This window comes from Pinus tabuliformis, chromosome 3_2 (assembly GCF_031772625.1).
Source record: "Pinus tabuliformis cultivar Carrire ecotype Pingquan chromosome 3_2, CPIR1, whole genome shotgun sequence".
Classification (NCBI taxonomy): domain Eukaryota; kingdom Viridiplantae; phylum Streptophyta; class Pinopsida; order Pinales; family Pinaceae; genus Pinus; species Pinus tabuliformis.
In genome coordinates this window covers 641,764,685-641,836,773 of record NC_142302.1, presented here as the reverse complement: position 1 = coordinate 641,836,773, position 72,089 = coordinate 641,764,685, and positions in this window count along the sequence as shown.

The following is a 72,089-nucleotide window of genomic DNA, read 5'->3' as shown; positions in this document are numbered from 1 at the left end:
TGGACCTAATCAAAAGAAATTATAGTGAGAGAAATAAATGATCAAGAGAGGAAAAGATTGAAAAACACCTTAATTGTTTCCTTTAGGAAGAATATTGGATGGACAATATCATAGTGTTTTGACAATGGATAGGGAATGGCGGTGAATCATATCATGACACAAATTTTTTTAATTAAATGGGGAAGTGCATAAACCTACAAGACATTTCAAGTTTAATGCCTCCTAGTTAAGAGATGATAACTTTCACAATTTAGTCTAGCAGAATTGGATTCCCCTCAATCCAAATTTGAGAGTCCCTTTTGTATCCAATTTACCAGAAAACCTAAACAAGGTAGAAAGAGCCGGCCTTCAATGTTCCATCCTCAATAATCATAAGGAAGATGAAGGACAAAAATTAGTGGAGGACGAACTAAGGAGTTTGGAGGATCTTGAAAGGGGGGGTTATGGGACTAATGAATCAAACAAATAATATTTCATCTAGAAGCATATAAGAGAATAATTCTAGAAGAGGAGGCTTGATGAAGCCTTAAAATCAGTGCAATCTGGTTGAAGAGTGGGGATGATAATACAATTTGTTTTCAAAATTTTGCGAAAGGGAGAAAATCCAACAAAAATGTTTGGGCATTGAATGACTAGGAAGGGAGTAATGCCACTACATTCAAGGAGCTAATCAGGTTGGGGAATATACACTTCAACGAACTATTCAATATTCCACCTGAAGCTTCTATAACAGAAGTGATTTCTATAGCCTAAGCATTTTCCCGCTATGTTAATGAAGAAGATAACCAACAACTAATGGAACTAATTTCTAAAGGTGAGCTACAAGGGGTTCCTCACAGTATCTAGAAAGACAAGAGCCCTAATTTAGATGGTTGGCTTGTAGAATTCTTTTTTGGTCTTGATGACAATTCGACCGAAGACCTACTTAGAGTGGTTGACGTTCACATCTTTTAACTTAACCTTTATAGCCCTCATTCCAAAATCATATGGCCCTTAATATTTTGATGATTTCAAGCCAATATCTCTATGCAATTGTATGTATAAGGTGATCACTAAAATCATTGTAAAAAAATTAAATTTGACACTTTCAAAAATGTTTCCTGGGAATATTTCAATCTTTTAGAAGGATGTTACATCCATGAAGCTATGGGGCTAGTTCAAGAAGGACTTTATAGAATAAAAACACGGAAGTTGAAAGGTATTATGATCAAAGTTGACCTATCTAAACAATATGATAGGGTTATTTGGCTATATTTACACATGATTATTAATCATTTGGAATTTCAAGTCCCTTTCATAAATTGGTTTATGAGTTGTATAAATTCTGTCTCTTTTGTGATTCTCAGCAATGGATCAACCTCCCCTTTTTCATGTCTAGCAATGGATTCACTAAGGATGCCTCTTTTCCCCATTTTTGTTCATTCTGGTTGTTGAAAGTGTTAGTAGGGTCTTAGTAGAAGCCAAAAGAAGGTAGTATATAAAGGGTATTGTTGTGATTAAAGATTGGGAAATCACACACATGTTGTTTGTTGTTGATATCTTACTGTTTAGTGATGGTTCCAAGTGTGACATGGCATACATTAAGGCTTCTCTTCTCCTTTTCCAAAAAGCTACTGAAATTTAAGTAAATATTGCAAATTTTACCCTCTCCCCACTTGCTCTATCTATTGGTGAATCTAGTACAATGGCCCTTAACCTATCACATATATGTCTCAATGAAAGGGAGGATTCTATGTGTTGGGTTTTCTCTCCCTTCACGGAATACACTCACAAAATGGACTACAAAAACTTAACTAGTGCTAATAGGTTAGAGTATCAGATGTGTTGGTTTAAGAAAAATTTGAAATCAAGATGCCCAACAAAGGCCCAATTCTTTATGTGGTTTCTAGAAAAAAATACCCACTTGGGACAACATCTGCAAGCGACATAAGGAAGGGCCCAACTCGTGCCCTATCTATAAAAATGTGGAAGAATACCTTGGCCATATTCCCTATTGTTAGCACTCCGTAAATCCATTTAGGTTGAAGAAAGGGTCACAAAAGTAACCACAAATCACTTTCGGAATTGGAAACTAGACCTTCCAACCCTAGAGAGGGCTCTCTCTTTCAACTCACTCACAAAAGATTGCCTTCAGTGAAGAACCATGGCTAGATCTTGGGAAAAGGATGAGGTTTTTATTAAATCTTTATGTTGGTAGGGTTTTGTAAGGAGTACCGTTGGGAAATGGATTCAAACTTTGAATGCTTATGATCAAACTAATGACTAGTAAATCTTCTTTCGAAGCAGAGGTGAAATGAATAGTGCATATCAGTGAAAAATATGATTATTTAAGGTGTATGGGAAGAATAAGACAAACATATTATATAGATCGAATCTAAAAGCAGATAGGTCTTTTATATAACTTTAGAAAAAAACAGGAAATGAGGATTATGATGAATAGAGCATTTATCTTGGAAAGAATTATGAACATATAATCATAACGAAATTAAATAATACTTAAACTGTATGTGATCGAGCACCTCACAATGGATGAATTCCAAACAATACAATTCAAACATTCAGAAGATTTCAGAGATAATATGATAAACAAAGAAGTAATACATATTCACTTAAGAAGATGGACATAAATAAAAGCACAGTGTATTCGAATCTCTGGTAAAAAGATATATGTACTTTTGCAACTAGATTTGTATTATTATTCTAAAAAATCTACAGAAAATGCCAATAGTCGTGTAGGTTTTAACTCTGTACAAAAAATACCTGCATACCAATTCTAAAACATAGAAAACAAACAATGCGAGAGCATACCAAAACCAGGACTACCAACTTGATTTTTCATTATGTTCCTTTCAATGTTACAATACATATTTATAATAGGGTGTCCAAAATATGCAATACAAATTCTGGATTTGTCCGCTTAAAAAGAGAAAACAACTTTGGAGGACTATGCAGTTCTTAAAGAATATGAGGTTGTTTTTCCTGAAGATATTTTGGGACTTCCTTCGAAGAGAAACATATATTTTACCATAGATTAATGCCTCAATCAATTTCATGTTATAATGCACCTTACAAAATGAGCATATTTGATTTAAAAATGCAACTTCAAGAAATGTTGGAAAATAAGTATATTCAACCTAGTGTGTCATCGTGGGGAGCACCTTTTCCTTTTTTTTAGCAGAAAAAGAATGATACATACAAACTTTGTATTTAATATAAGCAACTTAATAAAATTAAAATTAAAAAATGAGTACCATTTTCCCAAAACAAATGATTAATTTGATCAAGTAAGAGGTGTAAAGGTCATTCTTAAAATAGACCTCTAATCAGGATACCATAGATCAGAGTTAAGGATGAAGATATTCATAAGATGAATTTTAGAAAATTGTACAAACAATACGATTTTGTAGTGTTACCATTTCGACTTACTAATGCACCTCTCACTTTCATTTTCTTAATGAACAACATATTTACTAAGCACCTTGGCAAATTTGTTCCAATCTTCATAGATGATGTTTTGGTATATTTTAAATATGAGATAAAACATGAGCAACATTTAAGGCAAGTATTACAGAAACTTAGGGTGCATCAATTATATGATAAATTTAGCTGTGACCTTTTATCAGAGGAAAATTCAATACGTGGGGCATGTAATATTGGAAGCTCGAATTAAAGTGGATCCATAAATCTCAAGGAAATCCTCGATTCATGAGTTCCCAAAAATGTTTCTAATGTGAGGTCATTTATGGCTACCACTAGATACTATAGTTTGTGGTAAGGAATCAAAATTGGGATTCTATAGTGAAAATATGTCCCTGACCCATAACCGAACTCGGAACGTCAGAATGAAAATGTGGTGGACAACACCAAACAAAGTCATATATAGTTAGTCATCATATCATTATTCTTCATTAGTTAATCTAAATACCATATTATTATAATGATTTGTTCATTTTTTATTTTTGCTACCGAAACTACAACCAAGAGTAGCTCCTTTCATTTTTCCATGCCAACTCTGCCTCCTTGTTGTGTTTAGTAATATCTTTTTGTTTCATTTCAAACCTAAAAGAATGATCCTTATTTTTCAAAGAGTATTACAAATACCCTTTAATAGTATGAGTCAATTCTTGTAAATTGAATAAGCACTTTATGTAAATTGAGCATAAATTACAACTAATCATACATAAATTGAATCATGCTCAATTTTATCTTATTCATACCCAATTTACATAATTTAGAGATTATTAGAACTAGTTATTTGTAAATTCAAATATTATCATAAGGGATATAACCCTAGTTATTCATAAATTCAGATATTCAATTTTTCACATACTAATCTAAAGTTTGTGGTGTATGAAAGAGAGCTCCATTGTGTTGTGTTATGGTAGCGAGTTTTTCTAGGTGATTTACTCTCAGTATTAGTCTTTGGGAAATGGCAAGGGCTAGATGCATCATTTTGATGGAAGACTAGGTGGAATATTCTTATGGACCTAATGATAATGTTGAGATTTGGGTTGACCCTTTAGCTTAGAAGTGCCCTATGGAGGATTGGTGTACAAATGTCACATTATTTTTGTAGAGGAAGGAGGACAAGTAGAAGGAATGGATGAGGCTTCATTTCAACCCCCAGTTCAAGTCCAGGGAGTGGTAGAGGTAGGTTTGCCACCTCTATGTCTTATTGAGTAAGTTCAAGAGCTCCCTCAATGCCAGGCTTGTTGAAAACTGTGCAACAAGAAATGTTAAATTTAGAATGTGCTAAAAATAGACCTGCTAAAAATAGCATGTCTAAAAATAGCATTTTGGCCTGTGAGGTCATTGACCACATTGGGTGAGAGGTGAAACTGCTAAAAATAGAAAGTTCTGAAAATAGCATTTATGGGTCCCTTCCTATTTATAGCAGTCCCTAGTCTATCTATAGGAAGTAAAATTAATTTTGGTCTTAACAGTAGTTGGAAATATTAATTAATTAATTGAGTTGAGTTAATTAGTTAAGGAAATTTGAATTTGAAGTCTTTGTGAGCATGCACATGAGTTGTCACACTGATTGAGGGAATAAGTATGAGTTCTATAACGAGAGAATTAGTTGACTTAGTTCTAACTAGTCAAGTCCAGTTAGATTATTTTAACAAGTTGTTAAAATAATAAAATATAGTTTGTTAATGCTTGCATGCATGTGACAACTATTATTTTAGATAACTGAGGATTCACTCATGGATAACTGTTGCAGGTCAGTTATGTCAAAGACCCAGTTGAGATCAGATGTGGGAAAATGTACTATTAGATGCTTGACTATTTCTAGTAAGTAGTTTTTGCATGATTGAGGAACTAGTGTCCTCAAGGATTGCGTAGTTGGACCATTGGTTAATTTTGGTATGTTGGAATTAATAGCATATGCTTTTGCTATTATTTCCTAAAAAAACTATGCAAGGACCATAGGTAAAGCCTATATAAATAGGGCTTGGTTGGTTCATGAGACAGATCTTCATATCTTCATAGTTCATTGAGAATTGAATAGCTTGAGAGCTAATTCTTTTGTATTGTGAAGAGGATTTCCACTTGATTGATAATACGTGGTTGGGGTTTTATGTTGGTGCTTTCCCCTGGATATATCTTGTGTTATGTGTGATTAATTCTCTTGATCAGTTATGCATGTTGCTTCTTGATGTTGCTCATGAATTCGATTATGCTTCCGCTTAATGTTTTGTAGAAGTAGAACAAGTATTATGCTTTAGGACATTGCATATATCGGTTTGTTCTACAGGTGAAATTTCTACATGGTATCAGAGCACAGGTGATCAAGCAAGAACCGTATACTAGCAGGAGGAATTCGAAGTTTCTTATTCTTGATATAGATCTCAAGTTCTTATCACATATATTTCATCGATGGCGTTCTGTGGTTTGAGGCTTGAGTATGCCCTTGATGGTAGCTCAAACTATACAGCTTGGAAGGATTGCATGGAGGTAGTTTTGGAAGATAATGGCCTTAAGGCTTTCATTGATCAAGAAATTCCTAAGCCTACTGACAAGACTGAGCATGTGGAATAGAGGAAGTGTGTGGCTAGAGCTAGGAGAATTCTCTTGGAGGGAGTGCGAGATCACATTGTTTTGAGCCTCCATCAGAAGGAGACTCCGCATGCAATGTGGAAAACATTGAAAGATTTATATTAGAATAGCAGTGATCAAAGGAAGCTGGCACTAAAGGACAAACTTTGAAAGATCAAGTGTGAAAGGGATGAGACGATCTCTATGTATCTGACCAAGCTCATCACATGCAGGGATGAGCTTGCAAGTGTAGGGGTCATGACATCGGATGAGCATATGGTGAGTCTACCACTCCGTGGCCTTCCTAAGGGCTGGGATAGCTACCAGGACTCAATGAATGGAAGGGAGAAACTGCCAGATTTGGAACGACTATGGTCAGATTTGATGCAAGAGGAGATTAGATGAAGCACCAGAGATAGTTCTTCATCCATGCATGATGAGGAGAACTGTGCCTTAGCGAGTAAGGAGAAGAAGGGGAAGGAGAAGGTTTCTCTTTCTGAATGCAGTTCTTCCAATGATGGGAAGAAGGTTGACAAATCGAAAGTGCAATGCTTTTGTTGTCATGAGGTGGGCCATTATGCTGCAAATTGTCCACAGAGGAAATCCAAGAAGGGATCTGGGGAAGGATTTGAAGGTGAGGCACTTGCTTCACGGTTTGAGTTGATTTCACACTCTTCACATGCATGGTTTCATCCATGGTGGGAAGTGGTTGGTTTCTTGATTGTGGAGCTTCTTTCCACATGACCAGCAACAATTGTTTGTTCAGTATTTTGGAGGAGAAAGATCTCCAAATACTCATAGCGATGGGTAATGATGAGAAGTATAGTGTCTCAGGTGTAGGCATGGTTACTTTTCAGAGGGAGCATGGAGTTCACCTTAGCTTGACCGATGTCAAGTATGTACTAGGGTTGAAGAGAAACTTGGTGTTGATCGCGATGCTGGAAGACAGAGGCTATGATGTAGTCTTCAGTAAAGGAAAGGTTTTCCTTAGACACATCATCTCTAGATAGGTGAAGCAGATTGGTTCACGGGTTAAGAACTTTTATGCTCTTGAGGTTCAAGATGCATGCAAAGCCTTGAGCAGCAAGGCAACTGATGGAGACTTGGTGGTTGAGAGGGAGGGTATATTACCTCTCAACATGTAGAGCCAGAAGAAGTCTCAGATGATTGTGGAGGAGCCATGATTGGTGCAGTAGCTTTAGGAAGTTGTGGAGCAGCCACAACAGGGGAAGCTGAGAGGAGATCGAGTAGAGACATCTACTCATGCAGAGACCTCCAGTAGGGGGAAACTTCTCCATGTGGGCTGAGGGATCACATGTAGCCATACCTCCAGGTAGGAGGTGGGGTGATATAAAGTGATCGTCCCAAGGAGGAGGGGTAGGATCCTTGAGGTACCCAACCTCTTGGATGAGACCTTGCTACAGGAGCCCTGATGTGGAGTAGCAGGAATTGAATGATTGGGTAGAGATAGATGCAGATGGAGTGGCAAAGAAAGGGACAGTGTAGGGAATCCCAGGATAGTGCATACCTAGCAGGCTGCAGTAATGCGAGAGGCACAAGTGTTTTGCACAGTGCTAGGTGACACAGAGAGGTGTGCAATGGAGTGAGATGCATGGAGATGTTAAAGTAGCGTAGATGTCAGAGAGGGAGCACTTGTCAGCAATAGGTAGAGCTTCAGCATCAGAGTATGTTCCTAGCCCAACAGAGTCGTCAGTTGGGAGTGTTTTTGTTCCAAGTGTTGTTAGAGCAAGTGGACCGGGTAGATGTGTTGCATGCAGAACATTACAGAGTTATAGGATTGGGTTTGAGAGAAAGCCTTTCTTGTTGAGGAGTGTTGAAAAATGTGTGACAAGAAATGTTAAATTTATAATGTGCTAAAAATAGACATGCTAAAAATAGCATGTCTAAAAATAGCAGTTTTGTCAGTGAGGTCATTGGCCACATTGGGTGAGAGGTGAAACTGCTAAAAATAGAAAGTTCTAAAAATAGCATTTTGGGTCCCTTCCTCTTTATAGTAGTCCCTAGTCTATCTATAGGAAGTAAAATTAATTTTGGTCTTAACAGCAGTTGGAAATATTAATTAATTTATTTATTTGAGTTAATTAGTTAAGGAAATTTGAATTTGAAGTCTTTGTCAGCATGCACATGAGTTGTCCCACTGATTGAGGGAATAAGTATGAGTTCTATAATGAGAGAATCAATTGACTTAGTTCTAACTAGTCAAGTCTAGTTAGATTATTTTAACAAGGTGTTAAAATAATAAAATATAGTTTGTTAATGCTTGCATGCATGTGACAACTATTATTTTAGATAACTGAGGATTCACTCATGGATAAATGTTGCATGTCAGTTATGTCAGAGACCCAGTTGAGATCAGATGTGGGACAGTGTACTATCTGATGCTTGACTACTTCTAGTAAGTAGTTTTTGCATGGTTGAGGAACTAGTCTCCTCAAGGATTGTATAGTTGGACCATTGGTTAATTTTGGTATGTTGGAATTAATAAAATATGCTTTTGCTATTATTTCCTAAACAAAATATGCATGGACCATAGGTAAAGCCTATATAAATAGGGCTTGGTTGGTTCATGAGACAGATCTTCATATCTTCATAGTTCATTGAGAACTAAATAGCTTGAGAGCTAATTCTTTTGTATTTTGAAGAGGATTTCCACTTGATTGATAATACATGGTTGGGGTTTTATGCTAGTGCTTTCCCCTGGATATATCTTCTGTTATGTGTGATTAATTCTCTTTATCAGTTATGCATGTTTCTACTTGATGTTGCTCATGAATTCGATTATGCTTCCGCTTAATTTTTTTTAGAAGTACAACAAGTATTATGCTTTAGGACATTGCATATATCGGTTTGTTCTACAGGTGAAATTTCTACAAGGCCTCCCTAACTAGCCATAGGATGTGATAGTATATAGTTTCTATCATAATGAGAAAGGTTTTTCCTCACAAGCAGCAGGAGAACTATATCCATGCCATGTTTTAAAAGAACAATTAGGGTTTGATTAGGATTAGTTAGGGGACGTTATCCCTCTAGGGCTCAAATATTTCTAGAATTAATTTATGTGGGATACAATAAAGGGTTTATGGCCCATCTCAAGTTTAGATCCAGGGTTGAAAGATGTATATTTATGGAACACCTCATTGGTTTCCTTGGAGGGAAATAGTATTGGGGAGAAATAGTAGTGTTGTATTCTTCCAACAGGGAAGGAGGGCTCCAAGATAAAAATCAATGCTCAAGTGAAATTGGAAAAATTAGTAGGAGCTTTAGTAAACTCAATTGAGTGAAACTTTTAGGGGGGTGAATAAGAAAAATGGATTGTGTGCAAAGATCAAAATGAAAGACCCGAAATTGGTTCTAGGAGAGGACATCCAAATGTTGGAGCTATTGAGAATGGAAAAATTGGTGGTGATAGGGAGAGTAAGAGGATAGCATTTTTCTATAATTTTTTCACGAGAATAGATCAACAAAGAATGGACTAAGTCATTGTCTGTGCTTCCCTCTCTAACTATCCTGGATTTTGGTTGGTTTATGTTCTACTTTGAATCAACAAAGGCTTCTTCATGGCAATTGGGGAAAAACTAGAGTATAGATACAATGCTAGTTTTGTTGAAATTGTGGACTCTAATTTTTTATACTAGCCATGAAAGACTCATCATTACTCCTGTATGGATAAGGATTCATGGGTTACCCTAAAATTTCTGGTCAGTGGAAGCATTTCGGCCATAAGGGATAAATTAGGGGAATTCTTAGAAGTTGACACGTGCTTACTCTCTTCGAGAAACATGTCTTTAGCTCGAATTTTGGTAAATTTTAACCCCTGCGGAGGTATGTATACAAAATTGTAAATATGCTTCCTTGAAATTTCTCATCAAAAAACACTGGACTATAAAGGTATACATTTCAGGCGTAAAAGATGTCACCAACATAGGCACATTGTGAAATATTGTCCCACTCCTTTTTTTGGTAAGAAGGATCAACAAATTAACAAATGGGTAAGAAAAGGGTGCAAAAGTCAAAGGATTAGGTGACGAATATGCAAGGTTTTCCTTCAACTCAGTGAAAAAAGTTGGATCTTCTAATTCCTAAGTAAAAAATCCCCAAGCCCCAATGGTTCTAGTGGTCATGGTGACTTGGTGATGGATATGGGACTCTCGATCAAGGATTAAGCGAGTGCTCCTTCATCATTAGAAATCACCCCCTTGGGTTCTGCTCTCTCTGTAATCCCTACTCATCCCAGTGATTTTTGTTTCCCCCACTCTCCATTTATGAAAGTGATTTGTTTGTACCCCACTACAAATCCTTCTTGTCCCTCCCCAAAGGTGGCCTTGCGCATTTTGTATTTAGCTTGAATTTAGCTTGAATTTTGGTAAAATTTTTACCCCCACGAAGGTATGTATGCAGAAATTGAATTTTGCTTCATCGAAATTTATCATCACAAAAAACTTTGCCAAAATAATTTTATAGGTTAAAATCATAGGCCACCATGGTTCTAGTGGTCATGGCAACTTGGTGGTGGATATCAGACTCTTAGTCAAGGATTAGGCTAGTGCTCCTTCATCATTAGTAATCACCCCTTTAAACAATTCCTCTCCCCCTCATTTTGTAATATATTTAATAAACTCATTCACAAGTTTAGACATGGGATCTGCTCCCTCTTATATCCCTACTCATCTTGGCGATATCTCTTCTTCCCAATCTCCATCTATCTAAGTGATTTGTCCATACCCCATTACAAATCCTTCTTGCCCCTCCCCAAAGGTGGCCTTGGCCATTGTGTAGGAAGACTTTTCATAGTTCCTCTCCCACTACAATCTTCAACCTCAACATCCTAAGGGAGGTCCCATTCTTTGTATTGGCAGAGTTGGCCCCTTGGCTCTACCCAAGGTTGGTGGCCACTTGTGTGGGTGAAAATACCACATATCAAAAAACAAATATATATGTAGACAGGACATAGTAGAAGGAAATCAATGGTCAATTAATGGGGCTATTGGGGCATCACAAGCCCTAAGAGGGTTATCATCAGGATTTTTTTGTCTTTTAATTACTAGGTTTTGGCTAGCCCATCTGGAAAACTAGTCTTGAGGACACTGCTGTTTTTAGAAAATTCTGATATAATTTTTCTACAAGAAACATTCGGGGAGGGTGGCAAGATTACCCAAGTATTGGAGATCATTTTCCTGGGTTGCCTTCTCATATGTAAAAATAACATGGTTAAATTTGGGGGTTTGAATGTAGGGTTCAATCAAAGAGCCATCAGGTATCTGACTCCTGGGGTTTAGAATTATACCTAGAGTAGATTTTATTCCTCGAAGCTAGGTTTGGACCTTCAGATTATAAGCATTAATGGCCCCTGTCAAGACTGGGCTCCGTACTAGGACAAGTTTATGAGGAAATCCTTCATGTCAGTAGATAATTTGGTACTATGGGGTGATCTTAGTTTCTCAATAGGTGTCGCTGAAGTTTGAGGTCCTCACACCAGGAGTAACCCCCTCTCTGATTTCTTCTCTCATCTTCTTGTGGGTCACAAAATTGTTGATGTGGGTCTAATTAAAAGCAAGTCTGCTCAGAGAAATAAATTATCAAGAGAGGAAATGATTGCAAAACACCTTTAATGTTTCCTTTAGGAAGAATATTTTATTGACAATATCACAGTGTTTTGACAATGGATAGGGAATGGTGGTGAAGCATATCATCACACATTTTTTTTGGAATTAAAGGGGGAAGTGCATAAACCTACAAGCCATTTCAAGTTTAATCCCTCCTAGTTAAAAGATGATAACTTTCACAGTATATTCTAGGAGAACTGGATTCCCCTCAATCCAAATTTGGGAGTTCCTTTTGTATCCCATTTACTAGAAAACCTAAACAAGGTAGAAAGAGACACCCTTCAGTGTTCCATCCTCAATAATCATAGGGAAGACGAAGAACTAAAATTAGTGGAGGAAGAACTAAGGAGTTTGGAGGATCTTAAAAGGGGGGGTTATGGGAATAACGAATCAACACAAAGAATATTTCATTTAGAAGCATATAAGAGAATAATTCTCGAAGAGGAGGCTTGATGGAGCCCTAAAAGAAGTGCAATTTGGTTAAAGAGTGGGGATGATAATACAATTTCTTTTAAAAATTTTGTGAAAGGGAGAATATATGACAAAATTGTTTGGGCATTGAATGACTAGGAAGGGGGTAATGCCATGACATTCAAGGAGCTAGTTAGGTTGCGAAATATACACTTCAAAAAACTATTTAATATTCCTTTTGAAACTTCTATAACAAAAGTGATTTCTATAGCCTAAGCATTTTCCCGCTATGTTAATGAAGAATATAACCAACAATTAATGGAACTAATTTCAAAAGGTGAGCTACAAGTGGTTCTTCACACTATCTGGAAAGACAAGAGGCCTAGGATAGATGGTTGTCTTATAGAATTTTTTTTTGGTCTTGATGACAATTCGACAGGAGACCTACTTACAGTGGTTGAGGTTCCTAACATAATGGAAGCATGTTCACATATTTTAACTTAACCTTTATAGCCCTCATTCCAAAATCAGATGGCCCTTAATATTATGATGATTTCAAGCCAATATCTCTATGCAATTGTATGTATAAGGTGATCACTAAAATAATTGCAAAAAAAATCAATCTGACACTTTCAAAAATGTTCTAGGGAATATTTCAAATTTTTAGAAGGATGTTTCATCCATGAAGCTATGGGGATAGTTCAAGAAGGAATTTATAGAGTCAAAACAAGGAAGTTGAAAGGTATTATGATCAAAATTCACCTATATAAATGATATGATAGGGTTAGTTGGCTATATTTACACATGATTATTACTTATTTGGACTTTCAAGTCCCATTCATAAATTGGGTTATGAGTTGTATAACTTCTGTCTCTTTCGTGATTCTCATCAATGGATCAACCTCCCCCTTTTTCATGTGTAGGAATGGATTCACTAAGTATGCCTCTTTTCCCCATTTTTGTTGATTCTGGTTGTTGAAAGTCTTAGTAGGTTCTTAGTAGAAGCCAATAGAATGGGGGATATAAAGGGTAGTGTTGTGATTAAAGATTGGGAAATCACACACATGTTGTTTGTTGTTGATATCTTACTGTTTAGTGAAGGTTCCAAGTGTAGCATGGCATACATCAAGGCTTCTCTTCTCCTTTTCCAAAATGTTACTGAAATGTAAGTAAATATTGCAGACTTTACCCTCTCCCAACTTTCTCTATCTATTGATGAATCTATTACAATGGCCCTTAACCTAACACATATAGGTCTCAAGGATATGGAGGATTCTATGTGTTGGGTTTTCTCTCCCTTCATGGAATACACTAAAAAAATGGACTACAAAAAAATAACTAGTGCTAGTGGGTTAGAGGATCAGATGTGTTGGTTTAAGAAAATTTGGAAATTAAGATGTCCAACAAAGGCCCAATTCTTTATGTGGTTTCTAGAAAAAAAATACCCACTTGGGACAACATCTGCAAGCGACATAAGGAAGGGCCCAATTCATGTCCTATCTATAAAAATGTGGAAGAATACCTTGACCATATTTCCCTGTTGTTAGCACTCTATAAATCCATTTAGGCTGAAGAAAGGGCTAGAAAGGTAACCACAAATCACTTACGGAATTGGAAACTAGCCCTTCCAACCCCAGAGAGGGTTCTCTCTTTCAACTCACTCACAAAAGACTAGACTCAATGAAGAACAATGGTTAGATCTTGGGAAAAGCATGAGGTTTTTATTAAATCTTTGTGTTGGTAGGGTTTTGTAAGGAGTACCATTGGAAAATGGATTCAAACTTTGAGTGCTTACGATCAAACTAATGACTAGTAAATCATCTTTGGAAGTAGAGGTGAAATGAATAGTGCATATCAGTGAAAAGGATGATTATTTAAGGTGTATGGGAAGAATAAGACCAACATTCCATTATAAAAATGGAATCTAATGGAGGATAGGTCTTTGAACAATGTTAGAAAAAAAGGAAATGAGGATTATGATGAATAGAGCATTTATATTGGAAAGAATTATGAACATATAATCTGGCGAAAACATATATGTACTTCTGCAACTGGATTTGTATTACTATTCTAAAAAAACTACAGAAAATCCTAATAGTCTTCTCTCCAAAATATAATTACTAAGCAACCCCTGCTTCCTTGTCCATTACAATCGTAAATACATTTCACATCATAAAGATATCATGACTAGGTTCAATGTATGATCTATCCATTCAAAATGGATTGAAACATACATAATTTAGCAACCCATTAGTTTTTATTAAAAATTACATAAAGAAATCGTATACAACATCTTTATCTTTCTATTAGAAAAAACATAAATCTACTTTATATATATCCCTTTAACTTATATAGATAACAAACTTATCTCACAAGATACTATCCTAACCTTAAAAGCTCAGGTTGACGATGAAAATAGAAAAGGTAGCTTAGACTGCATGACACAGCAGTTGTGCAACAGTTCCATGTTGGCACGCTTTTTGTGTGTTGGGGGACATCCTGGCTGGTGGTTTGGTGCTGAGTAGGTCTCTAAGTACGCAATGAATTTTTCCACAACCTTTTGACACTTGGAACCTTCGAAATATTCCATTTTCCCTGTGTTCAGCACATGCACAGCAGTTGTGCAACTGTCATGTAGCAGGAATTTCAAACTATTGTTGTACTATACCTTCTCACAAAAATTAAATAAAAATGGTTACGACCAATCATTTGATGTTTTTGCATATACCAACAAATTTTAAAATGCAAAAAATATCCATACTGCCTCAACATTTTCAAACTGAAATCCAAAAATTTCATCATTTCGTCAACAAGAACTGTGAAAATCGGCCAGCAAGTGACACATGTAACTCCCAAAAGGTAGCACCTGTGTAAAATATGAGATAGGTTTTCATATTCGATCTTGTTATGAAGAAAAACCTCTCTCAGTTTCTTCAAATTCTTCCCTGGCTCCTTAGAAACAGTTTTGCAAAAGCATGACTAAAACAAAAAAAATACACAATCCGAAAAATAGGCCTTAAGATGCATTTGAAACTCCCTATCTATGGCACTTGTGAAGAAACTGGAAGCGGTTAATGTTTTTTGGTTCGTTATTGAGAAAAACTCTTGCAATTTTTTAAAATTCGGCTCCATGTAGTCAAAATCAGCATTTCCAATTGATAACTAAAACAAGATATTTTACACAGCAGTATGCAGCGAATAATCTGAGTAGCACTCCATGCTATGTATGGTTGCACACCTACTCTAGAAAAATGGATCAAATGGGTAGGCTTGAAATCACTGTGTGATGGTGTAAAATTCTTGGACTTGTCTCTCCAATTTTTGGAGACCTCTTGGATGAATAGTAAGAGGCAAGCACATTTTGATTCCTAGATTATAAGATCCTAACACTTATCATGCACGTTTGCATTGTGGATCTGGGAATATTGCAAAAGAATTTTAGGACTAGGTACAAGATTAGGTACTAGGTGGCAGAGGAAGTCATTCTCTAAAGTGTCGTAAATATGGTGGGAGGAGATAGGTGCCAAATAGTTTAGAAATTGTCCCCCACTAATTTGCTAGGGAGTGTGGATTGCAAGGAACAAGTCCATTTGTAGGACAAAGTTTCCTCCTCTAAGAGGACGACAACTCATATTCTTTCTATTCTTCCTTATTCCTACCTTGGATTTTGTTTCTACCCCCACATTATCAAATCTAAGGAGATTGGTCCTCCTTTCCCTCTAGTATACTTCAGTAGGGATTCCCTCACTAGCCACGGTTGTGGGGGAGCATAGTCTTATTTCTCTAGGAACAAAACTCATAAAAACTCCAATTCGGAATAATGAAAAGATCAAACAACTATATAAAAAATCTCCATACCGCCTCAACATTTTCAAACTGAAATCCAAAAATTTCATCATTTTGTCAATAAAAACTGTGAAAATGGGCCACCAAGTGATGTGTGTGACTCTCAAACAGTAGCACCTGTGTAAGCTACACGATATATTTTCGTATACGAGCTTGTTATGAAGAAAATATTGTCTTGGTTTCTTTAAATTCTTCCCTAGCTCCTCCGAAACGGGTTTGCAAAAGCATGACTTAAACAGGAAAATACACAATCCAAAAAATAGGCCTTAAAGATGCATTTGAAACTCCCGATCTATGGCACCTATGTTGAAACTGGAAGAGGTTAATGTGTTTTGGTTTTTTATTGAGAAAAATATCTTTTATTTTTTTGAAATTCATCTCCATGTGGTTGGAAGCAGCATTTCTAACTGATGGCTAAAACTGGGTATTTTCCGCAACAAACAGTCTGAGTAGTACTCCATGCTCTGTATGGTTGCACACCTCTTCTGGAAAAATGCATCACATATATAGGATTGAAATGGATGTGTGATGGTGTAAAATTCTTGGACTAGTCTCTCTAATGCTTGTAAACCTCCTCGATGAATAGTAAGATGAAAACACATTTTGATTCCTAGATTATAGGATCCTAACACCTATCATGCAATTTTACAATGTGAATCCGGGAATATTGCAAAAGAGTTATCGACTAGGTACAGAATTGGGTACTGGTTGGTAGAGGAAGTCATTTTATCAAGCATTGAAAAGATTGTGGGAGCAGATAGGTGTCAAACAGTTCAAAACTTGTCCCGCACTAATTTGTTGGGGGGTGTGGATTGCAAGGAACAAGTCCATTTTTTAGGAAAAATTTTCCTCCTCTAAGAGGACGACTACTCATATTCTTTCCATTCTTCCTTCTTCCTACCTTGGATTCTGTTTCTTCCCCCAAGTCATCAGATCTGAGGAGATTGATCCTTCTTTCCCTCGGGTATACTTCAGTAGGGATTCCCTCACTAGCCACGATTGTGGGGGGTAGCATAGTCTTATTTCTCAAGGAACCACACTCATAAAAGCTCCAGTTTAGATTAGGGAAAGTATCAAATAGCTACACAGAACTACCAAAACTTAAGCTTCTCCTTTTATTTTTCTCTTCAAAAAAATTGTGAGTCTCCAAAAACCTTTGGAAATTGCACGCTTATCCTAAACTAGTTCAAAGAGAGTAAAACATGCCACAACCACTCATTAGGTGTATTTTAAAATAAATTTGTCATATAAGAAGCTTATTTTCTCACCTATATACTTACCGCATGTAGACATATGATCGAAATGGAAAATGACATCAACCCATGTTATTCATCCACCCATGGAATTTACCCATGGTATTGTAAGTGGCATCCACCCATGGTATTGTAAGTGACATGCACCCATGGTATTCATTCACCCATGGTATTTTCTAATGGTATTGTGACATCCACCCATGGTATTGATTCACTCACGGAATTGATCCATGGTATTGTGACATCCACCCATGGTATTAATTCACCCATGGAATTGACCCATGGTATTTTAACTAAAAAATACTATAAGTAGCAAGTTGCATTTTGTAAAAGGACAGATTTTCCACCACAATGTAGTCCTTACAATTATTATCCGTTTTAATAAAAAAATTCCTTGTGGTTTTGTTTATTGGGCATTCTAATTTTTTTTCCAAAATCCATTTCAATCTTTTAGATCTTCAGAGCCTCCCCCCAAGATCTCGATCAACAGAACTTAATACAACCACAACACATGATTCTTAACTATATGTCAATCTCAATATTCTTAATTATATTTGAAATTTAAATATTACTAATTATGTATATTCTATTTATTTCAATAATAATAATAATATTAATTATTCTATTTATATGTGCATGATAGACATCCATTAACATCAAGTTATATTTTGGATGGTAGATAGGCATCTACTTAATGTTATATGAAATTATAAGCCAATGCACATAGATGTGAAAATGGATGTCACCAGGGTTGGAATTTGGATTCCTTTCGCCCATCATACAATTTTTTGATGTTTTAGGTTTTTATTCTTCCCCTCAAGAAACGTTATGTTTAAAATTTTGCCCTTCAAGAATGATGCTTTGATAATAAATTAACCCTTCAACAATAAAGGTTTCATTAAAGAATTACCTTTCAATAACACAATTATGTTACAAATTTTCAGATATTTATGATAAGAAAAAAACAAATGGACCATAACAAACATAATCTTTGTTTGAAATTGAATGGAACGCTCACAATAAAATATCCATAAATATGAAATCAAATATCGTTGACCAGGAGATACCATAGAATTTGTATAAATAAGGTAAGAATAAGTAGATCTTATGGGACATATAAGATGACCAACAATGTAAAAGTATAACATGGTCTATTCTTTGCATCCTCTCCACAATCATAATCACATGGAATCAATTTGGGGGTCCAACACGGAGAGTTTGTAGTCAAGCTTATTAAAAATGTTTTAATCTTTCATACGTAGTGGTAGATGTTGTTCTTCATGAGCCACATCTTTTAGAGCTTTTAAGTGATACGTTGAGACACTAAATATCTGGTGCAGACTGTAGTTGAAGTGGCACTTCCATTGTTCCACAGGTGACACTCTGACATATGATAACTTTTATAAGTGAGTGTTGAGCCAATGACACTGTGACAACCCAAATAATTCAGTAAGGATGGGTGGTGAATACACTCAGGGAGAGAAAGTGGTAACAAGAAGGATTGTGGTCCAAATTTATTATGATAAGGAAGAGGTTTTATGCTTTCATCTACGCAGGTACGATGATGCACTGGCACACTCATGAATTAATTGCTTGTGCACATTCGAATTCACTACAAAGCTCCCTTCAATTCAAATGATCCACTACAAAGCTCCCTTCAATTCAAATGATCCGCTCACGTGCACCTCAATTTGCATCAACAAGGAAGGGAATTAATCAAAGGTGAAGAGCGACCTAAACAGATTTACCCATGGAAAATTGAAATCTTGCAATATTAATGACACAAAATAAATATTATATCTATTAATAAACTCGAACTAAAACTTATACATTTCTATAAAATTAATATAGAACATAAGGTTTAAAAATAGCAATTAATGAAAAACTGAATTCTTTTAATAAATATTATGGCGTTATTTACTCTCCCTAACATGTAAACGGTAGAGTGGGATGGTGGTGAGTGAGTTTATGGTTCACACAACTTTTAAGAATACTGCCATTACCTTTCTCTAATCATTCCAAATATTCAAAATCATCATCAGAAATAACTTATGTAATGTGTTTCTTCTACAACCACTTTTCAATCCCTTATGTAATGTGTTTCTTCTACAACCACTTTTCAATCCCTTATGTAATGTGTTTCTTCTACAACCACTGTTCAATCCCTTATTCAAGAAATGAGACAGCCTCAAAAATCACACAGCTCTACAAAGTATCAAGGTTACCAATGCAAGATTAGAATACCCAAGAGAGTGATGTTGACTATAAAATTAGAGAGCTAACTAACCACATCTGATAAGGCAAATTATTAGGATTTCAAAGTTAAGTTTTACAGTAGTAAATTTTTTTGAATTCCAAAGTTGTGTAGTAATGGAAAATAATAGCAAGCAAACATTTGAAATTAATGTTTATTTGCTAACATTTATTATACTATTTCATCCATTCGAAAATGGGAGTGAACCCAAACTTGAAATGGGAATATACCAGTGTCCAAATAAAATATTAATAACGTTTAGACAAAAATACGTTTTGCACCTTTTCAAACCACGTCATGCGGGACAGTTATTTAAAAATAAAATTTTCAACGTATTTAACGGGCAAAATGGGCGTCAAATTCCAACTTGGATGCCACACATGCAGATGACTCGCACTCTCCACGATGCGCTTTATCACAGAGCTGAAGTTCAAAATTAAACTCTAAAGAGAACTCAAAGTCAAACTGTGACTTCGAAGATGAAAGTGGGAAGAAATAACATGCTATGTCTTGTCTTGATCTTAAGACAACTCAAGTTCAAGCTCAGACTACGGAGAGTAAAGTCGGAATACTCTCCGAATAATCAGGCGAGAGAGAACACAGACACTTATATATGTCCATCGCGCTCACGGCCTCTTCAGGAACACGAAGAAGCGATGGCGAATTTCTTGCAAACTGCGGCGCTTCGAAGAGCACTGACTCTCGCGGAATTACCGTTGGGTACATCAATGGTGTCGGGAGCAGTGGCAAGGTGATTGAGAGGCCCGGGACACGGAAAATTGGAATGATCGCTCCTGAAGTTGAAGAGCTCTGAAAGTGCTTTCATCTACTTCACGAGCGACCATCCCGATCTTCCCTGTAGTGGGTTTCTGTTTATTTCTAATTTTCAGACGAAGACCAAAATGTAAGTAACTTATTAAAATATGATCAAATAAAACGTGTAAACAATTATTTATATTGCTTTCTGTCTGCTCATACATAAAATATGGTTTGTCAAATATGTGTTTGGTCAGGAATCCAACTCAGAATGCGAGGGCGAAAATAGGTCCTTACATGGGAACCAAACTCAGAAGTCTGGATGAAAAAGTTGTGGATAACAACAGAGTATGCTTTGAATTGTTTTGGTTGGGCTAAAATCTTGTGTGGGGAAACAAGTTAACTATCCCTGGTCATTGAATCTGTGAAACAAGTCTATGATATCACGAAAGAACGGACTACTTTTAAACAGTTTGGATTCCCTGGTCATTGAATCTTTGAAAATGGGGGAGGACTCAGGAGGAATTTGAGACAACCCTTTTCAGGTAACGGAAAAGATCATTAAACACAACAAGGAGATGGCTACAGTTCCAGAAACATCATTAGAATAATAATGATATTTAAGTTAATTAATAAAGAATACTAGTATGATGAGTGAGTATATATGACTATGTTTATACCATGAAAATTGGAGTAAGCAAAGTTGTATCAATTTCCTTAAATATCCATTTCCTCTTCAAGATCACAATCAAAGAAGTTAAAGCTCTCCCACACAGCATGCAGCTCAAGGGTTTGTGAGGGCTGCAGTCTATTGATTTCAATGCCATCATGAGGAGCTGTGGTGGTTCCAGTCTCCAGATCCATTCTGCATTGAATTCACATCTAATTCCATTCTGCCTTTCCGCTACTCGCAACATTGGAATTCTATATAGGTGGAGAGTAAAACGGGATTTTGAAGGCACTGTAAGAACTTCAGACTCTTTCTTGAAGATCAGAATGCTGATAGTAATCTAGGGTTAATGGCGTCGGCGTCGGCGTCAACAGAGAGCGGTGCATTTTTCCTTGTTGGGTAATGGCGAGGAACAAGAATTGTAAGAATCGGGTGCAATTGATTTCAATGCCATCATGAGGAGCTGTGGTGGTTCCAGTCTCCAGATCCATTCTGCATTGAATTCACATCTAATTCCATTCTATATAGGTGGAGAGTAAAACGGGATTTTGAAGGCACTGTAAGAACTTGAGACACTTTCTTGAAGATCACAATATTGATAGCAATCTGGGGTTAATGGCATCTGCGTCAACACAGAGCGGTGCCTTTTTCCTTTGTTGGGTAATGGCGAGGAACAAGAATTGTGAGAATGGGGTGCAATAAATTAAACTTGTGAAATAAATTTAAAATTTTAATATTTAATAATTATTTCAAGTTGTGAAATACATTTAAAATTTTAATATTTAATAATTAAATCTCATCTTTAATATTTAATAATTAATAATTAAATCCTACCAAACTTATAAAAGACTAAATAAAATCTCATCGAATAAAGAATTCTTTAAATTTAAATCTTGTGCTACCCAGTCCACAATTAGAGTAATCCTACCAAACTTATAAACGACTATTTTATAAAAATGTACAAACAAGGATTTGTCAACTTAAAAGGAGAAAACAACTTTGGAGGACTATGAAGTTCTCAAAGAATGTGAGGCTATTTTTCTTGAAGAAAATTTGGGACTGCCTTCAAAGAGAGACATATATTTTTCCATAGATTTAATGCCTGGATCAATGTCATGTTCTAAAGAACCTTACAGAATGAGCATATCTAAGTTAACAAAGTAGATTATTAGTATGATAAAGTGAGAGGTGTAAAGGTCTTTCTTAAGATAAACCTCTATTCAGGATACCATAGATCATAGTTAATGATGAAAATATTCATAAGATGAATTTTATAAAAATGTACAAACAATATGATTTTGTGGTGTTACCATTTTCACTTACTAATGCACCTCTCACTTTCATTTTGTTGCTCAACAAGATATTTTGTAAGCACCTTGGGAAATTAGTTCCAATATTCATAGATGATGTTTTGGTATATTCTAAATATGAGATCATTAGCAACATTTAAGGTGGGTATTACAGAAACTTAGGGTGCATCAATTATATGATAAATTTAGCTGTGACCTTTTATCAGAGGAAAATTCAATACGTGGGGCATGTAATATTGGAAGCTCGAATTAAAGTGCGTCAAATTCCAACTTGGATGCCACACATGCAGATGTCCCTCTGCTTTATCTTGGAGTTACTCGCACTCTCCACGATGCGCTTTATCCTCGAGTTACTCGCACTCTCCTGGTCTTGATGACAATTCGACCGGATACCTACTTAGAGTGGTTGACATTCACATCTTTTAACTTAACCTTTATAGCCCTCATTCCAAAATCATATGGCCCTTAATATTTTGATGATTTCAAAAATGTTTCCTCGGAATATTTCAATCTTTTAGAAGGATGTTACATCCATGAAGCTATGGGGCTAATACAAGAAGGACTTTATAGAATCAAAACAAGGAAGTTGAAAGATATTATGATCAAATTTGACCTATCTAAACAATATGATAGGGTTATTTGGCTATATTTACACATGATTATTAATCATTTGGCATTTCAAGTCCCTTTCATAAATTGGTTTATGAGTTGTATAAATTCTGTCTCTTTTGTGATTCTCAACAATGGATCAACCTCCCCTTTTTTCATGTGTAGAAATGGATTCACTAAGGATGCCTCTTTGCCCCATTTTTTTTCATTCTGGTTGTTGAAAGTCTTAGTAGGGTCTTAGTAGAAGCCAAAAGAAGGTAGTATATAAAGGGTATTGTTGTGATTAAAGATTGGGAAATCACACAGATGTTGTTTGTTGTTGATATCTTATTGTTTAGTGATGGTTCGAACTGCGACATGGCATACATTAAGGCTTCTCTTATCCTTTTCCAAAAAGCTACTGAAATGTAAGTAAATATTGCAAATTTTACCCTCTCCCCACTTGCTCTATCTATTGGTGAATCTAGTACAATGGCCCTTAACCTATCACATATACGTCTCAATGAAAGGGAGGATTCTATGTGTTGGGTTTTCTCTCCCTTCGCGGAATACACTCACAAAATGGACTACAAAAAATTAACTAGTGCTAGTGGGTTAGAGGATCAAATGTGTTGGTTTAAGAAAATTTTGAAATTAAGATGGCCAACAAAGGCCCAATTCTTTATGTGGTTTCTAGAAAAAAGATACCCACTTGGGACAACATCTGCAAGCGACATAAGGAAGGGCCCAACTTGTGCCCTATCTATAACAATGTGGAAGAATACCTTGGCCATATTTCCCTATTGTTAGCACTCTGTAAATCCATTTAGGCTGAAGAAAGGGCCACAAAAGTAACCACAAATCACTTGCGGAATTGGAAACTAGCCCTTCCAACCCTAGAGAGGGCTCTCTCTTTCAACTCACTCACAAAAGATTGCCTTCAGTGAAGAACCATGGCTAGATCTTGGGCAAAGGATGAGGTTTTTATTAAATCTTTATGTTCGTAGGGTTTCGTAAGGAGTACCGTTGGGAAATGGATTCAAACTTTGAATGCTTATGATCAAACTAATGACTAGTAAATCTTCTTTGGAAGCAGAGGTGAAATGAATAGTGCATATCAGTGAAAAATATGATTATTTAAGGTGTATCGGAAGAATAAGACCAACATATTATACAGATGGAATCTAAAAGAGGATAGGTCTTTTATATAACTTTAGAAAAAAACATGAAATGAGGATTATGATGAATAGAGCATTTATCTTGGAAAGAATTATGAACATATAATCATAACGAAATTAAATAATACTTAAACTGTATGTGATCGAGCACCTCACAATGGATGAATTCCAAACAATACAATTCAAACATTCAGATGATTTCAGAGATAATATGATAAACAAAGAAGTAATACATATTCACTTAAGAAGAGGGACATAAATAAAAGCACCGTGTATTCGAATCTCTGGTAAAAACATATATGTACTTTTGCAACTGGATTTGTATTATTATTCTAAAAAAACTACAAAAAATGCCAATAGTCTTGTAGGTTTTAATTATGTACAAAAATTACCTGCATACGAATTCTAAAACATAGAAAACAAACAATGCGAGAACATACCAAAACCGGGACTACCAACTTGATTTTTCATTATGTTCCTTTCAATGTTACAATACATATTTATAATAGGGTGTTCAAAATATGCAATACAAATTCTGGATTTGTCCGCTTAAAAAGAGAAAACAACTTTGGAGGACTATGCAGTTCTCAAAGAATATGAGGATGTTTTTCCTGACGAAATTTTGGGACTTCCTTCAAAGAGAAACATATATTTTACAATAGATTAATGCCTCAATCAATTTCATGTTATAATGCACCTTACAAAATGAGCATATTTGATTTAAAAATGCAACTTCAAGAAATGTTGGAAAATAAGTATATTCTACCTAGTGTGTCATCGTGGGGAGCACCTTTTCCTTTTTTTAAGCAGAAAAAGAATGATACATACAAACTTTGTATTTAATATAAGCAACTTAATAAAATGAAAATTAAAAAATGAGTACCATTTTCCCAAAACAGATGATTAATTTGATCAAGTAAGAGGTGTAAAGGTCATTCATAAAATAGACCTCTAATCAGGATACCATAGATCAGAGTTAATGATGAAGATATTCATAAGATGAATTTCAGAAAAATGTACAAACAATACAATTTTGTAGTGTTACCATTTGGACTTACTAATGCACCTCTCACTTTCATTTTCTTAATGAACAACATATTTACTAAGCACCTTGGAAAATTTGTTCCAATCTTCATAGATGATGTTCTGGTATATTTTAAATATGAGATAGAACATGAGCAACATTTAAGGCAAGTATTACAAAAACTTAGGGTGCATCAATTATATGATAAATTTAGCTGTGACCTTTTATCAGAGGAAGATTCAATACGTGGGGCATGTAATATTGGAAGCTCGAATTAAAGTGGATCCGAAAATCTCAAGGAAATCCTTGATTCGTGAGTTCCCAAAAATGTTTCTAATGTGAGGTCATTTATGGCTACCACTAGATACTATAGGAGGTTTATAGAGGGATTTTCAAAGATATCATATCCTATAACCTCATTACAAAAGAAAGAGAAAGAAATAAACTGGACCACTAAATGGACCCTATGGTGGAATTGCCATTAGGCATTTCGATGGTGTGAGGAGTAGTGGCAAGGCCATTGAGAGGCTAAGGATGGGGAAGGTTGGAATGGTCACTCCTAAAGTTGAAGAGGTATGCAACACCCTAGACAGTGAAAGTGCTTTCATCTACTTCATTTTGATCTTCATTGTAGTTGATCTGCGTTTATTTCTAATTTTCAGACAAAGGTCAACATGTGTGTTATTTAGTATGAAAATATTTAATATAAAAGTTGTAAAAGTATTTATATTTCTTTTTTTCTTCTCATTTAAGAAGCTTTCTTAAGAAACTATTTTGTAAAATACGTTTGTGGTAAGGAATCAAAATTGGGATGCCATAGTGAAAATATGTCCCTGACCCATAACCGAACTCGGAACATTTGAATGAAAATGTGGTGGACAATGCCAAACAAAGTCGTATATAGTTAGTCATCATATCATTATTCTTCACTAATTAATCTAAATACCATATTATTATAATGATTCGTTCATTTTTTATTTTTGCTACCGAAACTACAACCAAGAGTAGCTCCCTTCATTTTTCCATGCCAACTCTGCCTCCTTGTTGTGTTTAGTAATATCTTTTTGTTTCATTTGAAACCTAAAAGAATGATCCTTCTTTTTCAAAGAGTATTACAAATACCCTTTAATAGTATGAGTCAATTCTTGTAAATTGAATAAGCACTTTATGTAAATTGAGCATAAATTACAACTAATCATACATAAATTGAATCATGCTCAATTTTCTCTTATTCATACCCAACTTACATAATTTATAGATTATTAGAACTAGTTATTTGTAAATTCAAATATTATCATAAGGGATATAACCCTAGTTATTCATAAATTCAGATATTCAATTTTTCACATACTAATCTAAATTCTGTGGTGTATGCAAGAGATCTCCATTGTGTTGTGTTATGGTAGGGAGTTTGTTAAGGTGATTTACTCTCAGTATTAGTCTTTGGGAAATGGCAAGGGCTAGATGCATCATTTTGATGGAAGACTAGGTGGAATATTCTTATGGACCTAATGATAATGTTGAGATTTGGGCTGACCCTTTAGCTTAGAAGTGCCCTATGGAGGATTGGTGTACAAATGTCACATTTTTTTTTGTAGAGGATGCATGACAAGTAGAAGGAATGGATGAGGATTTATTTCAACCCCAGGTTCAAGTCCAGGGAGTGGTAGAGGTAGGTTTTCCACGTCTATGTCTTATCGAGCAAGTTCAAGAGCTCCCTCAGTGCTAGGCCTGTTGAAAACTGTGCAACAAGAAATGTTAAATTTAGAATGTGCTAAAAATAGACCTGCTAACAATAGCATGTCTAAAAATAGTAGTTTGGCTAGTGAGGTCATTGACCACATTTGGTGAGAGGTGAAACTGCTAAAAATAGAAAGTTCTGAAAATAGCATTTCTAGGTCCCTTCCTATTTGTAGCAGTCCCTAGTCTATCTATAGGAAGTAAAATTAATTTTGGTCTTAACAGTAGTTGGAAATATTAATTAATTAATTGAGTTGAGTTAATTAGTTAAGGAAATTCGAATTTGAAGTCTTTGTGAGCATGCACATGAGTTTTCCCACTGATTGAGGGAATAAGTATGAGTTCTATAATGAGAGAATTAGTTGACTTAGTTCTAACTAGTCAAGTCCAGTTAGATTATTTTAGCAAGTTGTTAAAATAATAAAATATAGTTTGTCAATGCTTGCATGCATGTGACAACTATTATTTTAGATAACTGGGGATTCACTCATGGATAGCTGTTGCATGTCAGTTATGTCAGAGACCCAGTTGAGATCAGAAGTGGGACAATGTACTATCACATGCTTGACTATTTCTAGTAAGTAGTTTTTGCATAATTGAGGAACTAGTGTCCTCAAGGATTGCGTAGTTGGACCATTGGTTAATTTTGGTATGTTGGAATTAATAGCATATGCTTTTGCTATTATTTCTTAAGCAAACTATGCAAGGACCATAGGTAAAGCCTATATAAATAGGGCTTAGTTGGTTCAAGAGACAGATCTTCATATCTTCATAGTTCATTGAGAACTGAATAGCTTGAGAAATAATTCTATTGTATTGTGAAGAGGATTTCCACTTGATTGATAATACGTGGTTGGGGTTTTATGCTAGTGCTTTCCCCTGGATATATCTTGTGTTATGTGTGATTAATTCTCTTGATCAGTTATGCATGTTTCTTCTTGATGCCGCTTGTGAATTCGATTATGCTTCCGCTTAATGTTTTGTAGAATAGAACAAGTATTATGCTTTAGGACATTGCATATATCGATTTGTTCTATAGGTGAAATTTCTACATGGTATCAGAGCACAGGTGATCGAGCAAGAACAGTATACTAGCAGGAGAAATTCGAAGTTTCATATTCTTGATATAGATCTCAAGTTCTTATCACATCTATTTCATCGATGGCGTTCTGTGGTTTGAGGCTTGAGTATGCCCTTGATGGTAGCTCAAACTATATAACTTGGAAATTTCGCATGGAGGCAGTTTTGGAAGATAATGGCCTTAAGGATTTCATTGATCAAGAAATTCGTAAGCCTCCTGACAAGACTGAGCAGGTGGAATAGAGGAAGTGTGTGGCTAGAGCTAGGAGAATTCTCTTGCAGGGAGTGTGAGATCACATTGTTTCGAGCCTCCATCAGAAGGAGACTCCACATGCAATGTGGAAAACATTGAAAGATTTATACCAGAATAGCAGTGATAAGAGGAAGTTGGCACTGAAGGACAAACTTCCAAAGATCAAGTGTGAAAGTGATGAGACGATCTCTATGTATCTGACCAAGCTCATCACATGCAGGGATGAGCTTGCAAGTGTAGGGGTCGTGACATCTGATGAGCATATGGTGAGTCTAGCACTCCGTGGCCTTCCCAAGAGCTGGGATAGCTACCATGACTCGGTGAATGGAATGGAGAAACTGCCAGATTTGGAACATCTATGGTCAGATTTGATGCAGGAGGAGAATAGATGAAGCACCAGAGACAGTTCTTCATCCATGCATGTTTAGGAGAACTGTGCCTTAGTGAGTAAGGAGAAGAAGGGGAAGGAGAAGGTTTCTCTTTCCGAATGCAGTTTTTCCAATGATGGGAAGAAGTTTGACAAATCGAAAGTGCGATGCTTTTGTTGTCATGAGGTGGGCCATCATGTTGCAAATTGTCCACGGAGGAAATCCAAGAAGGGATCCAGGGAAGGATTTGAAGGTGAGGCACTTGCTTCACAGTTTGAGTTTATTTCACACTCTTCACATGCATGGTTTCATGCATGGTGGGAAGTGGTTGGTTTCTTGATAGTGGAGCTTCTTTCCACATGATCGACAACAATTGTTTGTTCAGTACTTTGGAGGAGAAAGATCTCCAAATACTCATAGCGATGGGTAATGATGAAAATTATAGCGTCTTAGGTGTAGGCATGGTTCCTTTTCAGAGGGAGCATGGAGTTCACCTTAGCTTGACCGATGTCAAGTATGTAACAGGGCTGAAGAGAAACTTGGTGTTGATCGCGATGCTGGAAGACATAGGCTATGATGTAGTCTTCAGTAAGGGAAAGGTTTTCCTTAGACACATCATCTCTGGACAGGTGAAGCAGATTGGTTCACGGGTCAAGAACCTGCATGATCTTGAGGTTCAAGATGCATGCAAATCCTTGAGAAGCAAGGCAACTGATGGAGACTTGGTGGTTGAGAGGGAGGGTAGATTACCTCTCAACATGCAGAGCCAAAAGAAGTCTCAGACGATTGTGGAGGAGCCATGATTGGTGCAGCAACTTTAGGAAGTTGTGGAGCAGCCACAACAGGGGAAGCTGAGAGGAGATTGAGTAGAGACATCTACTCATGCAGAGACCTCCAGTAGGGGGAAACTTCGAGCCAGGTGGGCTGAGGGATGACATGTAGCCATACCTCCAGGTAGGAGGTGGGGTGATATAGAGTGATCGTCCCAAGGAGGAGGGGTAGGATCCTTGAGGTACCCAACCTCTTGGATGAGACCTTGCTACAGGAGCCCTAATGTGGAGTAGCAGGAGTTGACTGATTGGGTAGAGGCAGATGCGGATGGAGCGGCAAAGAAAGTGACAGTGCATAGCTAGCAGGCTGCAGTAATGCGAGAGGCACAAGTGTTTTGCACGGTGCTAGGTGACACAGAGAGGTGTGTAATGGTGTGAGATGCATGGAGATGTTAAAGTAGCACAGATGTCAGAGAGGGAGCACTTGTCAGCAACAGGTAGAGCTTCAGCATCAGAGTATGTTCCTAGCGCAACAGAGTGGTCAGTTGGGAGTGTTTTTGTTCCAAGTGTTGTTGGAGCAAGTGGATCGGGTAGATGTATTGCATGCTAGACACATTCCAGAGTTATAGGATCGGGTAGATGTGTTGCATGCTAGACACATTCCAGAGTTATAGGATCGGGTTTGAGAGAAAGCCTTTCTTGTTGAGAAGGAGTGTTGAAAAATGTGCGACAAGAAATGTTAAATTTAGAATGTGCTAAAAAAAGACCTGCTAAAAATAGCATGTCTAAAATAGCAGTTTGATCAGTGAGGTCATTGGCCACATTGGGTGAGAGGTCAAACTGCTAAAAATAGAAAGTTCTAAAAATAACATTTTTGGGTCCCTTCCTATTTATAGCAGTCCCTAGTCTATCTATAGGAAGTAAATTTAATTTTGGTCTTAACAGCAGTTGGAAATATTAATTAATTAATTTAGTTGAGTTAATTAGTTAAGGAAATTTGAATTTGAAGTCTTTTTGAGCATGCACATGAGTTGTCCCACTGATTGAGGGAATAAGTATGAGTTCTATAATGAGAGAATCAGTTGACTTAGTTCTAACTAGTCAAGTCTAGTTAGATTATTTTAACAAGTTGTTAAAATAATAAAATATAGTTTGTTAATGCTTGCATGCATGTGACAACTATTATTTTAGATAACTGAGGATTCACTCATGGATAACTGTTCCATGTTAGTTCTGTCAGAGACCCAGTTGAGATCATATGTGGGATAGTGTACTACCAGATGCTTGACTATTTCTAGTAAGTAGTTTTTGCATGGTTGAGGAACTAGTCTCCTCAATGATTGCGTAGTTGGACCATTGGTTAATGTTGGTATGTTGGAATTAATAGCATATGCGTTTTCTATTATTTTCTAAACAAACTATGCAAGGACCATAGGTAAAGCCTATATAAATAGGGCTTGGTTGGTTCATGAGACAGATCTTCATATCTTCATAGTTCATTGAGAACTAAATAGCTTGAGAGCTAATTCTTTTGTATTGTGAAGAGGATTTCCACTTGATTGATAATACATGGTTAGGGTTTTATGTTGGTGCTTTCCCCTGGATATATCTTGTGTTATGTGTGATTAATTCTCTTGATCAGTTATGCATGTTTCTACTTGATGGGTCTCATGAATTCGATTATGCTTCCGCTTAATGTTTTGTAGAAGTACAACAAGTATTATGCTTTAGGACATTGCATATATCGGTTTGTTCTACAGGTGAAATTTCTACAAGGCCTCCCTAACTAGCCATAGGATGTGATAGTATATAGTTTCTATCATAGTGAGAAAGGTTTTTCCTCACAAGAAACATGAGAACTATATCCATGCCATGTTTTAAAAGAACAATTAGGGTTTGATTAGGATTAGTTAGGGGACATTATCCCTCTAGGGCTTAAATATTTCTAGAATTAATTTATGTGGGATGCAACAAAGGGTTTAGGGCCCATCTCAAGTTTAGATCCAGGGTTGAAAGATGTATATTTATGGAACACCTCATTGGGTTCCTTGGAGGGAAACAATATTGGGGAGAAATAATAGTGTTGTATTCTTCCAACAGGGAAGGAGGGCTCCAAATAAAAATCAATGCTCAGGTGAAGTTGGAAAAATTAGTAGGAGCTTTACTAAACTCAATTGAGTGAAACTTTCAAGGGGATGAAGAAGAAAAATGGATTGCGTGCAAAGATCAAAATGAAAGGCCCGAAATTGGTTCTAGGAGAGGACATCCAAATGTTGGAGCTATTGAGAATGGAAAAATTGGTGGTGATAGGGAGAGTACGAGGATATCATTTTTCTATAATTTTTTCATGAGAATAGATCAACAAAGAATGGATTAAGTCATTGCATGTGCTTCCCTCTCTGACTATCCTGGATTTTGGTTGGTTTATGTTCTATTTTGAATCAACAAAGGCTTCATCATGGGAATTGGGGAAAAACTAGATTATAGATACAATGCTAGTTTTGTTGAAATTGTGGACTCTACTTTTTTATACTAGCCATGAAAGACTCGGAATTACTCCTGTGTGGATAAGGATTCATGGGTTACCCTAAAATTTCTGGTCAGTGGAAGAATTTCGGCCATAAGGGACAGATTAGGGGAATTCCTAGAAGTCGACACGTGCTTACTCTCTTCGAGAAACATGTCTTTAGCTTGAATTTTGGTAAATTTTAACCCCTGTGGAGGTATGTATACAAAATTGTAATTATGCTTCCTTGAAATTTCTCATCAAAAAACACTGGACAATAAAGGTATACATTTCAGGCGTAAAAGATGTCACCAGCATAGGCACATTGTGAAATATTGTCCCACTCCTTTTGTTGGTAAGAAGGATCAACAAATTAACAAATGGGTAAGAAAAGGGTGCAAAAGTCAAAGGATTAGGTGACGAATATGGAAGGTTTTCCTTCAACTCAGTGACAAAAGTTGGATCTTCTAGTTCCTAAGTAAAAAATCCCCAAGCCCCAATGGTTCTAGTGTTCATGGTGACTTGGTGATGGATATGGGACTCTCAATCAAGGATTAAGCGAGTGCTCCTTCATCATTAGAAATGACCCCCTTGGGTAAATCCTCTCCCCCTCACGTTTTAATAAATTTAGTAAACTCATTCACTAGTTTATACATGGGTTCTTCTCTCTTTGTAATCCCTACTCATCCTAGTGATTTTTGTTTCCCCCACTCTCCATTTATGCAAGTTATTTGCTTGTACCCGACTACAAATCCTTCTTGCCCCTCCCCAAAGGTGGCCTTGCGCATTGTGTAGGAAGACTCTTCATAGTTAGGTGTAATCATTTCGACCATAAGGGATAAATTGGGGGAATTCCTAGAAGATGACAGGTACTTACTCTCTTCGAGAAACATGTATTTAGCTTGAATTTTGGTAAATTTTTACCCCCGCGAAGGTATGTATGCAAAAATTGAATTTTTCTTCATCAAAATTTATCATCACAAAAAACTTGGCCACAATAATTTTATAGTTGAAAATCCTAGGCCACCATGGTTCTGGTGGTCATGGCAACTTGGTGATGGATATCATACTCTTAGTCAAGGATTAGGCTAGTGCTCCTTCATCATTAGCAATCACCCCTTTCGACAATTCCTCTCCCCCTCACTTTGTAATATATTTAATAAACTCATTCACCAGTTTAGACATGGGATCTGCTCCCTCTTATATCCATACTCATCCTGGCGATATCTCTTCTTCTAAATCTCCATCTATCTAAGTGATTTTTCCATACCCCATTACAAATCCTTCTTGCCCCTCCCCAAAGGTGGCCTTGGCCATTGTGTAGGAAGACTTTTCATAGTTCCTCTCCCACTACAATCTTTGACTTCAACATCCTGAGGGAGGTCCCACTCTTTGTATTGGCAGAGTTGGCCCCTTGGCTCTACCCAAGGTTGGTGGCCACTTGTGTGGGTGAAAATACCACATATCAAAAAACAAATATATATGTAGACATGATATAGTAGAATGAAAGCAATGGTTGATTAATGGGGCTATTGGGGCAACACAAGCCCTAAGAGGGTTATCCTCATGATTTTTTTGTCTTTTAATTACTAGGTTTTGGCCAGCCCATCTGGAAAACTAGTCTTGAGGAGACTGGTGTTTTTAGAAAATTCTGATATAATTTTTCTACAAGAAACATTCGGGGAGGGTGGCAAGATTACCCAAGTATTGGAGATCATTTTCCCGGGTTGCCTTCTCATATATAAAAATAACATGGTTAAATTTGGGGGTTTGAATTTAGGGTTCAATCAAAGAGCCATCAGGTATCTGACTCTTGGGGTTTAGAATTATACCTAGAGTATATTTTTTTCCTCGAAGCTAGGTTTGGACCTTCAGATTATAAGCATTAATGGCCCCTGTCAATACTGGGTTCCGTACTAGGACAGGTTTATTAGGAAATCCTTCATGTCAATAGATAATTTGGTACTATGGGGTGATCTTAGTTTCTCAATAGGTGTCGCTAAAGTTTGAGGTCCTCACGCTAGGAGTAACCCCATCTCTTGTTTCTTCTCTCATCTTCTTATGGGTCACAAAATTGTTGATGTGGGCCTAATAAAAAGCAAGTCTACTCAGAGAAATAAATTATCAAGAGAGGAAATGATTGCAAAACACCTTCATTGTTTCCTTTAGGAAGAATATTTTATTGACAATATCACAGTGTTTTGACAATGGATAGGGAATGGTGGTGAAGCATATCATCACAAATTTTTTTTGGAATTATTGGGGGATGTGCATAAACCTACAAGCCATTTCAAGTTTAATCCCTCCTAGCTAAAAGATGATAACTTTCATAGTATAGTCTAGGAGAACTGGATTCCCCTCAATCTAAATTTGAGAGTCCCTTTTGTATCCCATTTACCAGAAAACCTAAACAAGGTAGAAAGATCCACCCTTCAATGTTCCATCCTCAATAATCATAGGGAAGACGAAGAACTAAAATTAGTGGAGGAAGAACTAAGGAGTTTGGAGGATCTTGAAAGGGGGGGTTATGGGAATAACGAATCAACACAAAGAATATTTCATTTAGAAGCATATAAGAGAATAATTCTAGAAGAGGAGGCTTGATGGAGCCTTAAAAGTAGTGCAATTTGGTTAAAGAGTGGGGATGATAATACACTTTCTTTTAAAAAATTTGTGAAAGGGAGAATATCTGACAAAAATGTTTGGGCATTGAATGACTAGGAAGGGGGTAATGCCACGACATTCAAGGAGCTAGTTAGGCTGGGGAATATACACTTCAACAAACTAGAGACCTACTTAGAGTGGTTGAGTTTCCTAACATAATGGAAGCATGTTCATATATTTTAACTTAACCTTTATAGCCCTCATTCCAAAATCAGATGGCCCTTAATATTATGATGATTTCAAGCCAATATCTATATGCAATTGTATGTATAAGGTGATCACTAAAATAATTGCAAACAAAATCAATCTGACACTTTCAAAAATGTTTCTAGGGAATATTTCAATTTTTTAGAAGGATGTTGCATCCATGAAGCTATGGGGCTAGTTCAAGAAGGACTTTATAGAATCAAAACAAGGAAGTTGAAAGGTATTATGATCAAAATTCACCTATCTAAATGATATGATAGGGTTAGTTGGCTATATTTACACATGATTATTACTCATTTGGACTTTCAAGTCCCTTTCATAAATTGGGTTATGAGTTGTATAACTTCTGTCTCTTTTGTGATTCCCATCAATTGATCAACCTCCCCCTTTTTTCATGTGTAGGAATGGATTCACTAAGGATGCCTCTTTTCCCCATTTTTGTTGATTCTGGATGTTGAAAATCTTAGTAGGGTCTTAGTAGAAGCCAAAAGAACGGGGGATATAAAGGGTAGTGTTGTGATTAAAGATTGGGAAATCACACACATGTTGTTTGTATTGATATCTTACTGTTTAGTGATGGTTCCAAGTGCAGCATGGAATACATCAAGGCTTCTCTTCTCCTTTTCCAAAAAGTTACTGAAATGTAAGTAAATATTTCAAACTTTACCCTCTCCCCACTTTCTCTATCTATTGGTGAATCTATTACAATGGCCCTTAACCTAATACATATACGTCTCAAGGATATGGAGGATTCTATGTGTTGGGTTTTCTCTGCCTTCATGGAATATACTCAAAAAATTGACTACAAAAACATAACTAGTGCTAGTGGGTTAGAGGATCAGATGTGTTGGTTTAAGAAAATTTGGAAATTAAGATGTCCAACAAAAGCCCAATTCTTTATGTGGTTTCTAGAAAAAAAATACCCACTTGGGACAGCATCTGCAAGCGACATAAGGAAGGGCCCAACTTGTGCCCTATCTATAAAAATGTGGAAGAATACCTTGACCATCTTTCCCTGTTGTTAGCACTCTGTAAATCCATTTAGGCTGAAGAAAGGGCCAGAAAGGTAACCACAAATCACTTACGGAATTGGAAACTAGCCCTTCCAACCCCAGAGAGGGTTCTCTCTTTCAACTCACTGACAAAAGACTAGACTCAATGAAGAACAATGGTTAGATCTTGGGCAAAGCATGAGGTATTTATTAAATCTTTGTGTTGGTAGGGTTTTTTAAGGAGTACAATTGGGAAATGGATTCAAACTTTGAGTGCTTACGATCAAACTAATGACTAGTAAATCGTCTTTGGAAGCAGAGGTGAAATGAATAGTGCATATCAGTAAAAGGATGATTATTTAAGGTGTATGGGAAGAATAAGACCAACATTCCATTATACAAATGGAATCTAATGGAGGATAGGTCTTTGAACAACGTTAGAAAAAAAGGAAATGAGGATTATGATGAATAGAGAATTTATATTGGAAAGAATTATGAACATATAATCATAACGAAATTAAATAATACTTAAATTGTATGTGATGGAGCACCTCACAATGGATGAATTCCAAATAATACAATTTAGACATTCAGAAGATTTCAGAGATAATATGATAGAAAAAGAAATAATACATATTCACATAAGAAGAGGGACATAAATTAAAGCACCATGTATTCAAATATCTGGTGAAAATATATATGTACTTCTGCAACGGGATTTGTATTACTATTCTAAAAAAACTACAGAAAATACTAATAGTCTTCTATCCAAAATATAATTGCTAAGCAACCCCTAATTCCTTGTCCATTACCATCGTAAATACATTTGACATCATAAAGATATTGTGACTAGGTTCAATGTATGATCTATCCATTCAAAATATATTGAAACATACATAATTTAGCAACCCATTAGTTTTTTATTAAAAATTTCATAAAGCAATCGTATGCAACATATTTATCTTTCTATTAGAAAAAACATAAATCTACTTTATATATGTCCCTTTAACTTATCTAGATAACAAACTTATCTCAGAAGATACTATCCTAACATTAAAAGCTCAGAATGACGATGAAAAAAGAAAAGGTAGTTTAGACTGTGTGACACAGCAGTTGTGCAACAGTTCCATGTTGGCACACTCTTTGTGTGTTGGGGGACATCCTGGCTAGTGGTTAGGTGCTGAGTAGGCCTCTAAGTACGCAATGAATTTTTCCACAACCTTTTGACACTTGGAACCTTCGAAATATTCCATTTTCCCTGTGTGCAACACATGCACAACAGTTGCGCAACTATCATGTAGCAGGAATTTCAAACTATTGTTGTACTATACCTTCTCACACAAATTAAATAAAAATGGTTACGACCAATCATTTGATGTTTTGGCATATACCAACAAATTTTAAAATGCAAAAAATATCCATACTGCCTCAACATTTTCAAACTAAAATCCAAAAATTTCATCATTTCATCAACAAAAACTGTGAAAATGGTCCAGAAAGTGACACATGTAACTCCCAAACGGTAGCCCCTGTGTAAAATATGAGATAGGTTTTCGTATTCGATCTTGTTATGCAGAAAACCCTCTCTCGGTTTCTTCAAATTCTTCCCTGGCTCCTCAAAAACGGTTTTGCAAAAGCATGACTAAAGCAAAAAATACATAATCCGAAAAATAGGCCTTAAGATGCATTTGAAACTCCCTATCTATGGCACCTGTGAAGAAACTGGAAGCGGTTAATTTTTTTTGGTCCATTATTGAGAAAAACTCTTTCAATTTTTTGAAATTTGGCTCCATGTAGTCAGAATCAACATTTCCAACTGATGACTAAAACAAGATATTTTGCACAGCACTATGCAACAAACAATCTGAGTAGCACTCCATGCTCTGTATGGTTGTACACCTACTCTGGAAAAATGGATCAAATGGGTAGGCTTGAAATCACTGTGTGATGGTGTAAAATTCTTGGACTTGTCTCTCCAATTCTTGGAGACCTCTTGGATGAATAGTAAGATGCAAGCACATTTTGATTCCTAGATTATAGGATCCTAACACCTATCATGCACATTTACATTGTGGATCTGGGAATATTGAGAAAGAATTTTAGGACTTGGTACAATATTAGGCACTAGGTGGCAGAGGAAGTCATTCTTTGAAGTGTGGTAAAGATGGTGGGAGGAGATAGGTGCCAAATAGTTCAGAAATTGTCCCCCACTAATTTGATAGGGAGTGTGGATTACAAGGAACAAGTCCATTTTTACGACAAAGTTTCCTCCTCTAAGAGGAAAACTACTCATATTCTTGCTATTCTTCCTTCTTCCTACCTTGGATTTTGTTTCTACCCCCACATTATCAGATCTAAGGAGATTGGTCCTCCTTTCCCTCTAGTATACTTCAATAGGGATTCCCTCACTAGCCACGGTTGTGGGGGAGCATAGTCTTATTTCTCTATGAACAACACTCATAAAAACTCCAATTTGGATTAACGAAGAAATCAAACAAATATATAAAAAATCTCCATACCGCCTCAACATTTTCAAACCGAAATCCAAAAATTTCATCATTTCGTCAACAAAAACTGTGAAAATCGGCCACCAAGTGATGCATGCGACTCCCAAAATGTAGCACCAGTGTAAGCTATGATATTGATTTTCGTATACGAGCTTGTTATGAAGAAAAGCTTGTCTTGGTTTCTTTAAATTCTTCCCTAGCTCCTCCTAAACGAGTTTGCAAAAGCTTGACTAAAATAGGAAAATACACAGTCCAAAAAATAGGCCTTAAAGATACATTTGAAACTCCCGATCTATGGCACCTGTGTTGAAACTGGAAGAGGTTAATGTGTTTTGGTTTTTTATTGAGAAAAATCTCTTTTAATTTTTTGAAATTTATCTCCGTGTGGTTGGAAGTAGCGTTTCTAACTGATGGCTAAAACAAGGTATTTTGTGCAACAAATAGTCTGAGTATGTTATGAAACCAGCTCAAGAAAAGATAGATCAACGCCTTAGAATTCAGCCTCTGTGAGGGGGCAACCTCCTTTACATTACATAAATTAACAATTCTTGGATGATTCAAATGACAAAACCTCCTTTCTATATATAGGAGTCTAAGGAGTCACAATATAATCCAGCTGACCTAACAATAATAATATAAAGCCACAAAAATAACAATAGAGGGATTCTATGGGGCATAGAAATAACAACATGGAGGTAATAGGGGCACAACAATATAAATAAGGGGTATAAATACAATAGTAATGGGGTAATCACTAGTATTATAGGGACCCAACAGAGTAGCACTCCATGCTCTTTATGGTTGCACACCTCTTCTGGAAATGCATCACATCGGTAGGATTGAAATGGATGTGTGAGGTGTAAAATTCTTGGACTAGTCTCTCTAATGCTTGTAGACCTCTTGGATGAATAGTAAGAGGCAAGCACATTTTGATTCCTAGATTATAGGATCCTAACACCTATCATGCATTTTTACAATGTGGATTCGCGAATATTGCAAAAGAATTATAGGACTAGGTACAGGACTGGGTACTGGTTGGCAGAGGAAGTCATTTTATGAAGCATGGAAAAGATCGTGGGAGTAGATAGGTGTCAAGCAGTTCAAAAATTGTCTCGCACTAATTTGTTTGTGAGTGTGGATTGCAAGGAACAAGTCCATTTTTTAGGACAAATTTTCCTCCTCTAAGAGGATGACTACTCATATTCTTTCCATTCTTCCTTCTTCCTACCTTGGATTCTGTTTCTTCCCCCACAACATCAGATCCGGGGAGATTGATCCTTCTTTCCCTTGGGTATACTTCAGTATGGATTCCCTCACTAGCCACGATTGTGGGGGGAGCATAGTCTTATTTCTCTAGGAACGACACTCATAAAAGGTCCAGTTTAGATTAGGGAAAGTATCAAATAGCTACATAGAACTACCAACACTTAAGCTTCTCCTTTTATTTTTCTCTTCAACAAAATTGCGAGTCTCCAAAAACCTTTGGAAATTCCACGCTTATCCTAAACCAGTTCAAAGAGAGTAAAACATGCCACAACCACTCATTAGGTGTATTTTAAAATAAATTTGTCATATAATAAGCTTATTTTCTTACCTATATACTTACTGCATTTAGACATATGATCCAAATGGAAAATGACATCAACCCATGTTATTCATCCACCCATGGAATTTACCCATGGTATTGTAAGTGGTATCCACCCATGGTATTGTAAGTGACATCCACCCATGGTATTCATTCACCCATGGTATTTTCTAATGGTATTGTGACATCCACCCATGGTATTCATTCACTCATGGAATTGACCCATGGTATTGTGACATCCACCCATGGAATTGACCCGTGGTATTTTAACTATAAAATACTATAAGTAACAAGTTGCATTTTGTAAAAGGACAGATTTTCCACCACAATGTAGTCCTTACAGTTATTATCCGTTTTAATAAAAAAATTCCTTGTGGTTTTGTTTATTGGGCATTCTACTTTTTTTTCCAAAATCCATTTCAATCTTTTAGATCTTCAGAGCCTCCCCCCAAGATCTGGATGAACAGAACTTAATACAACCACAACACATGATTCTTAACTATATGTCAATCTCAATATTCTTAATTATATTTGAAATTTAAATATTACTAATTATGTATATTCTATTTATTTCAATAATAATAATAATATTAATTATTCTATTTATATGTGCATGATAGACATCCATTAACATCAAGTTATATTTTGGATGGTAGATAGGCATCTACTTAATGCTATATGAAATTCTAAGCCAATGCACATAGATGTGAAAATGGATGCCACTAGGGTTGGAATTTGGATTCCTTTCGCCCATCATACAATTTTTTGATGTTTTAGGTTTTTATTCTTCCCCTCAAGAAACGTTATGTTTAAAATTTTGCCCTTCAAGAATGATGCTTTGATAATAAATTAACCCTTCAACAATAAAGGTTTCATTAAAGAATTACCTTTCAATAACACAATTATGTTACAAATTTTCACATATTTATGATAAGAAAAAAACAAATTGACCATAACAAACAGAATCTTGGTTTGAAATTGAATGGAACACTCACAATAAAATATCCATAACTATGAAATCAAATATCGTTGACCAGGAGATACCATAGAATTTGTATATATAAGGTAAGAATAAGTAGATCTTATGGGACATATAAGATGACCAACAATGTAAAAGTATAACATGGTCTATTCCTTGCATCCTCTCCACAATCATAATCACATGGAATCAATTTGGGGGTCCAACACAGAGAGTTTGTAGTCAAGCTTATTAAAAATGTTTTAATCTTTCATACGTAGTGGTAGATGTTGTTCTTCATGAGCCACATCTTTTAGAGCTTTTAAGTGATACGTTGAGACACTAAATATCTGGTGCAGACTGTAGTTGAAGTGGCACTTCCATTGTTCCACAGGTGACACTCTGACATATGATAACTTTTATAAGTGAGTGTTGAGCCAATGACACTGTGACAACCCAAATAATTCAGTAAGGACGGGTGGTGAATACACTCAGGGAGAGAAAGTGGTAACAAGCAGGATTGTGGTCCCAATTTATTATGATAAGGAAGAGGTTTTATGCTTTCATCTACGCAGGTTCGATGATGCACTGACACACTCATGAATTAATTGCTTGTGCACATTCGAATTCACTACAAAGCTCCTGAAGTTGAAGAGCTCTGAAAGTGCTTTCATCTACTTCACTAGCGACCATCCCGATCTTCCCTGTAGTGGGTTTCTGTTTATTTCTAATTTTCAGACGAAGACCAAAATGTAAGTAACTTATTAAAATATGATCAAATAAAACGTGTAAACAATTATTTATATTGCTTTCTGTCTGCTCATACATAAAATATGGTTTGTCAAATATGTGTTTGGTCAGGAATCCAACTCAGAATGCGAGGGCGAAAATAGGTCCTTACATGGGAACCAAACTCAGAAGTCTGGATGAAAAAGTTGTGGATAACAACAGAGTATGCTTTGAATTAATTGTTTTGGTTGGGCTAAAATCTTGTGTGGGGAAACAAGTTAACTATCCCTGGTCATTGAATCTGTGAAACAAGTCTATGATATCACGAAAGAACGGACTACTTTTAAACAGTTTGGATTCCCTGGTCATTGAATCTTTGAAAATGGGGGAGGACTCAGGAGGAATGTGAGACAACCCTTTTCAGGTAACGGAAAAGATCATTAAACACAACAAGGAGATGGCTACAGTTCCAGAAACATCATTATAATAATAATGATATTTAAGTTAATTAATAAAGAATACTAGTATGATGAGTGAGTATATATGACTATGTTTATACCATGAAAATTGGAGTAAGCAAAGTTGTATCAATTTCCTTAAATATCCATTTCCTCTTCAAGATCACAATCAAAGAAGTTAAAGCTCTCCCACACAGCATGCAGCTCAAGGGTTTGTGAGGGCTGCAGTCTATTGATTTCAATGCCATCATGAGGAGCTGTGGTGGTTCCAGTCTCCAGATCCATTCTGCATTGAATTCACATCTAATTCCATTCTATATAGGTGGAGAGTAAAACGGGATTTTGAAGGCACTGTAAGAACTTGAGACACTTTCCATTCTATATAGGTGGAGAGTAAAATGGGATTTTGAAGGCACTGTAAGAACTTGAGACACTTTTTTGATAGCAATCTGGGGTTAATGGCATCTGCGTCAACACAGAGCGGTGCCTTTTTCCTTTGTTGGGTAATGGCGAGGAACAAGAATTGTGAGAATGGGGTGCAATAAATTAAACTTGTGAAATAAATTTAAAATTTTAATATTTAATAATTATTTCAAGTTGTGAAATACATTTAAAATTTTAATATTTAATAATTAAATCTCATCTTTAATATTTAATAATTAATAATTAAATCCTACCAAACTTATAAAAGACTAAATAAAATCTCATCGAATAAAGAATTCTTTAAATTTAAATCTTGTGCTACCCAGTCCACAATTAGAGTAATCCTACCAATCTTATAAACGACTATTTTATAAAAATGTACAAACAAGGATTTGTCAACTTAAAAGGAGAAAACAACTTTGGAGGACTATGAAGTTCTCAAAGAATGTGAGGCTATTTTTCTTGAAGAAAATTTGGGACTGCCTTCAAAGAGAGACATATATTTTTCCATAGATTTAATGCCTGAATCAATGTCATGTTCTAAAGAACCTTACAGAATGAGCATATCTAAGTTAACAAAGTAGATTATTAGTATGATGAAGTGAGAGGTGTAAAGGTCTTTCTTAAGATAAACCTCTATTCAGGATACCATAGATCATAGTTAATGATGAAAATATTCATAAGATGAATTTTATAAAAATGTACAAACAATATGATTTTGTGGTGTTACCATTTTCACTTACTAATGCACCTCTCACTTTCATTTTGTTGCTCAACAAGATATTTTGTAAGCACCTTGGGAAATTAGTTCCAATATTCATAGATGATGTTTTGGTATATTCTAAATATGAGATAGAACATTAGCAACATTTAAGGTGGGTATTACAGAAACTTAGGGTGCATCAATTATATGATAAATTTAGCAGTGCACCTTTTATCAAAGGAAAATTCAATACCTGAGGCATGTAATATTGAAAGATGGAATTACGGTGGATCCATAAATCTCAAAGAAATCTTGAAATTCCGAGTTCCCAAAAATGTTGCTAATGTGTGGTCATTTACGGCTACTACTAGATACTATAGGAGTTATATAGAGGGATTTTCAAAGATAGCATACCCTATAACCTCATTACAAAAGAAAGAGAAAGAAATAAGCTCGACCACTAAATCGACCCTATGGTGGAATTGTCATTAGGCATTTCGATGGTGTGAGGAGTACTGGCAAGGCCATTGAGAGGCCTAGGACGGGGAAGGTTGGAATGGTCACTCCTAAAGTTGGAGAGGTATGCAACACCCTAGACAGTGAAAGTTCCTTCATCTACTTCATTGTAGTTGATATGTGTTTATTTCTACTTTTTAGACGAAGGTTAAGATGCATGTTATTTAGTATGAAAATATTTAATATAAAAGTTGTACACATATTTATATTTCTTTGTTTCTTCTCATTTAAGAAACTTCCTTAAGAAAATAATTTGTAAAATATGTTTGTGGTAAGGAATCGAAATTGCGATGCCATAGTGAAAATATGTCCCTAACCCATAATCGAACTCGGAACGTTTGACTAAAAATGTGGTGGACAACACCCAACAAAGTCATATATAGTTAGTCATCATATCATTATTCTTCATTAATTAATATAAATACCATTATTATAATGATTTGTTCATTTTTTATTTTTGCTACTGAAACTAAAACCAAGGGTAGCTCCCTTATTTTTTCCATGCCAACTCCACCTCCTTGTTGTGTTTAGTAATATATTTTTGTTTCGTTTCAAACCTAACAGGCCGATCCTTCTTTCCAAAAGAGTATTACAAATACCCTTTAATAGTATGAGTCAATTCTTGTAAATTGCATAAGAACTTTATGTAAATTGAGCATAAATTGCAACTAATCATAAACTTTATGTAAATTGAGCATAAATTGCAACTAATCATCCATAAATTGATTCATGCTCAATTTTCTCTTATTCATACTCAATTACATAAGTTATAGAGTATTAGAACTAGTTATTTGTAAATTTAGATATAGACATAAAGGGATATAACCCTAGTTATTCATAAATTTAAATATTCAATTTTTCACTTACTAAGCTAAAGTCTGCGGTGTATGCAAAAGAGCTCCATTACATTGTGCTATGGTAGGGAGTTTTTCCAGGTGATTTACTGTCAGTCTTAGTCTTCGAGAAACGGAAAGGACTAGTTGTGTCAATTTGATGGAAGACGAGGTGGGCTATTCTTATGGCCCCAATGATAATGTTGAGATTTGGGCTGACCCTTTATCTTAGATGTACCCTATGGAGGATTGGCATACAAATGTCATATTTTTGGTAGAGGATGGAAGATAAGTAGAAGGAATGGATGAGGATGCATCTCAACCTCAGGTTCAATTCGAGGGAGTGGTGGAGGCAGGTATGCCACATCTATCTCTTATCGAGCAAGATCAAGGGCCCCCCAGTGCTAGGCCTCCCTAGCAAGCTCTAGGATTTGATATTAGATATTTTCTCTCACGGCGAGAAAGGTTTTTCCTCACAAGCACCAGGAGAAATGTATACAGACCATGTTTTGAAAGAAAAATTAGGGTTTGATAAGGATTAATTAGGGTACGCTATCCCTCTAGGGCTCAAATGTTTCTAGAATTAATGTATGCAGGATGCAATAAACGGTTTAGGGCCCATCTCAAGTTTATATCCAGGGCTGGAAGATGTCTAGTTAGGAAACACCTCATTGGTTTCCTTAGAGGGAAATCGTAGTGGGGAGAACTAGTAATGTTGTATTCCTTCAGCAAGGAAGGAGGGATCCAAGATAAAAATCAGTGCTCATGTGAAGTTGGAAAAATCCATAGGAGCCTTAGAAAACCTAGTTGGGTGCAACTTCTAGGGGATGAAAAAGAAAAAGGGATGGTATGAAAATATCAAAATCAAAGACCCAAAATTGGTTCTAGGAGAGGACATCCAGATGTTGGAGCTATTGAGAATGGAAAATTTGGTGGTGATAGGGAGAGTAAGACGGTAGCATTTTTCTACAATTTTTTGATGAGAATAGGTCAACAACGAATGAAGTAATTGTATGTGGTTCCCCTTGTGACTATCCTAACTTGTGGTTGGTTTATGTTCTATTTTGAATCAACAAAAGCTACATCACAGGAATTGGGGAAAAACTAGAGTATATACACAATGCTAGTTTTGTTGAAATTGTACACTCTATTTTTTAATGCTAGCCACAAAATACTTGACATTGCTCTTGTATGGATAAGGATTCGTGGGTTATCTTAACATTTATGGCGAGTGGAAGCATTTTGACCGTAGGGGACAAATTAGGGGAATTCCTAGAAGCTGACACGTCCTTCCTCTCTTCATGAAACATGCCTTTAGCTAGAATTTTGGTACATTTTGACCCCTGTGAACGTATGTATACAGAATTGGAATTAAGCTTCCTTGAAATTTCTCGTCACAAAACACTAGACTATAAAGGGATCCATTTCATGTGTAGAAGATGTCACCAACACAACCACATTATGAAATATTGTCCCATGCCTTTTGTTGGTAAGAAGGGATCAACGAATCAACAAAAGGGTAGGAAAGGCATGCAACAATGAAAGGATTAGGTGATAAATATGGAGGTGTTTCCTTTAACTCAACAACAGAATTTGTATCATCTATTTCCTAAGTAACAAATCCCAGGCCCCAATGGTTCTAATGGTCATGTCGACATGGTGATGTATATGGGACTCTCGATCAAGGATTAGGTGAGTTCTCCTTCATTATTAGAAATCACTCCCTTGGGTAAATCCTCTCCCACACAATTTTTAATAAATTTAGTAAACTCATTCACTAATTTAGACATGGGCTCTGCTCTCTCTTTAATCCCTACTCATCCTCGTGATTTTTGTTCTTCCCACTCTCCATTTATGCAAGTGATTTGTTCGTACCCCACTACAAATCCTTCTTACCCCTCCCCAAAGGTGGCCTTGCTCATCGTGTAGGAAGACTCTTCATTGTTAGGTGTAATCGTTTCGACCATAACGAAAGAATTAGGGGAATTCCTAGAAGCTGAGACGCACTTCCTGTCTTCGAGAAAGATGTCTTTAGCTCATTTTTTGGTAAATTTTGACCCCCACTGTAAGGACCTGCAGTCCTTGACTCGACCGCCGATGCGAAGTGCGAAGGTTGAGTGCACAAGCTAATGAAAGGTGACTGAGAAAGACTCATGAGCGCCTGCGAAATGAGGAGATCGGTCACATATATTTATAAGGATGAACAAGGGCGTTCACCCTTGACAAGCCGACATTGGGAAGATTGCAGTTTGGGCATTGGTCGATGAGCCGACAAAGCAAATTAGTAATGGAAGGGCATCAGGTGGAATAAAATGCAGGTCGGCCGTGGAATTGGTTAACCATGTGTGGATGTGTATATATGAATGCATCATTAAACGGTGCAAGATTTAATATTTAATAATTAAATCTCATCTTTAATAGTTAATAATTAAATCCTACCAAACTTATAAAAGACTAAATAAAATCTCATCGAATAAAGAATTCTTTAAATTTAAATCTTGTGCTACCCAGTCCACAATTAGAGTAATCCTACCAAACTTATAAACGACTATTTTAACTTTGGCTTTCTCAATTCAATTCCATGTTATGTTTAATAGAAAAGTAATATTGCACCCAAAAAAGAGATCCTCCTGCCGTTATCGGGAGTCTCGACGAAAAGGGTGTCCATGTCGAGGCAATGTTGGTTGGCCATGGCTACATTAGCAACATTCATAGATGATGTTTTGGTATATTCTAAATATGAGATGGAATAATAGCAACATTTAAGGTGGGTATTACAGAAATTTAGGGTGCATCAATTACATGATAAATTTAGCAGTGCACCTTTTATCAAAGGAAAATTCAATACCTGAGGCATGTAATATTGAAAGATGGAATTATGGTGGATCCATAAATCTCAAAGAAATCTTGAAATCACGAGTTCCCAAAAATGTTGCTAATGTGAGGTCATTTATGGCTACTACTAGATACTATAGGAGTTATATGGAGGGATTTTCAAAGATAGCATACCCTATAACCTCATTACAAAAGAAAGAGAAAGAAATAAACTGGACCACTAAATCGACCCTATGGTGGAATTGTCATTAGGCATTTCGATGGTGTGAGGAGTAGTGGCAAGGCCATTGAGAGCCCTAGGACGGGGAAGGTTGGAATGGTCACTCCTAAAGTTGGAGAGGTATGCAACACCCTAGACACTGAAAGTTCCTTCATCTACTTCATTATGATCTTCATTGTAGTTGATATGTGTTTATTTCTACTTTTTAGACGAAGGTTAAGATGCATGTTATTTAGTATGAAAATATTTAATATAAAAGCTGTACACATATTTATATTTCTTTGTTTCTTCTCATTTAAGAACTTTATGTAAATTGAGCATAAATTGCAACTAATCATAAACTTTATGTAAATTGACCATAAATTGCAACTACTCATCCATAAATTGCTTCATGCTCAATTTTCTATTATTCATAATCAATTCCATAAGTTAGAGAGTATTAGAACTAGTTATTTGTAAATTTAGATATAGTCATAAGGGATATAACCCTAGTTATTCATAAATTTAAATATTCAATTTTTCACATAATAAGCTAAAGTGTGTTGTTTATGCAAGAGAGCTCCATTACGTTGTGCTATGGTAGGGAATTTTTCCAGGTGATTTACTGTTAGTCTTAGTCTTCGAGAAATGGAAAGGACTAGTTGCGTCAATTTGATGGAAGACTAGGTGGGCTATTCTTATGGCCCCAATGATAATGTTGAGATTTGGGCTGACCCTTTAGTTTAGATGTGCCCTATGGAGGATTGGCAAACAAATGTCACATTTTTGGTAGAGGATGAAAGATAAGTAGAAGGAATGGATGAGGATTCATCTCAACCTCAGGTTCAAGTCGAGGGAGTGGCAGAAGTAGGTATGCCACTTCTATCTGTTATCGAGCAAGGTCAAGGGCCCCCCAGTGCTAGGCCTCCCTAACAAGCTCTAGGATTTGATATTAGATATTTTCTCTTAGGGCGAGAAAGGTTTTTCCTCACAAGCACCAGGAGAAATGTATACAGACCATGTTTTGAAAGAACAATTAGGGTTTTATAAGGATTAATTAGGGTACGCTATCCCTCTAGGGCTCAAATGTTTCTAGAATTAATGTATGCAGGATGCAATAAAGGGTTTAGGGCCCATCTCAAGTTTATATCCAGGGCTAGAAGATGTCTAGTTAGGACACACCTCATTGGTTTCCTTAGAGGGAAATCGTAGTGGGGAGAATTAGTAATGTTGTATTCCTTCAGCAAGGAAGGAGGGATCCAAGATAAAAATCAGTGCTCATGTGAAGTTGGAAAAATCCATAGGAGCCTTAGAAAACCCAGTTGAGTGCAACTTCTAGGGGATGAAAAATAAAAAGGGATGGTATGAAAATATCAAAATCAAAGACCCAAAATTGGTTCTAGGAGAGGACATCCAGATGTTGGAGCTATTGAGAATGGAAAATTTGGTGGTGATAGGGAGAGTAAGACGGTAGCATTTTTCTACAATTTTTTGATGAGAATAGGTCAACAACGAATGAAGTAATTGTATGTGGTTCCCCTTGTGACTATCCTAACTTGTGGTTGGTTTATGTTCTATTTTGAATCAACAAAAGCTACATCACAGGAAATGGGGAAAAACTAGATTATAGACACAATGCTAGTTTTGTTGAAATTGTAGACTCTATTTTTTTATGCTAGCCACAAAATACTTGACATTGCTCTTGTATGGATAAGGATTCGTGGGTTATCTTAACATTTATGGTGAGTGGAAGCATTTTTACCATAGGGGACAAATTAGGGGAATTCCTAGAAGCTGACACGTCCTTCCTCTCTTCAAGAAACATGTCTTTAGCTAGAATTTTGGTACATTTTGACCCCTGTGAACGTATGTATACAAAATTGGAATTAAGCTTCCTTCAAATTTCTCGTCACAAAACAATAGACTATAAATGGATCCATTTCATGTGTAGAAGATGTCACCAGCACAACCACATTATGAAATATTGTCCCATGCCTTTTGTTGGTAAGAAGGGATCAACGAATCAACCAAAGGGTAGGAAAGGCATGCAACAATGAAAGGATTAGGTGATGAATATGGAGGTGTTTCCTTTAACTCAAAAACAGAAGTTGTATCATCTAGTTCCTAAGTAACAAATCCCAGGCCCCAATGGTTCTAATGGTCATGTCGACATGGTGATGTATATGGGACTCTCGATCAAGGATTAGGTGAGTTCTCCTTCATTATTAGAAATCACTCCCTTGGGTAAATCCTCTCCCACACAATTTTTAATAAATTTAGTAAACTCATTCACTAATTTAGACATGGGCTCTGCTCTCTCTTTAATCCCTACTCATCCTGGTGATTTTTGTTCTTCCCACTCTCCATTTATGCAAGTGATTTGTTCGTACCCCACTACAAATCCTTCTTACCCCTCCCCAAAGGTGGCCTTGCTCATCGTGTAGGAAGACTCTTCATAGTTAGGTGTAATCGTTTCGACCATAACGGAAAAATTAGGGGAATTCCTAGAAGCTAATACACACTTCCTCTCTTCGAGAAACATGTCTTTAGCTCATTTTTTGGTAAATTTTGACCCCCACTGTAAGGACCTGCAGTCCTTGACTCGACCGCCGGTGCGAAGGTTGAATGCACGAGCTAAAAAAAGGTGACTGAGAAAGACTCATGAGTGCCTGCGAAATGAGGAGATCGGTCGCATATATTTATAAGGATGAACGAGGGAGTTCACCCTTGACAAGCCGACATTGGGAAGATCACAGTTTGGGCATTGGTCGATGAGCCAACAAAGCAAATTAGCAATGGAAGGGTGTCGGGTGGAATGAAATGCAGTTCGGCCGTGGAATTGGTTAACCATGTGTGGATGTGTATATATGAATGCATTGTTGGAGCATTTGAGGCATCAAAATTCGATCAAGGAACACATTCACAAGAGATACAAGGAATAAGTGCGAAGTTGGAAGTGTAGCCGCAACAAAGAGTGGCGCAGCTCTATGCGCCCAACCTTGGACAAGGCCGCACGGGATATCGCAGAAAGTTGTATCGGGTGCAAGGCGTCGGTGAGGAGCACCCATCGTTCGGTTATTGGTTGAGGGTGCGGGTGAAGGTGTCTGCCCTTCGTGCAGGAGTAAACGATGTGGTAGAGCTCGGGTGAAGGCACCGGTTGTTGGGTGCAGGTGGTGACTCGTATGAGGGCATGCCCGCCCATTGTTCAAAGGCATTCTTGTGTGAGGTCGCCCGTCGGTTGTGTGAAGGCGTGCACGGGTGACTCGGGTGAGGTCACCCGACCATCGTGAAAGGAGAACAAGGTTCGGTTGTGAAGTGCGGAAGGCAACTCATGTGAGGGCGCACCTGCTCGACTTGGGCAAAGGATCTTGGTTATCACACGGAGGTGTGATGAAGTTGTAAATTCGGCTAAGTATGAAACTTGGCGTTTCCAAGTATACTTGTAAGCTTTGTAACATTGAAAGATTGTATAATATATTATTCAGGTAGACTCATTGTTTAGGGAGTTGCCCATCCCTTTATACTCTGCAATTGTGTTCTCTTGTATAATTGCTGATGATAATGAATGTGTATGGGTGTTCATTGGTATAAAGGAAACATAATAATACTTGGTTGCGAAAAGAAAACTAAGTAGACTAATGGTTAGGCATAGTCCATGAACATAAGTATTGGTGAAAAGAAAGTGTTCGGTGGTGCCGCACCTCGCCAAGAGTAGTTGAAAGACTACCGTGGCTCCGATGTCATGACATGTGATATCAGAGCTCAGAGAAGAGCTTATCAGAGCAAGGTTTCTCTTGACGAAGTGACAGATGGTATTTAAGCTGATTCAGGGTTGAAAAAGCTTGACAGTTGGTGACGGTGCAAACAAGTACTTGTAGGTGAAGGAAGCTGGTTTCACATACAAGTGGAGCAAGAGTTGGTTCATGCTTTGCAGGGAACTTGGAGAAGGCTGAAAGGCAAAGATGGTGGATGAACCTATGGCAGGTGAATCTAGCCATAATGCAAGTGAAGTCTTCCGGTACAAAGTGATGGAGCAGATGGGTCGATGGAGTTTTAACTAAGTTTCGATGAAGGCTGAGAATATGAAGATTCGGGAAGGCTGTTTGGAACTAAGGAAGGAACTTGAAGAACTCAAAAGCCAATGCAGAAGTACGATAGATGGTGAACTCAAGGAAATTGATTAGGAGATCCGACAAAGTGGTCTTGGTCTTCAAGAGCTCTTAGATGAAAGAGCCTGGTTAAGGAAGAGAAGTGCCATGGTGGAAGCCAAAATTAAGCAAATTAAGGAGGAGATAAAGAAGGAGCTTCTTGGTAAAAATATCATTGTAATTGAGCAAGAAGATCTCGACTACATTGACAGGCTAGGAACTCACTGCCGAGACAATCCAGAGGATGTTTGGAAGCTTAGTTATATGGAGGTAGTCAATGGACACTTGATTGGTGCACTTGACCAGAAGTCGATGGAGGTCAAGCTTGAGGGAAATAAAGCTAGACTAGGATCGAGTTGCTTAGAAGAGCCAAGCAAGGAGGTGAACTACCTTAGGAGGAATGTCAAGTTGGAGCACAAGCCAATTGACATGTCTAAGGCCAAATTGTTGAATAAGGTTGCTGATGTAAAACACAAGATAAAGCTGATAGAAGGAGGTGATGCCTTGAAGCTGAGTTTTGTGCAGGTAACCGTGAAGGGTAGGAGATTTGTAGCTTTGCTGGATATGGGGGCCACTCATAGCTTCTTAAGCAGCAATGCAACAAAGTCTTTTGGGAAGAAAGCAAAGATGGAGAGGGAATGGAGTGCTTTCAAAGCAGTCAACACTACCATGAAAGTTGTTATTGGTGTGATGGAAAACACTCAGGTGAGAGTGGGATTGTGGTTTGGAAAGTTGGACTTGAGGATCGTGGACATGGATGATCATTCTATGGTGCTAGGGCAAGATTTCGTGAGGCTTGCACAAGCCATACCAATGGTGGACCGAGACATTCTCTTGATCACAACTGAGGGAAGAACCATGATGGTTCCGATGAATAGAAGGAGTTGCTTGGGGTATAGACCGAGAATGAATTCTATGAATTTGTATCCCAAAGATCCGAATGTGAAGCATGAGGATGTGGAGGAAATATGACTTGGGAGTATGACTTAAACGAAAGAAGGGAAGTTTATTGACTTCGTTGCAAAAGTGAGGAAGAATGAAGTAAGTGAGAGGTCAATCTCACGAACCTTGAAGCACTTGATAGAGACATATTCTACTGATCATCTTCACAATGGAGTTGCAAAAGAAGGGAGTCCGAGTACTACTTCGGAAGCAGTGGTTGGAGAGGATTATGAAGGTATAGATCTGGATGGTATAATGGATTTTTGCAGGTATGCTATTGGCATATATGACTTTCAGTTGACGAAAGCCAAGCTTGGTGAGATTGGATGTACACGTGAAGAGATTGAGGTTGTGCACAGATACTTGAGGACACAACATCAATCTGATACATGGGTGGGTGAGAGTCAAGGAGGAAACTTCCTGGCCCTCCTTTCTCTATAGACAACCTTGGAGAAGGGTTGGTGTAGGGACCTTGATTGGGAGGGGCTACGCCAACCTTAGCAAGGGGCCTTAGGAGGAGGCTTCTTTATGACAGATTTGCAGACTTGGATGCAGATGATCAGCTGTTGGGATGAGGCCACTGGGTTGGAAATCATGGACAGCTAGAGTCATGGACATAAGGTTGGATATGTGGAGCATGACAATTATGCAGGGACATTATGCAGGAGCATGTATAGAGGTGTCATGGACATTCTATGGGAGAATGCTGAAGCAAAGGATGTTCTGCAGATGCTGTTGTGACATGGAGACGTAAGAGCCAGTGGAGAGGTTATACACTCTTGTGCAACAAGGCCATGGGTTGAACATGTTGCAGATGGGATGGATATACCATGGACATGAGAATGGGAATTGGACATATTCTTGATGAGTCTGAGATGTAGCAGAAGTCAGGGAAAGACTGATGACGGCATAAGGATGTGCATTCTTGTGGTTTGGGTGTATGGTTGGATTAGCTACCCAACTAGTTCGAGTCATGAGGGGTACCAGTGTGCAGAGATATGTTGGCATCAGGACGAGGCAATGTTGGCACATGATGGAAGTGTGTTGGCATCTAATGAAAGACTACAGGATGAGGACGAGACATTATGGAGATGGTAGTTCTACATATGTTGCAGGGATGTTTGAAGTATGTGGAGGAGTTGATATCATGGATAAGACTGTTCGGATATAAAAATATTGATCTTGGTGGATGGCTACCAGGATGGGATGTTGTCGAGGACGACAACGACTTGAGGTGGAGGAGGATGAAAGGACCTGCAGTCTTTGACTCGACCGCCAATGTGAAGTGTGAAGGTTGAGCGCACGAGTTAACGAAAGGTGACCGAGAAAGACTTATGAGCGCGTGTGAAATGAGGAGAGCAGTCGCATATATTTATAAGGATGAACGAGGGCATTCGCCCTTAACAAGCCGACGTTGGGAAGATTGCAGTTTGGGCGTTTGTCGATGAGCTGACCAAGAAAATTAGTAATGGAAGGGCGTCAGGTAGAATAAAATGCAGGTCGGCCGTGGAATTGGTTAACCATGCGTTGATGTGTATATATGAACGCGTTGTTGGAGCATTTGAGGCATTGAACTTCGATCAACGAATGTGTTCACAAGAGATACAAGGAATAAGTGAGAAGTTAGAAGTGTAGCCGAAGCAAAGATTGGCAGAGCTCTATGCACCCAACCTTGGGCGAGGCTGCACGTGATATCGCAAAAATTTGTATCGGGTGGAAGGCGTGGGCGAGCAGTGCCCATCGTTCAGTTATTGGTTGAGGGCACGGGTGAAGGTGTTCGCCCTTCGTGCAGGAGTAAATGGTGCGGTAGAACTCGGGTGAAGGTGCCGGTTGTTGGGTGCGGGTGGTGACTCGTGTGAGGACGCGCTCACCCATCATTCAAAGGCATTCTTGGGTGAGGTTGCCCGCCAGTTGTGCGAAGGCGTGCATGGGTGACTCGGGTGAGGTCACCTACCCGTCGTGAAGGGAGAACAAGGAACGGTTGTGAAGTGCGGAAAGCAGCTCGTATGAGGGCGCTTCCGCCTAACTTGGACAAAGGATCTTGCTTATCACACGGAGGTGTGATGAAGTTGTAAATTCGGCTAAGTATGAAACTTGGTGTTTCCAAGTATACTTGTAAAATTTGTAACATTGAAATATTGTATAATATATTATTTGTGCAGACTCATTGTTCAGGGAGTTGCCCCTCCCTTTATACTGTGCAATTGTGTTCTCTTGTATAATTGATGATGATAATGAATGTGTATGGGTGTTCATTGGTATAAAGGAAACATAATAATACTTGGTTGTGAAAAACAAACTAAGTAGACTAATGGTTAGGGATAGTCCATGAACATAAGTATTGGTGAAAAGAAAGTGTTCGGTGGTGCCGCACCTCACCAAGAGCAATTGAAAGACTACCGTGGCTCCAGCGTCGTGACACCCATGAAGGTATGTATGCAGAATTCCAATTGTGCTTCCTCAAAATTTATCATCACAAAAAACTTGACTATAAAGGGATCCCTTTCAAGTGTAAAAGATGTCATTAACACGAGCTAGTCGTGAAAGATTGTCCCACTCCTTTTGTTGCCAAGAGGGGATCAATGAATCAGCAGGTGGGTAGGAAAAATTAGTCACAATCAAAGTATTATGTGATGAATATGGAGGTGTGTCCCTCAACTGAACAAAAAAAGTTGGGTCTTCTCGTTCTTAAGTTGAAAATCCTAGGCCCCTATGGTTCTAGTGGTCATGGCAACTTGGTGATGGATATGGGACTCTTAGTCAAGGATTAGGCTAGTGCTCCTTCATCATTAGAAATCACCCCCTTGGACAATTCCTCTCCACCTCATTTTATAATATATTTAATAAACCCATTCACCAGTTTAGACATGGGATCTTCTCCCTCTTCTATCCCTACTCATCTTAGTGATTTTTGTTCTTGCCACTCTCCGTCTATGTATGTGATTTATCCGTACCCCACTACAAATCATTCTTGCCCCTCCCTAAAGGTGGCCTTGCCCATTGTGTAGGAATACTCTTCGTAGTTCCTCTCCCACTACAATCTTCGACCTCAACATCCTAAGGGATATCCCACTCTTTGTATTGGTAGAGTTGGCCCCTCATATGTAAAAGTAATAGGGAGAATTTGGGGGTTTATATGTAGGGTTCAATCTAAGAGCCATCAGGTATCTAGCTCTTAGTTTTTATAATTAGCCCTAGGAGTGGATTGTTTTTCCTCGGAGCTAGGTTTGGACCTCCAAATTGTAAGCATTTATCACCCCTGTCAAGATTGGGTTCCATACTAGGACTAGTTGATGAGGAAATCCTTCAGGTCAGTAGATAATTTTGTACTTGGGGGTGATATTAGTTTCTCAATAGGTGCATCTGAAGTTTGTGGTCCTCTCACCAGGACTAACCCCCTCTCTGATTTCTTCTCTCATATTCTTGTGCGTCGCAAACTTGTTGATGTGGACCTCATCAAACGAAATTATAGTGAGAGAAATAAATGATCAAGAGAGGAAAAGATTGGAAAACACCTTAATTGTTTCCTTTAGGAAGAATATTGGAAGGAAAATATCATAGTGTTTTGACAATGGACAGGGAATGGCGGTGAATCATATCATCACACAAATTTTTTTAATTAAATGGGGAAGTGCATAAACCTACAAGACATTTCAAGTTTAATGCCTCCTAGTTAAGAGATGATAACTTTCACAATTTAGTCTAGCAGAATTGGATTCCCCTCAATCCAAGTTTGAGAGTCCCTTTTGTATCCCATTTACCAGAAAACCTAAACAAGGTAGAAAGAGCCACCCTTCAATGTTCCATCCTCAATAATCATAGGGAAGATGAAGAACAAAAATTAGTGGAGGAAGAACTTAGGAGTTTGGAGGATCTTGAAAGGGGGGTTATGGGACTAATGAATCAAAACAAAGAATATTTCATCTAGAATCATATAAGAGAATAATTCTAGAAGAGGATTCTTGATGGAGCCTTAAAATCAATGCAATCTGGTTGAAGAGTGGGGATGATAATACAATTTCTTTTCAAAATTTTGCGAAAGGGAGAAAATCCAACAAAAATGTTTGGGAATTGAATGACTAGGAAGTGGGTATTGCCACTACATTCAAGGAGCTAATCAGGCTGGGGAATATACACTTCAACGAACTATTCAATATTCCACCTAAAGCTTCTATAACAAAAGTGATTTCTATAGCATAAGCATTTTCCTGCTATGTTAATGAAGAAGATAACCAACAATTAATGGAACTAATTTCTAAAGGTGAGCTACAAGGGGTTCCTCATAGTATCTAGAAAGACAAGAGCCCTAATTTAGATGGTTGGCTTGTAGAATTTTTTTTTGGTCTTGATGACAATTCGACCGGATACCTACTTAGAGTGGTTGACATTCACATCTTTTAACTTAACCTTTATAGCCCTCATTCCAAAATCATATGGCCCTTAATATTTTGATGATTTCAAGCCAATATCTCTATGCAATTTTATGTATAAGGTGATCACTAAAATCATTGTAAACAAAATAAATTTGACACTTTCAAAAATGTTTCCTGGGAATATTTCAATCTTTTAGAATGATGTTACATCCATGAAGCTGTGGGGCTAGTTCAAGAAGGACTTTATAGAATCAAAACAAGGAAGTTGAAAGGTATTATGATCAAAGTTGACCTATCTAAACAATATGATAGGGTTATTTGGCTATATTTACACATGATTATTAATCATTTGGAATTTCAAGTCCCTTTCATAAATTGGCTTATGAGTTGTATAAATTCTGTCTTTTTTGTGATTCTAAGCAATGGATCAACCTCCCCTTTTTTTCATGTGTAGTAATGGATTCACTAAGGATGCCTCTTTGCCCCATTTTTTTTCATTCTGGTTGTTGAAAGTCTTAGTAGGGTCTTAGTAGAATCCAAAAGAAGGTAGTATATAAAGGGTATTTTTGTGATTAAAGATTGGGAAATCACACAGATGTTGTTTGTTGTTGATATCTTATTGTTTAGTGATGGTTCCAAGTGCGACATGGCATACATTAAGGCTTCTCTTATCGTTTTCCAAAAAGCTACTGAAATGTAAGTAAATATTGCAAATTTTACCCTCTCCCCACTTGCTCTATCTATTGATGAATCTAGTACAATGGCCCTTAACCTATCACATATACGCCTCAAGGAAAGGGAGGATTCTATGTGTTGAGTTTTCTCTCCCTTCGTGGAATACACTCACAAAATGGACTACAAAAACTTAACTAGTGCTAGTGGGTTAGACGATCAAATGTGTTGGTTTGAGAAAATTTTGAAATTAAGATGGCCAACAAAGGCCCAATTCTTTATGTGGTTTCTAGAAAAAAGATACCCACTTGGGACAACATCTGCAAGCGACATAAGGAAGGGCCCAACTCATGCCCTATCTATAACAATGTGGAAGAATACCTTGGCCATATTTCCCTATTGTTAGCGCTCTCTAAATCCATTTAGGCTGAAGAAAGGGCCACAAAGGTAACCACAAATCACTTGCGGAATTGGAAACTAGCCCTTCCAACCCTAGAGAGGGCTCTCTCTTTCAACTCACTCACAAAAGATTGCCTTCAGTGAAGAACCATGGCTAGATCTTGGGCAAAGGATGAGGTTTTTATTAAATCTTTATGTTGGTAGGGTTTCGTAAGGAGTACCGTTGGGAAATGGATTCAAACTTTGAATGCTTATGATCAAACTAATGACTAGTAAATCTTCTTTGGAAGCAGAGGTGAAATGAATAGTGCATATCAGTGAAAAATATGATTATTTAAGGTGTATGGGAAGAATAAGACCAACATATTATACAGATGGAATCTAAAAGAGGATAGGTCTTTTATATAACTTTAGAAAAAAAAACAGGAAATGAGGATTATGATGAATAGAGCATTTATCTTGGAGAGAATTATGAACATATAATCATAACGAAATAAAATAATACTTAAACTGTATGTGATCGAGCACCTCACAATGGATGAATTCCAAACAATACAATTCAAACATTTAGATGATTTCAGAGATAATATGATAAATAAAGAAGTAATACATATTCACTTAAGAAGAGGGACAAAAATAAAAGCACCATGTATTCGAATCTCTGGTAAAAACATACATGTACTTTGGCAACTGGATTTGTATTATTATTCTAAAAAAACTACAAAAAATGCCAATAGTCTTGTAGGTTTTATTTCTGTACAAAAATTACCTGCATACCAATTCTAAAACATAGAAAACAAACAATGCGAGAGCATACCAAAACCAGGACTACCAACTTGATTTTTCATTATGTTCCTTTCAATGTTACAATACATATTTATAATAGGGTGTCCAAAATATGCAATACAAATTCTGGATTTGTCCGCTTAAAAAGAGAAAACAACTTTGGAGGACTATGCAGTTCTCAAACAATATGAGGATGTTTTTCCTGAAGAAATTTTGGGACTTCCTTCAAAGAGAAACATATATTTTACCATAGATTAATGCCTCAATCAATTTCATGTTATAATGCACCTTACAAAATGAGCATATTTGATTTAAAAATGCAACTTCAAGAAATGTTGGAAAATAAGTATATTCGACCTAGTGTGTCATCGTGGGGAGCACCTTTTTCTTTTTTTAAGCAGAAAAAGAATGATACATACAAAATTTGTATTTAATATAAGCAACTTAATAAAATGAAAATTAAAAAATGAGTACCATTTTCCCAAAACAGATGATTAATTTGATCAAGTAAGAGGTGTAAAGGTCATTCTTAAAATAGACCTCTAATCAGGATACCATAGATCAGAGTTAATGATGAAGATATTCATAAGATGAATTTTAGAAAAATGTACAAACAATACGATTTTGTAGTGTTACCATTTGGACTTACTAATGCACCTCTCACTTTCATTTTCTTAATGAACAACATATTTACTAAGCACCTTGGCAAATTTGTTCCAATCTTCATAGATGATGTTCTGGTATATTTTAAATATGAGATAGAACATGAGCAACATTTAAGGCAAGTATTACAGAAACTTAGGGTGCATCAATTATATGATAAATTTAGCTGTGACCTTTTATCAGAGGAAAATTCAATACTTGGGGCATGTAATATTGGAAGCTCGAATTAAAGTGGATCCGTAAATCTCAAGGAAATCCTTGATTCGTGAGTTCCCAAAAATGTTTCTAATGTGAGGTCATTTATGGCTACCACTAGATACTATAGGAGGTTTATAGAGGGATTTTCAAAGATATCATATCCTATAACCTCATTACAAAAGAAAGAGAAAGAAATAAACTGGACCACTAAATGGACCCTATGGTGGAATTGCCATTAGGCATTTCGATGGTGTGAGGAGTAGTGGCAAGGCCATTGAGAGGCTGAGGATGGGGAAGGTTGGAATGGTCACTCCTAAAGTTGAAGAGGTATGCAACACCCTAGGCAGTGAAAGTGCTTTCATCTACTTCATTTTGATCTCCATTGTAGTTGATCTGCGTTTATTTCTAATTTTCAGACAAAGGTCAACATGTGTGTTATTTAGTATGAAAATATTTAATATAAAAGTTGTAAAAGTATTTATATTTCTTTTTTTCTTCTCATTTAAGAAGCTTTCTTAAGAAACTATTTTGTAAAATACGTTTGTGGTAAGGAATCAAAATTGGGATGCCATAGTGAAAATATGTCCCTGACCCATAACCAAACTCGGAACGTCTGAATGAAAATGTGGTGGACAACGCCAAACAAAGTCGTATATAGTTAGTCATCATATCATTATTCTTCACTAATTAATCTAAATACCATATTATTATAATGATTCGTTCATTTTTTATTTTTGCTACCGAAACTACAACCAAGAGTAGCTCCCTTCATTTTCCATGCCAACTCTGCCTCCTTGTTGTGTTTAGTAATATCTTTTTGTTTCATTTGAAACCTAAAAGAATGACCCTTCTTTTTCAAAGAGTATTACAAATAGCCTTTAATAGTATGAGTCAATTCTTGTAAATTGAATAAGCACTTTATGTAAATTGAGCATAAATTACAACTAATCATACATAAATTGAATCATGCTCAATTTTCTCTTATTCATACCCAATTTACATAATTTATAGATTATTAGAACTAGTTATTTGTAAATTCAAATATTATCATAAGGGATATAACCCTAGTTATTCATAAATTCAGATATTCAATTTTTCACATACTAATCTAAATTCTGTGGTGTATGCAAGAGAGCTCCATTGTGTTGTGTTATGGTAGGGAGTTTGTCAAGGTGATTTACTCTCAGTATTAGTCTTTGGGAAATGGCAAGGGCTAGATGCATCATTTTGATGGAAGACTAGGTGGAATATTCTTATGGACCTAATGATAATGTTGAGATTTGGGCTGACCCTTTAGCTTAGAAGTGCCCTATGGAGGATTGGTGTACAAATGTCACATTTTTTTTTTGTAGAGGATGCAAGACAAGTAGAAGGAATGGATGAGGATTTATTTCAACCCCAGGTTCAAGTCCAGGGAGTGGTAGAGGTAGGTTTTCCACCTCTATGTCTTATCAAGCAAGTTCAAGAGCTCCCTCAGTGCTAGGCCTGTTGAAAACTGTGCAACAAGAAATGTTAAATTTAGAATGTGCTAAAAATAGACCTGCTAACAATAGCATGTCTAAAAATAGCAGTTTGGCCAGTGAGGTCATTGACCACATTGGGTGAGAGGTGAAACTGCTAAAAATAGAAAATTCTGAAAATAGCATTTCTGGGTCCCTTCCTATTTGTAGCAGTCCCTAGTCTATCTATAGGAAGTAAAATTAATTTTGGTCTTAACAGTAGTTGGAAATATTAATTAATTAATTGAGTTGAGTTAATTAGTTAAGGAAATTCGAATTTGAAGTCTTTGTGAGCATGCACATGAGTTTTCCCACTGATTGAGGGAATAAGTATGAGTTCTATAATGAGAGAATTAGTTGACTTAGTTCTAACAAGTCAAGTCCAGTTAGATTATTTTAACAAGTTGTTAAAATAATAAAATATAGTTTGTCAATGCTTGCATGCATGTGACAACTATTATTTTAGATAACTGAGGATTCACTTATGGATAACTGTTGCATGTCAGTTATGTCAGAGACCTAGTTGAGATCAGATGTGGGACAATGTACTATCAAATGCTTGACTATTTCTAGTAAGTAGTTTTTGCATGATTGAGGAACTAGTGTCCTCAAGGATTGCGTAGTTGGACCATTGGTTAATTTTGGTATGTTGGAATTAATAGCATATGCTTTTGCTATTATTTCCTAAGCAAACTATGCAAGGACCATAGGTAAAGCCTATATAAATAGGGCTTAGTTGGTTCATGAGACAGATCTTCATATCTTCATAGTTCATTGAGAACTGAATAGCTTGAGAGCTAATTCTATTGTATTGTGAAGAGGATTTCCACTTGATTGATAATACGTGGTTGGGGTTTTATGCTAGTGCTTTCCCCTGGATATATCTTGTGTTATGTGTGATTAATTCTCTTGATCAGTTATGCATGTTTCTTCTTGATGCCGCTTGTGAATTCGATTATGCTTTTGCTTAATGTTTTGTAGAAGTAGAACAAGTATTATGCTTTAGGACATTGCATATATCGATTTGTTCTATAGGTGAAATTTCTACATGGTATCAGAGCACAGGTGATCAAGCAAGAACAATATACTAGCAGGAGGAATTCAAAGTTTCATATTCTTGATATAGATCTCAAGTTCTTATCACATCTATTTCATCGATGGCGTTCTGTGGTTTGAGGCTTGAGTATGCCCTTGATGGTAGCTCAAACTATATAACTTGGAAGGATCGCATGGAGGCAGTTTTGGAAGATAATGGCCTTAAGGATTTCATTGATCAAGAAATTCCTAAGCCTACTGACAAGACTGAGCAGGTGGAATAGAGGAAGTGTGTGGCTAGAGCTAGGAGAATTCTCTTGGAGTGAGTGTGAGATCACATTGTTTCGAGCCTCCATCAGAAGGAGACTCCGCATGCAATGTGGAAAACATTGAAATATTTATACCATAATAGCAGTGATAAGAGGAAGCTCGCACTGAAGGACAAACTTCGAAAGATCAAGTGTGAAAGGGATGAGACGATCTCTATGTATCTGACCAAGCTCATCACATGCAGGGATGAGCTTGCAAGCGTAGGGGTCGTGACATCTGATGAGCATATGGTGAGTCTAGCACTCTGTGGCCTTCCCAAGGGCTGGGATAGCTACCATGACTCGGTGAATGGAATGGAGAAACTGCCAGATTGGGAACGTCTATGGTCAGATTTGATGCAGGAGGAGATTAGATGAAGCACCAGAGACAGTTCTTCATCCATGCATGTTTAGGAGAACTCTGCCTTAGTGAGTAAGGAGAAGAAGGGGAAGGAGAAGGTTTCTCTTTCCGAATGCAGTTTTTCCAATGATGGGAAGAAGGTTGACAAATCGAAAGTGCGATGCTTTTGTTGTCATGAGGTGGACCATTATGTTGCAAATTGTCCACGGAGGAAATCCAAGAAGGGATCCGGGGAAGGATTTGAAGGTGAGGCACTTGCTTCACAGTTTGAGTTGATTTCACACTCTTCACATGCATGGTTTCATCCATGGTGGGAAGTGGTTGGTTTCTTGATAGTGGAGCTTCTTTCCACATGACCGACAACAATTGTTTGTTCAGTACTTTGGAGGAGAAAGATCTGCAAATACTCATAGCGATGGGTAATGATGAAAAGTATAGTGTCTCAGGTGTAGGCATGGTTCCTTTTCAGAGGGAGCATGGAGCTCACCTTAGCTTGACCGATGTCAAGTATGTACCAGGGCTGAAGAGAAACTTGGTGTTGATCGCGATGCTGGAAGACAGAGGCTATGATGTAGTCTTCAGTAAGGGAAAGGTTTTCCTTAGACACATCATCTCTAGACAGGTGAAGCAGATTGGTTCACGTGTCAAGAACCTGCATGATCTTGAGGTTTAAGATGCATCCAAAGCCTTGAACAACAACGCAACTGATGGAGACTTGGTGGTTGAGAGGGAGGGTAGATTACCTCTCAACATGCAGAGCCAGAAGAAGTCTCAGACGATTGTGGAGGAGCCATGATTGGTGCAACAACTTTAGGAAGTTGTGGAGCAGCCACAATAGGGGAAGCTGAGAGGAGATTGAGTAGAGACATCTACTCATGCAGAGACCTCCAGTAGGGGGAAACTTCGAGCCAGGTGGGTTGAGGGATGACATGTAGCCATACCTCCAGGTAGGAGGTGGGGTGATATAGAGTGATCGCCCCAAGGAGGAGGGGTAGGATACTTGAGGTACCCAACCTCTTGGATGAGACCTTGCTACAGGATCCCTGATGTGGAGTAGCAGGAATTGACTGATTGGGTAGAGGCAGATGCGGATGGAGCGGCAAAGAAAGCGACAGTGCAGGGAATCCCAGGATAGCGCATAGCTACCAGGCTGCAGTAATGCGAGAGGCACAAGTGTTTTGCACAGTGCTAGGTGACACAGAGAGGTGTGTAATGGTGTGAGATGCATGGAGATGTTAAAGTAGCGCACATGTCGGAGAGGGAGCACTTGTCAGCAACAGGTAGAGCTTCAGCATCAGAGTATGTTCCTAGCCCAACAGAGTGGTCAGTTGGGAGTGTTTTTGTTCCAAGTGTTGTTGGAGCAAGTGGATCGGGTAGATGTGTTGCATGCAGAACATTCCAGAGTTATAGGATCAGGTTTGAGAGAAAGCCTTTCTTGCTGAGAAGGAGTGTTGAAAAATGTGCGACAAGAAATGTTAAATTTAGAATGTGCTAAAAATAGACCTGCTAAAAATAGCATGTCTAAAATAGCAGTTTGGTCAGTGAGGTCATTGGCCACATTGGGTGAGAGGTTAAACTGCTAAAAATAGAAAGTTCTAAAAATAGCATTTTGGGTCCCTTCCTATTTATAGCAGTCCCTAGTCTATCTATAGGAAGTAAATTTAATTTTGGTCTTAACAGCAGTTGGAAATATTAATTAATTAATTTAGTTGAGTTAATTAGTTAAGGAAATTTGAATTTGAAGTCTTTTTGAGCATGCACATGAGTTGTCCCACTGATTGAGGGAATAAGTATGAGTTCTATAATGAGAGAATCAGTTGACTTAGTTCTAACTAGTCAAGTCTAGTTAGATTATTTTAACAAGTTGTTAAAATAATAAAATATAGTTTGTTAATGCTTGCATGCATGTGACAACTATTATTTTAGATAACTGAGGATTCACTCATGGATAACTGTTGCATGTCAGTTCTGTCAGAGACCCAGTTGAGATCATATGTGGGATAGTGTACTATCAGATGCTTGACTATTTCTAGTAAGTAGTTTTTGCATGGTTGAGGAACTAGTCTCCTCAAGGATTGCATAGTTGGACCATTGGTTAATTTTGGTATGTTGGAATTAATAGCATATGCTTTTGCTATTATTTCCTAAACAAAATATGCAAGGACCATAGGTAAAGCCTATATAAATAGGGCTTGGTTGCTTCATGAGACAGATCTTCATATCTTCATAGTTCATTGAGAACTAAATAGCTTGAGAGCTAATTCTTTTGTATTGTGAAGAGGATTTCCACTTGATTGATAATACATGGTTAGGGTTTTATGTTGGTGCTTTCCCCTGGATATATCTTGTGCTATGTGTGATTAATTCTCTTGATCAGTTATGCATGTTTCTACTTGATGTTGCTCATGAATTCGATTATGCTTCCGCTTAATGTTTTGTAGAAGTACAACAAGTATTATGCTTTAGGACATTGCATATATCGGTTTGTTCTACAGGTGAAATTTCTACAAGGCCTCCCTAACTAGCCATAGGATGTGATAGTATATAGTTTCTATCATAGTGAGAAAGGTTTTTCCTCACAAGCAACATGAGAACTATATCCATGCCATGTTTTAAAAGAACAATTAGGGTTTGATTAGGATTAGTTAGGGGACGTTATCCCTCTAGGGCTTAAATATTTCTAGAATTAATTTATGTGGGATGCAATAAAGGGTTTAGGGCCCATCTCAAGTTTAGATCCAGGGTTGAAAGATGTATATTTATGGAACACCTCATTGGGTTCCTTGGAGGGAAACAATATTGGGGAGAAATAATAGTGTTTTATTCTTCCAGCAGGGAAGGAGGGCTCCAAGATAAAAATCAATGCTCAAGTGAAGTTGGAAAAATTAGTAGGAGCTTTACTAAAATCAATTGAGTGAAACTTTCAAGGGGATGAAGAAGAAAAATGGATTGCGTGCAAAGATCAAAATGAAAGACCCGAAATTGGTTATAGGAGAGGACATCCAAATGTTGGAGCTATTGAGAATGGAAAAATGGGTGGTGATAGGGAGAGTACGAGGATATCATTTTTCTATAATTTTTTCATGAGAATAGATCAACAAAGAATGGATTAAGTCATTGTATGTGCTTCCCTCTCTGACTGTCCTGGATTTTGGTTGGTTTATGTTCTATTTTGAATCAACAAAGGTTTCGTCATGGGAATTGGGGAAAAACTAGAGTATAGATACAATGCTAGTTTTGTTGAAATTGTGGACTCTACTTTTTTATACTAGCCATGAAAGACTCGGCATTACTCCTGTATGGATAAGGATTCATGGGTTACCCTAAAATTTCTGGTCAGTGGAAGCATTTCGGCCATAAGGGACAAATTAGGGGAATTCCTAAAAGTCGACATGTGCTTACTCTCTTCGAGAAACATGTCTTTAGCTTGAATTTTGGTAAATTTTAACCCCTGTGGAGGTATGTATACAAAATTGTAATTATGCTTCCTTGAAATTTCTCATCAGAAAACACTGGACGATAAAGGTATACATTTTAGGCGTAAAAGATGTCACCAGCATAGGCACATTGTGAAATATTGTCCCACTCCTTTTGTTGGTAAGAAGGATCAACAAATTAACAAATGGGTAAGAAAAGGGTGCAAAAGTCAAAGGATTAGGTGACGAATATGGAAGTTTGTCCTTCAACTCAGTGACAAAAGTTGGATCTTCTAGTTCCTAAGTAAAAAATCCCCAAGCCCCAATGGTCCTAGTGGTCATGGTGACTTGGTGATGGATATGGGACTCTCGATCAAGGATTAAGCGAGTGCTCCTTCATCATTAGAAATGACCCCCTTGGGTAAATCCTCTCCCCCTCACGTTTTAATAAATTTAGTAAACTCATTCACTAGTTTATACATGGGTTCTTCTCTCTTTGTAATCCCTACTCATCCTAGTGATTTTTGTTTCCCCCACTCTCCATTTATGCAAGTGATTTGCTTGTACCCCACTACAAATCCTTCTTGCCCCTCCCCAAAGGTGGCCTTGCGCATTGTGTAGGAAGAATCTTCATAGTTAGGTGTAATCATTTCGCCCATAAGGGATAAATTGGGGGAATTCCTAGAAGCGGACATGTACTTCCTCTCTTTGAGAAACATGTATTTAGCTTGAATTTTGGAAAATTTTTACCCCGCGAAGGTATGTATGCAAAAATTGAATTTTTCTTCATCAAAGTTTATCATCACAAAAAACTTGGCCACAATAATTTTATAGTTGAAAATCCTAGGCCACCATGGTTCTGGTGGTCATGGCAACTTGGTGATGGATATCAGACTCTTAGTCAAGGATTAGGCTAGTGCTCCTTCGTCATTAGCAATCACCCCTTTTGACAATTCCTCTCCCCCTCACTTTGTAATATATTTAATAAACTCATTCACCAGTTTAGACATGGGATCTGCTCCCTCTTATATCCATACTCATACTGGCGATATCTCTTCTTCTAAATCTCCATCTATCTAAGTGATTTGTTCATACCCCATTACAAATCCTTCTTGCCCCTCCCCAAAGGTGGCCTTGGCCATTGTGTAGGAAGACTTTTCATAGTTCCTCTCCCACTACAATCTTTGACCTCAACATCCTAAGGGAGGTCCCACTCTTTGTATTGGCAGAGTTGGCCCCTTGGCTCTACCCAAGGTTGGTGGCCACTTGTGTGGGTCAAAATACCACATATCAAAAAAAAAAAATATATGTAGACATGATATAGTAGAAGGAAAGAAAAGGTTGATTAATGGGGCTATTAGGGAAACACAAGCCCTAAGAGGGTTATCCTCATGATTTTTTTGTCTTTTAATTACTAGGTTTTAGCTAGCCCATCTGGAAAACTAGTCTTGAGGAGACTGGTGTTTTTAGAAAATTCTGATATAATTTTTCTACAAGAAACATTCGGGGAGGGTGGCAAGATTACCCAAGTATTGGAGATCATTTTCCCGGGTTGCCTTCTCATATGTAAAAATAACATGGTTAAATTTGGGGGTTTGAATTTAGGGTTCAATCAAAGAGCCGTCAGGTATCTGACTCTTGGGGTTTAGAATTATAGATAGAGTAGATTTTTTCCTCGAAGCTAGGTTTGGACCTTCAGATTATAAGCATTAATGGCCCCTGTCAAGACTGGGTTCCGTACTAGGACAAGTTTATTAGGAAATCCTTCATGTCAATAGATAATTTGGTACTATGGGGTGATCTTAGTTTCTCAATAGGTGTTGCTGAAGTTTGAGGTCCTCACGCTAGGAGTAACCCCATCTCTAGTTTCTTCTCTCATCTTCTTGTGGGTCACAAAATTGTTGATGTGGGCCTAATAAAAAGCAAGTCTACTCAGAGAAATAAATTATCAAGAGATGAAATGATTGCAAAACACCTTCATTGTTTCCTTTAGGAAGAATATTTTATTGACAATATCACAGTGTTTTGACAATGGATAGGGAATGGTGGTGAAGCATATCATCACACATTTTTTTTGGAATTAAAGGGGGAAGTGCATAAACCTACAAGCCATTTCAAGTTTAATCCCTCCTAGCTAAAAGATGATAACTTTCATAGTATATTATAGGAGAACTAGATTCCCCTCAATCTAAATTTGAGAGTCCCTTTTCTATCCCATTTACCATAAAACCTAAACAAGGTAGAAAGAGCCACCCTTCAATGTTCCATCCTCAATAATCATAGGGAAGACGAAGAACTAAAATTAGTGGAGGAAGAACTAAGGAGTTTGGAGGATCTTGAAAGGGGGGGTTATGGGAATAACGAGTCAACACAAAGAATATTTCATTTAGAAGCATATAAGAGAATAATTATAGAAGAGGAGGCTTGATGGAGCCTTAAAAGTAGTGCAATTTGGTTAAAGAGTGGGGATGATAATACAATTTCTTTTAAAAAATTTGTGAAAGGGAGAATATCTGACAAAATTTTTTGGGCATTGAATGACTAGGAAGGGGGTAATGCCACGACATTCAAGGAGCTAGTTAGGCTGGGGAATATACACTTCAACAAACTATTTAATATTCCTTCTGAAACTTCTATAACAAAAGTGATTTCTATAGCCTAAGCATTTTCCCGCTATGTTAACGAAGAAGATAACCAACAATTAATGCAACTAATTTCAAAAGGTGAGCTACAAGTGGTTCTTCACAGTATCTAGAAAGACAAGAGCCCTAGGATAGATGGTTGTCTTATAGAATTTTTTTTGGTCTTTATGACAATTCAACAGGAGACCTACTTAGAGTGGTTGAGGTTCCTAACATAATGGAAGCATGTTCACATATTTTAACTTAACCTTTGCAGCCCTCATTCCAAAATCAGATGGCCCTTAATATTATGATGATTTCAAGCCAATATCTCTATGCAATTGTATGTATAAGGTGATCACTAAAATAATTGCAAACAAAATCAATCTGACACTTTCAAAAATGTTTCTAGGGAATATTTCAATTTTTTAGAAGGATGTTGCATCCATGAAGCTATGGGGCTAGTTCAAGAAGGACTTTATAGAATCAAAACAAGGAAGTTGAAAGGTATTATGATCAAAATTCACCTATCTAAATGATATGATAGGGTTAGTTGGCTATATTTACACATGATTATTACTCATTTGGACTTTCAAGTCCCTTTCATAAATTGGGTTATGAGTTGTATAAATTCTGTCTCTTTCGTGATTCCCATCAATCGATCAACCTCCCCCTTTTTTCATGTGTAGGAATGGATTCACTAAGGATGCCTCTTTTCCCCATTTTTGTTGATTCTGGATGTTGAAAGTCTTAGTAGGGTCTTAGTAGAAGCCAAAAGAATGGGGGATATAAAGGGTAGTGTTGTGATTAAAGATTGGGAAATCACACACATGTTGTTTGTTGTTGATATCTTACTATTTAGTGATGGTTCCAAGTGCAGCATGGAATACATCAAGGCTTCTCTTCTCCTTTTCCAAAAAGTTACTGAAATGTAAGTAAATATTTCAAACTTTACCCTCTCAAGGATATTGAGGATTCTATGTGTTGGGTTTTTTCTCCCTTCACTCAAGAAATTGACTACAAAAACATAACTAGTGCTAGTGGGTTAGAGGATCAGATGTGTTGGTTTAAGAAAAATTGGAAATTAAGATGTCCAACAAAGGCCTAATTCTTTATGTGGTTTCTAGAAAAAAAATACCCACTTGGGACAACATCTGCAAGCGACATAAGGAAGGGCCCAACTCGTGCCCTATCTATAAAAATGTGGAAGAATACCTTGACCATCTTTCCCTGTTGTTAGCACTCTGTAAATCCATTTAGGCTGAAGAAAGGGCCCGAAAGGTAACCACAAATCACTTACGGAATTGGAAACTAGCCCTTCCAGCCCCAGAGAGGGTTCTCTCTTTCAACTCACTGACAAAAGACTAGACTCAATGAAGAACAATGGTTAGATCTTGGGAAAAGCATGAGGTATTTATTAAAACTTTGTGTTGGTAGGGTTTTTTAAGGAGTACCATTGGGAAATGGATTCAAACTTTGAGTGATTACGATCAAACTACTGACTAGTAAATCGTCTTTGGAAGCAGAGGTGAAATGAATAGTGCATATTAGTGAAAAGGATGATTATTTAAGGTGTATGGGAAGAATAAGACCAACATTCCATTATACAAATGGAATCTAATGGAGGATAGGTCTTTGAACAACGTTATAAAAAAAGGAAATGAGGATTATGATGAATAGAGCATTTATATTGGAAAGAATTATGAACATATAATCATAATGAAATTAAATAATACTTAAATTGTATGTGATGGAGCACCTCACAATGGATGAATTCCAAATAATACAATTTAGAAATTCAGAAGATTTCAGAGATAATATGATAAACAAAGAAATAATACATATTCACATAAGAAGAGGGACATAAATTAAAGCACCATGTATTTAAATATCTGGTGAAAATATATATGTACTTCTGCATCTAGATTTGTATTACTATTCTAAAAAAACTACAGAAAATACTAATAGTCTTCTATCCAAAATATAATTACTAAGCAACCCCTACTTCCTTGTCCATTACCGTCGTAAATACATTTCACATCATAAAGATATCGTGACTAGGTTCAATGTATGATCTATCCATTCAAAATATATTGAAACATACATAATTTAGCAACCCATTAGTTTTTTATTAAAAATTACATAAAGCAATTGTATGCAACATATTTATCTTTCTATTAGAAAAAGCGTAAATCTACTTTATATATGTCCCTTTAACTTATCTAGATAACAAACTTATCTCACAAGATACTATCCTAACATTAAAAGCTCAGAATGACGATGAAAAAAGAAAAGGTAGTTTAGACTGTGTGACACAACAGTTGTGCAACAGTTCCATGTTGGCACACTCTTTGTGTGTTGGGGTAAATCCTGGCTGGTGGTTAGGTGCTGAGTAGGCCTCTAAGTACGCAATGATTTTTTCCACAACCTTTTGACACTTGGAACCTTCGAAATATTCCATTTTCCCTGTGTGCAACACATGCACAATAGTTGCGCAACTGTCATGTAGCAGGAATTTCAAACTATTGTTGTACTATACCTTCTCACACAAATTAAATAAAAATGGTTACGGCCAATCATTTGATGTTTTGGCATATACCAACAAATTTTAAAATGCAAAAAATATCCATACTACCTCAACATTTTCAAACTAAAATCCAAAAATTTCATCATTTCGTCAACAAAAACTGTGAAAATGGTCCAGAAAGTGACACATGTAACTCCCAAACGGTAGCACCTGTGTAAAATATGAGATAGGTTTTCATATTCGATCTTGTTATGAAGAAAAACCTCTCTCGGTTTCTTCAAATTCTTCCCTGGCTCCTCAAAAACGGTTTTGCAAAAGCATGACTAAAGCAAAAAATACATAATCCGAAAAATAGGCCTTAAGATGCATTTGAAACTCCCGATCTATGGCACCTGTGAAGAAACTGGAAGCGGTTAATTTTTTTTGGTCCGTTATTGAGAAAAACTTCTTTCAATTTTTTGAAATTCGGCTCCATGTAGTCAAAATCAGCATTTCCAACTGATGACTAAAACAAGATATTTTGCACAGCACTATGCAACAAACAATCTGAGTAGCACTCCATGCTCTGTATGGTTGCACACCTACTCTGGAAAAATGGATCAAATGGGTAGGCTTGAAATGACTGTGTGATGGTGTAAAATTCTTGGAGTTGTCTCTCCAATTCTTGGAGACCTCCTCGATGAATAGTAAGAGGCAAGCACATTTTGATTCCTAGATTATAGGATCCTAACACCTATCATGCACGTTTACATTGTGGATCTGGGAATATTGAGAAAGAATTTTAGGACTAGGTACAATATTAGGTACTAGGTGGCAGAGGAAGTCATTCTTTGAAGTGTGGTAAAGATGGTGGGAGGAATAG